At 37.9% G+C, this 72,089-nt stretch overlaps 1 protein-coding gene and 1 long non-coding RNA gene across 2 annotated transcripts; one reads left to right on the top strand and one right to left on the bottom strand.

The window, feature by feature from the left end:
- Nucleotides 1-30,191: 30,191 nt before the first annotated feature.
- LOC122721672 lies at nucleotides 30,192-32,115 on the top strand. The gene is made up of 2 exons (XR_006348372.1): nucleotides 30,192-30,727; nucleotides 31,887-32,115. It is a non-coding gene; the product is annotated as an uncharacterized LOC122721672 (long non-coding RNA).
- A 4,500-nt stretch (nucleotides 32,116-36,615) lies between these two features.
- Nucleotides 36,616-38,405, bottom strand: LOC110631053 (protein CHLOROPLAST IMPORT APPARATUS 2). The gene has a single exon (XM_021778761.2). The coding sequence runs from the start codon at nucleotides 37,830-37,832 to the stop codon at nucleotides 36,789-36,791; it is 1,044 nt and encodes a 347-aa protein (XP_021634453.1). The 5' UTR covers nucleotides 37,833-38,405; the 3' UTR covers nucleotides 36,616-36,788.
- Nucleotides 38,406-72,089: the final 33,684 nt, after the last annotated feature.

The following is a 72,089-nucleotide window of genomic DNA, read 5'->3' as shown; positions in this document are numbered from 1 at the left end:
ATTTAAAACTTCGCCAGCTCATCACGATTTTTCCAGCTATACAAAGATAAGATCAGTTTCAGATTGGAGCAAACAAAATTAGATTAGAATATTTATAAGATAGTAGTAGAATTTATTTTAAATTGAGAATTTTTATCTTTTTGTTGGGGGAAAAGCCTACATAAACGCTGCTCAAGAATTAACCTAGGATCATATTTTCTCTTGTTCTTCTCCTCTCCATGCATATTTGGCCGTGTCCCATGCCGGGCCCCTTCTTCTTCTCTTTTCTTTAGTTTTTGCAATTTTATTATGGCTCTTAGAGACTAAACAATTCTCAATTGAAAGTTAATCCAAATTGAGCTTTTATTCAAGTTGTGAGATTATATGCTTAAATTCTCTTCATCTTATTTCTATTTTCTATTAATTTCTGATTTCGGGGAACACCACATCTATTGTTTGTCCTCTTAAGAATTCAAGAGGTATATTGAATCTCTTGAAAAGACAACATATTGCTAATTAACCCAATTAAATCCGTAATTATTTAATTGGATTAATAAAAAGTAGCAATTAGCATATTCGTTTATATTAGTAGATTTTATTCAAATAATTTGCATATTATTATTGATCAAGTTTGTATTCTTCTCTCTTAAAGCAATTAACTAATTAAATCTATACGCGTGTTGGGGTTGTTAGTTAACTAGAAATTATTTTAAGCACGAAGCATATTAATTTAATCATAAGGAAGAACTGTGGGATTTGCATATTTGACCACTATAACTAAACAATAGATAATAAAATGAATTATTTTTCTAATCAATGATTGATCAAATATAACTTAGGTACATTTTTCTTACTATTATCAGTACTAAATTAAATATTTTCTAGCTAACTTTATGATTTTTGTTATATTTTGCAGAAAATCATGAAAAAAGAAGATTTAATGAAAAATTGCCTAAAAGCATGAAAACTGACTTGACCGAACGATTTGGGAAAATTGTCCAATGTATTCCACAGAGGTTAGAAGATTCATAGAAACTCGGAACTAACCAGACCTGTAGAGAGTGATTTGCCCAGAATGATTTGCCCAAATCAAGTAGGCAAATCAACAGATTGACCAGAAGATTGCACGAAAGCCCAGAACTTCTCAAACTTGCATAAATAGTTCTCAAACAGTTATTTGCCCATAATGATTTGCTCAAATCAACTGGGCAAATCTACAGATTGCACAGAATAGCAGCTGGCAGGAAAATTCTAGATTTAAAAATTTAGAGACCTGGTCATCACATTAAAGATGCGGGACCCATACCAGAATCTCCTCAAACATGCAGCATAAAGACTTCCTTAAACCAAGAACTTCTAATCATGAAGAAACTCATCTAAAGAAGGAATCTAAAATCAAATCAAAGCAGAGTTCCATTCCAAAAAGAGTTGCTACTTGGGTTTCAACACCTATTTAAACACAACATTGAAGGCGCAGGGGGCATCTGATCACACACCCGATTCTGGAAACAACACCGAATCACCCTTCTCATCTCTTTTCTCTTTTGCTTCTTCTTTGTAAGCCATGAGTGGCTAAAAACTCTATTTCTAGTTGAAGTTAGATAGAAATTTCAGTTTCTATATGAATTGAGAGATCTAAGCTCCATTGTTAATCTTTTATTCTTCAATATTTATGCAAATTATGTTCTTCATCTTATTATTTGTCATTGGATCAATAGGGTCCGTTGTTCTTGATTTCAAAGTAGTATATTGTTAGCTTGAATGCTTGAAGTCTGTAATTGTTTAGATTGTTCAAATACAAGTAACAATTAGTATAACAACTAAGAAGTTGCATAATCTAACTCAAACTTACCACGCGGCTGGTCAGTTAGAATTTGGTCTCTCTATTACTTAAAGCAGTTGACAGTTGATAAGTAAAAATCCCAAGGATTTTCTTTAGGCAATTTTTTGGCTAGTGATTAATTAGAGAATGTTTCCTAATTGATCTAAACCTAAGGAGAGATTTGGTTATGTGGAGCATCTTCCATAACCAAAACTAATTTATTGAGATGAATAAAAGAATTCAAGTATCGATGATCCATTCCTAAACTGAAATGGATCCTACACTTCAACTAGAGCTTATTCTCATTGATTTGTTCTTCTTTTAATTATTACTTTCCTACATTGCTCTAATCTTTATTTTAATTCATCATCAAAATCCCCCTTTATTTTATTACATTGCTTATTTGCCCAAGTTATTGTTTGGAAAGTCATAATGTCAATTCACTGTGGATTCGACTCTATTACCACTCTATATAATTCTTAATTGTTGATCTAGAGATCCGAGATAAGAAAGGGAAATAAAACCTTGTGGCTGATTACCTAAGTCGTCTTCCTTCATATTTGGAACCATCTCCAATCAATGAAGCCTTCCCTGATGAACAATTGTTTGTTGTACAATCTATCACACCATGGTATACTGACATAGTTAATTACTTGGTTATTGGTGATCTACCCACTAATTTGTCCAAATACACGAAGGAAAAAGTTAAGAATAATGCAAAGTATTACGTGTTGGATGAGCCTTACCTATGGAAGTACTATTCTGACCAAGTAGTCAAGAGATGCATCCTAGATCAAGAAATAGCTTCAGTCTTGACCTTCTGCAATTTATACAGTTGTGGGGGACACTTTGGTCCATGCAAAACAGCCCAGAAGATCCTTGAGTGTGGTTTATTTTGGCCTAACATATTTCTTGATGCTTATTCATTTTGCAGGTCATGTACAGGGTGCTAACAATCTGGAAATCTAAACAGCCGTAATCAAATGTCACAAACGCCAATCATGGTTTGTGAGATCTTTGACATATGGAGGATAGACTTCATGGGACCATCCCACCATTGGATAGGCTTACATAATTCTAACCGTAGATTATGTGTCTAAATGGATAGAAGCTAAAGCAACCAGAACAGATGATGCAAAAGTAGTGGTGGACTTTGTAAAGACCTAAATCTTTTTCAGGTGTAGTTTGCCCAAAGCAATTATTAGTGACCGAGGAACGCACTTTTGTAACAAAATAGTGGAAATCCTTCTCAAGAAATATCATGTTATCCACCAAACGTCCACTGCCTACCATCCTCAAACCAATGGGCAAGAAAAGGTGTCAAATAGAGAGATCAAGGCCATTTTGGAGAAAAAGGTTTGCCCAAATCGCAAAGACTGGAGTGTACGCCTTGACGATTCATTATGGGCATACAAAACAGTCTACAAGACACCCATAGGGATGCCCCCATACCGATTGGTCTATGAAAAGGCATGCCATCTACCTGTTAAACTAGAACACAGAGCATATTGGGCTATTAAAAGTTGCAATCTTAATATTGATGAGGCTAGTTCAAACAGAAAGTTACAATTTTAAAAGTTAGAAGAGATAAGACACGATGCATATGAAACTTTTTAGGATTACAAAGCCAGAGCTAAAGCCTTCCATGACAATCATATTTTCAGAAAGCAGTTTAAGGTTGGTGATAAGGTTTTACTTTTTTACTCTCGTTTAAAATTTTTCTAGGGAAGCTGCGGTCTCGCTGGATTGGACCTTTTATAGTAGAACATATTTTTCCCCATGGTGTTATGGATGTTCGCAGTTTAGAAACAGGAAAGGTCTATAAAGTCAACGGACATCACCTGAAGTCATATTATGAGGGATTTGCTATTCAGGTTGTGGAAGAAATTCTCTTGCATAACCCCTCCCCATCGCTCTAATCAAATCAGCAATAGTCCAGCCCACGACTTCAAACAAAGGCGCTACTGGGAGGCAACCCAGCGGAATCGATTTGCCCAAAGTGATTTGCCCAAATCAACTAGGCAAATCACACAGCCAGACGATAGAGATACTGCATTTATTACCAGGGCAAATCACTTTCCCCCAAATCTCTTTAAATTGTTTCTTTTATTTTCTTTTACTTACACTACTGAACCTTTACCTTGTTCCCTAAGTTTTCTCTCAGGCCAACACAGACAAGCATGGTGTGCACGAGGATGTGGCTACCTCCGGTCTAGGCCAATGGCACCAACTAGGCCTACCCAAACTAGTGTGCATGCCCACGGACAATGACGAAGAGCCAATCGTCAACCCACCACCCATCGCGGACATAACCATCGAGACTGGATCAACGGCTAAAGTGTCTCTACGCACTTCATCGCCACCAGTGTCCAACACAAATCAGTGCCGGCCATAAGCGCCGTCTACGGTGCCACACTCTGCACCTCAGGCCAACGATATGGTGACTCCCCAGGCCACACCATCTCCATCACTACTTCCCTCAGACAAATGCAGACCGAAGCGTCCAACACCTACGCCCTCATCTAAGCGTCCCAGTACTAGGCGCCACATTGAGCCCTTCCCTAGCAAACCAACCACAACTTCTGAAGAACACAACACCACTATCTCCAATTGCAATTTGCCTAAATCACCATTCATGTATAATGCTTCGAAGGCGCTGGTCTAAACAGGTCGAACGCACCATATATGAGACTATCTCTTCCCTCCTTTACATCCCAAGTAAGTTTCTAGAAAGTAGAACTTCTTACTGATGGCATTGGTTGGGGCTCATTCTTCCATTTACGCATGCTTACATTCACAGAACTCTTTCACGAGTTCTTCTGCACTTTCTTCTTTGACAAAACTGCTATACTCACTATGCACACATCTGATATAGTCAGTTTTAGACTAATAGGACACCGTTTTCACATATACATGTTTGAATTCACTTCTGCACTGGGGTTTGACTCTCAAAATGCTATCTGTGACTTCCCTGATGATTTTGATGCCACTGCTGCATATGCTAAACTATGTGACAACCCTTCAGATTCATACTCTCCCACCAAATCTAAAGACTTGTATTTATGCAATCCTTGCTTGAAATACTTGCATAGGTTTCTAGTCTATACTTTTTCTAGACACAAGGATGCGTCAAATATACTGACCAAGACTGAACTTTATATTTTTTAGAGCATAGTGATTAAGAAACGAATTAATTTTGGATTCTGGTTTGCCACACAGATTTCTGGCATTCTATCTTATCATTGTCCACTCATTCTTGGCTATGTTATTACTCTGCTTGCTGTTAATTTGAATAATTTTCATCTTGAGCAGACTGACCTTCACAGGCCAGCGAACCAACCCCATTAGATTTATGTATCTTAGATGACATGGGGTTGCTTCACAAGGTTAGTGGTATTTTTTCTCTTACATTTGCAGGGCCAGTAGTACCACGCCATGAGTTTGTGTCTCGAAAGAAGGCAGCAACATAGGCTAAAGCATCCCAAGTGACAACCACAATTGCAGCAGACCCAACAGACACACCAGATGATGCACCACCATGTCCCTCCACAGATGCATGACTGGACTTGAGACTTGAATTCTGCATGTGGAGGGCATGCTGCAACTATTAGTTGATCATTTTCTGCCTGGAGGCCATCAGCACCCTTGATTTGGCCACTAGATTTGCCCAAATCCACATCCTAGAAAGTCCCTTTCTCTTGATTTCAATCTTTTGCATTGAGGACAATGACTAGGATAGGTGTGGAGTTGTATTATTTCTGAATTTTTTTTACTGTTTTATTGTACATACAGTTTTTATTTTAAAACATATCTATTTCTTTTCCATTTTTATATATACACATATTTCTCTTTATGCATAAAATTTTTTCTCCCATATGCACAAGATTTCACAATTTCTCTTTACTCAGCATGACAGCCAATTATATGAACCTCTTTCTCTTGACCCTATTGATTTGCCAACTCTTTAAACCTATATTGAATCATTTGCAGTGAGTTGCATTCATTTTGGGAGTTTCTTTTTAAATTGGATCTTTTTACTTATCTTGGTTCAGATGGATGACATAACTCAGCAGAGAGATTAACAAATATGAAATTGTGTGTGTAAAAAAGAAAGACTTATGCAGCACTTTGTGTCTTGATTTGCCCAAACCATGACAGTCAAATCATTAAAAAAAAAGAAAGAAGAAAAAAAAAAGGAAAAGCAGAAAATTTAAAGGCACAAGCACAAATCCAAAACATGCTCCAATGGTCAATGACTATGAGCAGAGCTAATAGCCACTTGAACAAGTGACCAACTGAGTAACCGGGGTGGGTGTCACAAATATGCACCTTCGCGTAAAAAGATTGATGACTTTTTCAAGCAAGAGTAGAAGTACATAAAACTGAAAATGTGTTGGAATGGCAAAGGCAGATCATTCCAAAAGTTGTATGGTCAAATTAATCAAAATTTGTGCATGAATAGATATATAAACTCTTTCTCTCTATTAAAGAAGGCAACTCTCAACTACTGTGGGGAAGAGGAAACAAGGAAAAGAGGAATGACCTTAGTGCATGACACAACACTGCAATACTTCAATTAAGGAGTCTAGAGTAGTAAGTTAAGTGGACACAAGGATTAAGTAGAGAAAGGGGTTTTGTTTGACTAGATTGTCTTTTGCTTGAGGACAAGCAAGAACTTAGGTGTGAGAATATTTGATTAAACATAATTTAGGCACATTTTTCTTACTATTATAAGTACTAAATTAAATGTTTTTCAGCTAATTTTGTATTTTTTTTATATTTTGCAGAAAAGCATGAAAAAAGAAGACTTGACGAAAAATTGCCTAAAAGCATGGAAACTGACTTGACCGGACGATTTGGGCAAATTGTCCGGTGTACTCCACAGAGGCCAAAAGATGCACAGAAATCCGAAACTGACCAGACCTATAGATAGTGATGTTCCCAGAATAATTTGCCCAAATCAACTGGGTAAATCAACAGATTGACCAGAGGATTGCACAAAAGCCTGGAACTGCTCAGACTTGCATAAACAGTTCTCAGACAGTGATTTGCCTAGAATGATTTGTCCAAATCAACTGGGCAAATTAACAGATTGCACAGAAACAGCAGCAGGTAGAAAAATTTCCAGATTTGAAAATTTAGAGACCTGGTCATCACATTAAAGACGCGAGACCCATACCAGAATCTCCTTAAATATGCAGTACAAAGACTTCCTGAAACCAATAACTTCTATTCACGAAGAAACTCATCTAAGGATGGAATCCAAAATCAAATCAAAGGAGAATTCCATTCCAAAAAGGATTGCTGCTGGAGTTTCAACACCTATTTAAACACAACATTGAAGGTGGCAGGGGGGCATCTGATCACACATCCGATTCTGGACACAGCATCGAATCATCCTTCTCATCTCTTTTCTCTTTTGCTTCTTCTTTGTAAGGTATGTGTAACGACCCAGAAACCGGACCGCTACCGGCGCTAGGATCCAGATCGACTTAAGGTCGCCGGGACCCGTAGCAAGCCTACTATACATACTGTGTACCTGATAAAATCTCATACATGACCATACATTTCCATAAAAACTTTAAACTTTTCATCTACCAAGCTTGACCTGAACATACATCTTAACTGTAAACATAAAAACCCCTTACTAGAGCCCTCATCAAATGCTCTAGTAGGGGTCAACATCTCATATGTCAAGGCTGGTTCAACATATCTCATCATTAAAAACATTTACATAAAGATAATGTACAACAGGGATTTACAATAAACATTAGGGCCAAGCACAATACTAATCCTCAATACATATCATTACATTACATTACATGTCTACTAAAACTCTATTACATGACATAGCCATTATCCTTGCTGACTTCCTGCTATCTCTGACCCTGCAAACCTGGGGGTTAGGGGAAAGCGGTGAGCTACTAAAGCCTAGTGAGAAGAACAGTAAAAATAGTTAATAAACATATGCTTCCATGAAATGCATCACATCACAAACAATTCACATCACAGATGGACTTGTCACTAGTAACCCTCTACATATCCAATGCCCGGCCCACAACGGGGCTCCTCAGGACTTTTGCTTAACATATCATAACATGTCCAACTGTGCCAGGGGCGTAGTGCAGGCCACCTGGTCTTCTCTTACATATCACATATCATAACATGTCCAACTGTGCCAGGGGCGTAGTGCAGGCCACCTGGTCTTCTCTTACATATTACCAAGGGCATAGTTCAGGCCACACCTGGTCTTTCCATCTCATATCATATCATATCATATTGAGGGCTAATGGATCATCCAATATCCATCCACATCAACAATAAATGATGCAATGCGTCATATTCGTGAATTCTAATGCAACAACCTATAAACATGGCAATCGTGATGCATGAACATGCTTAAAAAATTAGTTGCTTTGAAATAAAATAGAGTTGTGTTCTACTCACCTCTGGCTGACGCTTTACTGACTCTATAGCAGCTAACTCACTGCTGGCCTCCTCGGTCTGTCGGGTCTGATCCTACATAGGTGGACTCAAATAAGGGACCAAACATACTCTAACATGACTCTAAACATCTCCTAAAAAAACCCCTAAAACATCAAAAAACATGCATTGAAAACAGGCAAAGGAAGGCTGGTCAGGGGACTTTCAGCGGCAGGTTCGGCGGTCGAAGGTCCCTACAGATCTGAAAGTCAGGCGCTTTCAGGGGTAGGGTTCGGCGGCCGAAAGCCTTCTCAGACCCGAAAGTCACTAACCTTCGAGGGCAGGTTCGACGGCCAAAACTCCCCTCCAGAGCCGAAAGTCCAACTTTCAGGGGCGAGTTTAGGTGGCCAAAACTGCCTCCTCTAGCAAGATCGGCGGCCAAACCTTGATTCGGCGGCCGAACCTGGATCCTCCTAGGTAGCAGAACCCGATTCTACCATCCCACATCCATCCATCCAAACTTCCTAACACACATCCACCTATTCTAAAACATGCATAAACACATTTTCAAGCATATAGGGGCATAAAACTAGCCTATACCCTAACAAACATCACATTTAACATACATTTATCATTAAGCTAACACAAACCCTAACATTTTAGATCTACTCTAAAACATGCATCATATACCCTTAACCCCTTTTTAAAACTTACTTAAAACATGTAAAAAGGTATGTGTAATACCCGGCTAGATTCCGGCATCGGAATCCCTACATTCCGGCGGACTTTTCGTTGAAATCTGGAATTCTGTAGATGTCCGAGTTTTCTAGAGGGGTAAAATGTGTTTTCTAAGTGCTTTTATATGATTTTATAGTTTTGAATGCAAAGGGAATTGAATTTGAAGAGAAAAGACCAAGGAGGGCCAAGTTCGGCCGCTGAAGGTGAAGTTCGGCCGCCGAACATTGCATGGTTTTGTTGCCTCCGAAGCCCATGTTCGGCCGCCGAACGTGGAAAAGGTTTGCATGCAGCTTTGGCCGCCGAAGGAGAGGCGGTTGGCCACCTATAAAAGTCCCGTTGACCGACTATGGAGTGTGTATTCACTCTCTTTTCGTACAAGGGTAGGCTCATGCTCTCCTTTGATTGTTTTCTTGATGTTTCTTCAAATCTTTCAAAGTTTTCATGAGTTTTCTTCTTGTTTTGAAGAGTTGTGAGCTTTAAGCAAGGTTTTGAAGTTTGAAGACTTTGGAGCTTGGATTCTTCACGTTTGAGGACGCACCAACTCTTGTTCTTCAAGAGGTAAGTGTAGATCCTTAGTTTTTATGAGGTTTTAAATGAGTTTTATGAAGGGTTAATGTAATACCCGGCTAGAAGTCGGCATCAGAATTCCTGTCGTCCGGTGGAATCCGGGGTGTTGGACTTCTAGAGGAGGGTAGGATTTATGTTTGACTATGTGTTATGATGTGTGTTAATATGGTAAAGTCAAATGGAATTAAGTTTTGAGCTGAAATGACCCAAGGCAGAGGAGCCAAGTTCGGCCGCCGAAGGTAAGTTCGGCCGCCGAAAGTGCCCCATGTTCGGCTTCCGAATTCAGGTTCGGCCCCCGAATGTTGCATGGTTTTGCATGCGATTCGGCAGCCGAAGCTGAGTTGCTGAGCCAGCAGTTTTGTATCCCTTAGTCAGCATTGTGGACAGGTGTTATCACCAGATCATGTCCAGAAGTTGGTCACGTCTCCCATGCTTTATTTGCTCAGTTTGAGCAGCTCATGCACGAGTTAGCTTGTGTTCAACAAAGTTTGAAAGTTTGAAGCAAAAAGGTGAGGTTTGAGAGTTGTGACTTTGAAGAGGAGTTGATCCATTTCTCTTGTTCAGATCGTTCATCTTCTTGTTTACAGAGGGTAAGTGAAGATCTGGAACATGTTGTAATGGTTTCCAGCAGGTTTAGGAAAGGTGGGGTAGAGATGCATGCGTGGTTAAGGTAGGGTGTAGTTTTGATGATTTATGCATGTATATATGTTTATGTGTTATGTTTGATTTGTTGTTTGGGGTTATTAGATAATTTTGGACCCCTGTGAACATATACTTGTGTATATGTGTGTGGAATAGTTGAAGTATGCATGTTTGGAGATGTTGAAGGGAAGGAGGAGCTTGGTTTGCCGTCGGGCTGAGTTCTGGATGAACTCAGGTTCGGCAGCCGAAGGTTCATTCGGCCGCCGAACCTCTTGCATGGTGGCTTAGGCTGCCACAGCTTGCCCCTGTGAGTTTTGCATGTTCGGCTCTGTTTGGGGACTTCGGCCGCCGAAGGTGCCGCCGAAGGTGCTTGAGTTTCGTCTCTAGAGAGGACATTCGGCCGCCGAACCTGCCGCCGAAAGTGTTCTGTCCAGCCTTCCTTTGCATGCTTTGCATGAGGTTTAGAGTGAGTTTAAGGGGAGTCTGGGGAAGTTTCATAGAGTTGGTCATACGCTAGTTTGGTCCCTCATTTGAGTTTATCTGTATCTGTACAGACCAGAGGAACCAGAGAGAGCAGCAGTGAGTACTGCTCCAGAGTTTTCAGAGCCTGCTCAGTCAGTCAGTCCAGTTAGCCAGATGTGAGTGGAACTAAACTTAATCTTTTAATTGGAACATGAAATGCTTTTAGCATCAGTCATGCATCATGAGTATATCATAGGTTATGTGCATTAGTATCCACGAATATGTTGCATTGCATAGTTATCTGTTGATGTGAGTAAATGCTGAATGATCCAATAGTCACAGACAGGAAGTCCAGGAGCCTTTGACTACGCCCTGGCAGGTATAGTAAAGACCAGGAGCCTTTGCCTACGCCCTGGCAGGTATAGTAAAGACCAGGAGCCTTTGACTACGCCCTGGCAATGGTAAGTACAGAGGTGTTATATACACATATACATATATGACAGGAAGACCAGGTGCTCGATTCTACGCCCTGGCACAGAGTTACTGGGACTATGTGGTGACAGGTTTACTCTTGATGTGAAATGTTTGTGTTATGACGCATTCCATGAGATCATGTTTTACTGAGATATTTTACTGTTCTACTCACTGGGCTATAGAGCTCATCCCACTCCCTTAACCCCAGTTTTGCAGGTTCAGTGTACAGTGTACAGGGACAGTCCAGCAGAGTACAGAAAGAGTAAAAGAGCTTGTAATAGTATAGAGTGGACATGTAAATTGTAAAGAGATGTTATAGTTGTGTATAACGTTAGAGTTGTGCTTGACTTAGTTGTATTGTGTTGTAAAGCTTTTGTTACATACATGATCTGTATTTGTATATATGTTTTATAACCAGGCTTAACAGGTATGAATTAACCCATCTAGAGCAAGCTCTAGTCAGGGGTACAGAGTACAGAGTACAGAGTACAGAGTACAGAGTACAGAGTACAGAGATAGTGCATGCACAGGTTAAGCCTTGGTTCAGCAAAGAGTTTTTATTTTCACAGAAAATGTATCATGTATGAGTTTTACAGGTACACAGAGAGTATTGCAGGCTTGCTACGGGTTCTGGCGGCCTTAAGCCGACCTGAATCCTAGCGCCGGTGACGGTCCATTTTGGGGTCGTTACAGTTAAGAGGGTTTTATGCGTGGGTTGCATGGTATGCATGTTTAGGGTTTTGATACCCTTTGTGACAAAAGTATGTTATTGCATGTTAAGTGATGTTTTGTTGAGGGTTTAAGCTAGTTTGAGACCTCTATATGCTTGTTGTATGATTTATGCATGTTTTGGAGAGGTTTGAGGCATGTTTTGGGTGTTTGGAAGGTTTGGAAGGCTTGAATGCATGAGAGGCTGAGTTCTGGATGAACTCAGGTTCGGCCGCCGAAGGTAGTTTTGGCCGCCGAACATACCTTTGAATGCTTGGTTTGGCCGCCTAACCTTGCCCCCGAAAATGGACTTTTGGGCTCTGGAAGGGACTTTCGGCCGCCGAAAGTGCCTGGCTTTTGTCTCTGGAGGAGACTTTCGGCCGCCGAACCTGCCTCAGAAAGTGCCTGACTTTCGGATCTGTGGGAGCATTCGGCCGCCGAATATGCCGCCGAAGATGCCCTGTTCAGCCTCCCTTTGCCTGTTTTGCATGCATGTTTTGAGGTGTTTTAAAGGGCTTTTTGGGGAGATGTTTAGTGTTATGTTAGAGTTGTTTGGTCTCTCATTGGAGTCCACCTGTGTAGGATCGGACCTGGGGAACCAAGGAGGTTAGCAGAGTTAGCTGCTTCAGAGATAGTTGGTCCTGAGTTAGCCCAGCAGTTGCTAAAGGTAAGTGGAACAGAACTTTGTTTTAAAGTTAATGAATGTTTTAGCATGATCCATGCATCATAAAATGCCATGATATGTATTAGGTTGTATTGCACTAGTATTCACGAATATGATGCATTGCATAAGATGTTGTTGATGTGGATGAATATTGGATGATCCTTAGCCCTCGAGATGAGATGAGATTACATGAGCTAGAAAGACCAGGTCGCCCCTGGCACTATGTTATATAAGCGAGCATCAGGTGAGGCCGTATCGCCCCTAGTGTAGTTGGACATGTTATGTTATGAGTTATATAAGAGAAGTCCAGGTGAGGCCGTATCACCCCTGGAGTAGTTGGACATATTACGGTATGTAGAGGGCTATTGGTGACAAGTTCATCCTTGATGTGATATGTTTGTGTTGTGATGCATTTCATGAGAGCATATGTTTTAAATGGATTTGTATTATTGTTCTGCTCACTGGGCTTTAGTAGTTCATCCCTCTCCCAAATTCCCAGTTTTGCAGGGCCAATCAGAGTTAGCACGGGATAGCAGCTAGGATGAAGTGTCTGTAGTAGATAGTAGTGGACATGATGTAATTCAAAGTTATGTATTGTAAAGTAATGTAATGTATAATGATGAATAGAGTTGTGTCTTGCCCTAGTGTGTGGATAATCCCTTTATACATGTATCCTATTTTATGTTCTTGATGAGAAATGTGTTGAACCAAGCCTGATATATGTTATGCTGACCCTAGGTGTAATACCCGGCTAGTTCAGGCATCAGAATTCTTACCGTCCGGTGGAATTCAGAGATGTCAGAGATTCTAGAAGGGTAAAAGTACGTTTTTCTAAAATGTTTTAAAATGTTTTAAGCTTTTGATTAAGAAAAGAGTTGAGTTTTGTGGAGAATTGGCCAAAGGAGTTTCTGTCATGTTCGGCCCCCGAAGGTTAAGTTCGGCCGCCAAAAGTGCTCAATGTTCGGCCCCCGAAGGTTATGTTCGGCCCCCGAAAGTTGCATGGTTTTGCATGCAGTTTCGGCAGCCGAAGCTGAGGTGGTCGGTTAGTTGTGCACGCTCCTCAGTCCGTGGTTTGGCCAGGTGTTCACCTCCAGATCATGACTAGAGGTTAGGCCACGTCTCCCTTGACTCATCTGCAAGCTTTTATCAGCTCGTGCAGAGGGTTGAGTGTGTTTCAAAGAGTTTTGAAGGTTTTGAGAGAAAAGAGAGGTTTTGGTGGTTTAAAACTTGTGAAGGGGATTTGCTGCGTTCAAGTTGTTCCTCTTCTAGTTTCAGGAGGTAAGAGAGGTCTTTATACTTGTTTTATTGGGTTTACCAGCTTTTAAAGAAGTTAAGGGTAGAGTTGCATGTTTAGGTTTTAGAGTTTCATTTTGATGTTTTAATGGTGAAAGCATGATTATGTGTTGTGTTAGTTGTTTTGTTGGGGTTAATAGGTAGTTTTGGACACCTTTGTGCATATACCAGAGTATATGTGAGTTGAGAAGCTGAGTTATGCATGTTAGAGTGTGTTGGAGAAGTTGTGCATGAGAGGAAGCAAGGTTCTGCCTTCTGGAGAACCCAGCTTCGGCCGCCGAAGTCAAGATTCGGCCGCCGAACCTCTTGTGGAGTGGAGTTAGTGCTTGGAAGGCTTGTTCATGCACGAAGCTGAGTTCTGGATGAACTCAGGTTCGGCCGCCGAAGGGAGGATTCGGCCGCCGAACCCCTTGAGGAGGTAGTTTCGGCTGCCTAAGGTTGCCTCCGAAAGAATGGACTTTCGGATCCGTCATGCACATTCGGCCGCTGAAGGTGCCGCCGAACATGCATGAGTTTCGGCTCTGGAGAGGACTTCGGCCGCCGAACCTGTCGCCGAATGTGTTCTGTCCAGCCTTCTTTTGCATGATTTATATGATTATTTTCAGAGGTTTAGAGGGGATTATAGGGAATTGTTTAAGAGTTATTCAAAGTATGTTTGACACCTCATTCGAGTCCATTTGTGTAGGATTGGACCCGAGAGTTCGAGGAGGTCATCAGAGTTAGAGATTTCAGAGTCAGTACAGTATCTGCCAGAGGAGCAGAGGTGAGTAGAACTAAACTTAATCTTTTATACTAAGAAAATGGAATGCTGTAGCATAGGTCATGCATCATGGATACCATGTTATGTATTAGGGTGATTGCATTAGAATCACGAATATGGTGCATTGCATTATTTACTGATAATGGGGATTGGACCAAGGCGACATCAATAGCCCACGATCTGTCATGGCAGTGAAAAACCTGTGTGAGTTCCTACGGGAATCGGGTGACGACAGAGGGAGTTTTGAGGTCATGTCTAATCTGAGATGTGGAATGTTTGTGTTGTGCCACATTCATGTAAGTGTCTATTACTGAACTGTTTTTCAGTGTTTCTACTCACTGGGCTTTAGAAGCTCATCCCTTTCCCTTAATCCCAGTTTTGCAGGTGCAGAGTTAGCTAGGGAGTTAGAAGCATCAGAGTGTTGGCTCCAGTATTGCTTGTGTAATAGAGTAGTGGACATGATGTAAATTAAAGAGGTTTCTGTAAAGGCATGTAATAGATAGTAAGTCAGTGTGCTTATAGTTTAGTATGTGCTTTGCCTAGTGTGTGTTGATCCCTAGTGTTTGCATGTATCCTGTTTTATGTTTCTTGATGAGAAAAGAGTCAAAACAGACTTAATAGATGTTGTGTTTCGAAAACCCAGTGAATTATAACTGTGAGGGAAGACAGGGTTTAATTCCCTTAACCCAAGACCAGTGCAGAGGGAAGACCAGGTTTGATTCCTGTGACCCATAGAGAGGCCATTAGAGAAGACCAGGTTTGATTCCTGTGACTCTATGGTAGCCAAGGTTAACTTATGATATGCTGACCCTACAGAGTGGGTTCTATGTGTCAGAGCATAGTGCATGGAGGTTACTTGGTAGAGTATCACTGGTTTAGCCCTGAGGGCTATTTCAGATTGAGATGTCTGATGTTTTAAAGGTTAAGTCTGGTAGTTTTAACAGAGAAAGAAAGTAAAAATTAGTAGTCGAGTTGGATCATGTATGGGATTTTAACAGGTACACAGGGTTCATAGCAGGCTTACTACGGGTCTAGGCGGCCTTAAGCCGATCTGGATCCTAGTGCCGAGCACTTTGGGCCATTACAGAGAGGTACCGATTTTCGGGGTGTTACAGATGGTATCAGAGCATAGGACCTCCTAAGTACGGTGTGTTGAGCATGTTTGTTCAAGGATTAGAGAGATCCCACATCGGAAAGAGGTTGGTTTAGAGTCATAGAAAGGCAAAGCACAATAAGTAGAATCATGTCCACTAAGATAGGAAGTTGTTTTGCATGCTGATGTGAAATGCACATGTATATTCATGGGTATTAATGTTATGCTATGTATGCATGTATATATTGTAAGTTCATGTGTTTTCATATGAACATGTGTGCTAATGTTTGTTTCTTTGTGTGTTGTTCTTCAGGAGAACTAAGATGAGTAGTTCTGTGGAATCAGATCCGTCTGAAGGGTCTTGTGAGGAAAATAGAGAAGAAATGGTCCTAAAAGGAATGTTAGGAGACGGGAGAGAGATAGAGGTAGGTGTACAAAGAAGGGATATTGGTGTACAGGTAAATATGGTAGAAGAAGATGATCAGATCAGGGAGACTAAAATGTCAGGTGTAGGAGAGAATGAACTGTCCACTTGGAGTACAGCCACTTGGAAAGGAGTGAAGTGGGGGAGAACTAGAAAGAAAAAGGTTAGAGGTTTTAAAGGGTCTGAGAATAAGGAGTTAGGGACTAGTGGAGCTGGTCCAAGTTCTGGTAGAGGTAAACCAAAATGTGAGAGATGTGGAAGAATGCATAAGGGAGTTTGTCTTGCAGGGACAACAGGATGTTATAGATGTGGTCAGGAGGGGCATATGATGCATGAGTGTCCTATTGCGCCCTGGATAGTTCAGTCCCAGCAGACTTTAGCAGATAGAGTGGCTCAAGCCAATAGGCAAGGAAGTGAGGCAGACACATCTGAGACCTCTGCGCCAAGTATGCTCATTTTGTTTTGAGTAATCTGAGGTATGTTTGTGAGGATCCTAGTAGGATGTCAGTTTTATGGCAAAGTAAAAGTTAAAGAGATAGAGATTCAGAGAAGAGTTAATAGGTAAAGGATTAGGGAATCAAAGAAAAGCTAGAAAAAGTTGCTGTGAGATGTTAATATCTTAGGTTGTTATAAACCCAGGAATAGTGAGAATTGATTTCTCAAAAGAAAGAGGAGTAAGAGTGAGCTTAGAAAGAGGATAAAGTCAGTCTGGGATTAGTTGGTAGTTGAGGCAGAGAAAAGAGTCAGTCTTTTCTTCAGTAGATTTCCGAGGGAAGTTCCATTAGCTTTAGCTTGGATCTTCATCCTGATTTAGTAGGAGGCTAACACATTATGCACGGTGACGTTAGATACGTTCACTTAGAAGTGCTTGGATGTGTATGCTGGTTGTTTTGAAACCCAGTGTTTCGTTTTCCTTGTTGCTTAGTGAGCCATTGATAGAGGGGGTTTGATGACTTCTGGGCTTAGAGTGTTTTCCTTGGGTCGGTAGCCCTGAGTATGATCCATCAGAGGCAGAGTCAGTCAGTTCGGTTCAGAGTAGAGGTGAGTAGATGCGATCCAGCTGACCTTATGGTTCTAGATTTGACTGTGTGATGTCCTTCTAGGGCGGATTGGCTAACTACTCATGGTACTTTTTGTGCCAACAGAGTTAAAGTAAGAGAGTTTAGAGTACAGGATGGATCAGTGGTAGTCCTTAGAACGGACAGAGTACAGAGTAGAGATGCTCAGAGGTTTGATGTCAGCCCATCAGGCTCATAGCTACAAAGGAAAGGTTATCAGAAGATTCTAGCTCTTGTGAGCGAGTGTAGCAGTCAGGTCAGGGAATCAGCCTCAGTGTCTGTTGCAGATGTTTCCCAAGCGAGCTGTCAGGTCTGTCAGGGAGTCAGAGTATGGAAAAGGAGTGGTGTCTGGATGCGGAACCATTTCTTTCCTTTCCCTACAGGATGGCACCTGCAGAGAGAGAAAGAGAGTTAAGAGTTGTAAGAATAGTATAGAAGCTTAGTAGATAAAGATTTTATCTGACTTAGTACCTCACCCTGGAATGTTTCCAGTATTGTGGCGGGAAACGAAGGATAGACTCTTGAGATTTTGTTATGACTGTACACAGTTAACAAAGTCACTACTAAGGACAGGTGTTCCTAGTTAGAATTGTTGATCTACTAACTGTTCTAATCAAATCAAAGATGATTGGATTTACAGTTTGGTATGATCAGAGTACAGATTTGGGTATATGATCTGTTGAGAATTAAAGAGAGAGAATTTCACAAAGAGATTAGTTTAGTTAAGATGGAAAAGAGGACAAGTGAGAAAAGATAAAGAGAAAGAGAAGGATAAGGATCAGAGTAGCGCAGCGAAAGCTGTGAAGTTCAGGAATAGTTTGAGGTTTTGTTTGTTCTTGTTTATTTTTTTAACATTCGAGGACGAATGTTTTTAAGGGGGGAAGATTGTAATACCCGGCTAGTTCAGGCATCAGAATTCTTACCGTCCGGTGGAATTCAGAGATGTCAGAGATTCTAGAAGGGTAAAAGTACGTTTTTTCTAAAATGTTTTAAAATGTTTTAAGCTTTTGATTAAGAAAAGAGTTGAGTTTTGTGGAGAATTGGCCAAAGGAGTTTCTGTCATGTTCGGCCCCCGAAGGTTAAGTTCGGCCGCCGAAAGTGCCCAATGTTCGGCCCCCGAAGGTTATGTTCGGCCCCCAAAAGTTGCATGGTTTTGCATGCAGTTTCGGCAGCCGAAGCTGAGGTGGTCGGTTAGTTGTGCACGCTCCTCAGTCCATGGTTTGGCCAGGTGTTCACCTCCAGATCATGACTAGAGGTTAGGCCACGTCTCCCTTGACTCATCTGCAAGCTTTTATCAGCTCGTGCAGAGCGTTGAGTGTGTTTCAAAGAGTTTTGAAGGTTTTGAGAGAAAAGAGAGGTTTTGGTGGTTTGAAGCTTGTGAAGGGGATTTGCTGCGTTCAAGTTGTTCCTCTTCTAGTTTCAGGAGGTAAGACAGGTCTTTATACTTGTTTTATTGGGTTTACCAGCTTTTAAAGAAGTTAAGGGTAGAGTTGCATGTTTAGGTTTTAGATTTTCGTTTTGATGTTTTAATGGTGAAAGCATGATTATATGTTGTGTTAGTTGTTTTGTTGGGGTTAATAGGTAGTTTTGGACCCCTTTGTGCATATACCAGAGTATATGTGAGTTGAGAAGCTGAGTTATGCATGTTAGAGTGTGTTGGAGAAGTTGTGCATGAGAGGAAGCAAGGTTCTGCCTTCTGGAGAACCCAGCTTCGGCTGCCGAAGTGAAGATTCGGCCGCCGAACCTCTTGTGGAGTGGAGTTAGTGCTCGGCAGGCTTGTTCATGCACGAAGCTGAGTTCTGGATGAACTCAGGTTCGGCTGCCGAAGGGAGGATTTGGCCGCCGAACCCCTTGAGGAGGTAGTGTCTATTACTGAACTGTTTTTCAGTGTTTCTACTCACTGGGCTTTAGAAGCTCATCCCTTTCCCTTAATCCCAGTTTTGCAGGTACAGAGTTAGCTGGGGAGTTAGAAGCATCAGAGTGTTGGCTCCAGTATTGCTTGTGTAATAGAGTAGTGGACATGATGTAAATTAAAGAGGTTTCTGTAAAGGCATGTAATAGATAGTAAGTCAGTGTGCTTATAGTTTAGTATGTGCTTTGCCTAGTGTGTGTTGATCCCTAGTGTTTGCATGTATCCTGTTTTATGTTTCTTGATGAGAAAAGAGTCAAAATAGACTTAAATAGATGTTGTGTTTTGAAAACCCAGTGAATTATAACTATGAGGGAAGACAGGGTTTAATTCCCTTGACCCAAGACCAGTGCAGAGGGAAGACCAGGTTTGATTCCTGTGACCCATAGAGAGGCCATTAGAGAAGATCAGGTTTGATTCCTGTGACTCTATGGTAGCCAAGGTTAACTTATGATATGCTGACCCTACAGAGTGGGTTCTATGTGTCAGAGCATAGTGCATGGAGGTTACTTGGTAGAGTATCACTAGTTTAGCCCTGAGGGCTATTTCAGATTGAGATGTCTGATGTTTTAAAGGTTAAGTCTGGTAGTTTTAACAGAGAAAGAAAGTAAAAATTAGTAGTGAGTTGGATCATGTATGGGATTTTAATAGGTACACAGGGTTCATAGCAGGCTTACTACGGGTCTAGGCGGCCTTAAGCAGATCTGGATCCTAGTGCCGAGCACTTTGGGCCGTTACAGAGAGGTACCGATTTTCGGGGTGTTACACTAGGGGTTCTATGTGTTCAGACATAGTGCATACAGGTCAAGCTTGGTAAATGGAAGAGAAGTTTTTTTTTAGTTTTTATGTTATGTTTGATCATGTATGGGATTTATCAGGTAGACAGAGTTCAGGATAGGCTTGCTACAGGTCCCGGCGGCCTTAGCCGGTAGCGGTCCGGTTTCCGAGTCGTTACAATATGGATCTACACTTACCTCTTGAAGATCAAAGGTAGGCGTGATCCAACTTGGAGATGAGGAGAAAACGAGCTCCGGAGGTCTCCAAGCTTCAAAACTTTGGTCTTAGCTTAAAAATCTTCAAAACAAGGTAAAAGCTTATCAAAAACTTGAAGGATTTGAGGAGAAAACACAAGATCATCAAGGGGGTGGCGAAGACTCACCTTGCCCGGAAATGGAGAGAGAAAACTCGCCCATTTTCGGATAGGGGGCCTTTTATAGGTGGCTGGCCAGACCATCTTCGGGGGCCAAAAGTGCCTCCGCAACTTCCACCATGTTCGGCGGCCGAACCTGGGTTTCTTCTCCAAGGCATTTTCTTTCACAACTCAATTTCTTTCTTCATTAAAACCATAAAAAAATATATAAAAACATTTTAGAAAACCTTTATTTTACCCTTCTAGAAGGCTCCAATATTCGAGAAATTCCGGATTCCAACGGAAGGTAGGAATTCCAATGTCGGGGTCTAGCCGGGTATTACAGTATGAGTGGCTAAAAACTCTATTTCTAGTTGAAGTTAGGAAGAAATTTCAATTTCTAAATGAATTGGGAGATCTAAACTCCATTGTTAATCTTTTATTCTTCAATATTTATGAAAATTTGATTTTTCATCTTATTAATACTTTTTCATTGGATCAATAGGGCCCGTTGTTCTTGATTTCAAAGTACTATATTGTTAGTTTGAATGCTTGAAGTCCGTATGTAACACCAAAAAAAAATATATATATATATATATATATATATATATATATATATATATATATATATATATATATATATATAATAAAATAAATAAATAAAAGAATAAGAATAAAAAAAGAGAGAAAGAAAAAAAAATAAAGTAAATTAAGTTAAGGACAAGTGGCAAGTTGCTAGCCACTTCACTAAAAAAAAAAAAAGGAAAAAGAAAAGGAAGAAAGAAGAAAAGACTAGAAGAGAAGAAGAACCCATTTCTTCAATCCTCCTTCCTCTGCCGTGAACCAAAACAAAATCCCCTTCTCCATCTTTTCTTTTCTACACCAAAATTCCTTCAAATTTCCATCTCCAATCAATTACCCATCTTCTCCCAACACATTTTCAAAGTAGAATTTGAAGAAAAGAAAAGAAATCAAAGAGAAAATTCAAGATTGAAGGAGAGTGAATAGTAACCAAGGGTTTGGAAATTTAAAGGGATGTTAGGGGTTTTGATGTAGGGATGTTTCTTATTATTTTTATGTGACTATTTATGAGAAATATTGTATTAATATGATTTATTGGTTTATTTTTTTCATGAAGAAGAAGTGGAAGGGAAGAGTGGAAACTCTAAAGGAAAAGGAAAAGAAAAGGAAGATTAGAAAATTTTAAGCTTGTGGAAGATTTTGGAAGGTTAAGGTTTGTGCTCAACTTTATTTGAGTAAATTTAAGAATTTGTTAATTATGCGCTATTTGAAAATTTTACTACTCTAGTAGAAATAGACCAAGTGAATAATAGTTTAATTATATTGTATAATCCAAGTTTGAGAAATAATAGATTGAATAGATAGAAAATTTTAAAATTCATATGTAATTTAAACATAATTTAAGTGATGGATCTAATGAAATGACTCTATTTTCTTTAATAGAAATATAATTTGGTTAGATATAGTGACAATAAAAAATTTAGTAGACTAAAAAAAAAGAGAGAGAAATTAGATTAGATGAAAAAAAATAGAAATGAAAGGAATAAGAAAAGTGAGATATAGTGTAAATATGATGTTTAAAAATAATAATAATTAAAAAAGAATAATAGTTAATTAATTAAGGATTAAATTATGAATTTGTAATTTATGTAGTTGAATTAAATTACTAGATTCATATGATATGACAATGTTTAAAAGCAATGTTTAAAAGCAGAGTTGTAATATGATAAAGTATTATAGTTGAAGAATTGAAAGTTATACTGTATTGGAAGTTTTTGTCCCCCTATGTAAATGTATAAATTATTTAAAGTCTACCCCTAGTAAGTTTGGTGGGAATTGTGAGTTAGTTTAAGGGTGTGGCATGCCATATACAGATCTTGCAGTACTACACTACAGTTACACTGATTTTTGGGATATAATGAGGTACCCTATAATTATAGACTCGGTTTTTGAGCCATACAGTTATTTGGCACTTGGTGCCCTACAGTTATAGTTTTCTTATCTGACTTAACAGTCACATTTAAATTTATAGGGTCCAACAGAAAAATAATAAATAAATAAAAGTATGAAGAGAAAATAAAACTTTTTACATGATGAAGAAAAAGAAAAGGATTATGAAATTAAAATATGTATATATATATATGTGAATTAATAATATGATTTAGATTATTTCAAATTATTTGTTATATAGTTATTTGTCATTTGTTTGAATTACTGTTATTACATGAATTTTGATTTAAATGTTTTATTTATATAAAAAAAAAAGTTGAGCACCACTAAGCAAATTGCTTAGCGCGTAGGAATTTATTTTTTCCTCGCGCAGGTTGTCGATTCAAGTAGCAGTAGATCAAGATTTGCATCAATCCAGCTAGAGTTACATCATTAACTATCTTGGGGTATATTTTGTAAATTTTTATATGAATTTGATTTTAGAAATATGGCATGTACATAAATTTTTAGATATGAAGTTGTATATGGTTGGTTTAGATATATTTGAAGATTTTAATTTTGATGTAAATATGGATTATTAGTATAAGTTTTATGTTGAGATTTATGAGATAGTTTATGAAGTGTTTGATCTGAGTTGAAAGTGTTTTGATGTTAAAAGAAGTTTGGGGGTTGAGGTTGAAGTATATAGAAGTGTGATATTACTATTCACAGGTGGAATTAAGCCCATATTTCAAGGGAAACTCTGCCGGATTTTCAGTAAAAAAAAAAAAAAGAGAGTCATGAATTTCATGATATAAATTAAAGTAAAAATAAGAGAACTGTTATAAAATGTGATGTCTCCGGCTCGGTTAATTAAATAACCGGGTAGGGGGTATTACATTTAGTGGTATCAGAGCAGGTTTAGTCGACTCTAGGCAGTATGTGGGTAAATAGGTATAGGAATATGTACATGCCATATATATATTAAAGATATGATGTAACTCTGATGTAGATCTATTTTATGAAATTTTAATATTATAGGATGTCTGAAGAACGGAAAGAACTTCAATTCGGAGAAGAAGTAGAAAGTCATGTACCGACTAAGGCCACTGGCCATGCACTACCACAGGCTCTTCCTGGTGCTAGAAGGCCAAAGTAGGAGGTCTTATTACAGCAATTAACAGAGATTTTCAGGCAGGTGGCCGAAGTAGCTCAGCCAGCTATAGTTCCTCCACCGGCTCCTGCACCAGCACCAGCTAGGCCGCCTATTGATAAATTGAGAAAGTATGGTGCTACAGAATTTAAAGGACGAAAGGAAGATGATGCGTCTGCAGCAGAGTATTGGTTGCAAAGTACAGACAGGGTTCTTCAACAGTTACAGTGTTCCCCAGAAGATAGTCTAATATGTGCAGTGTCACTACTGAAAGAAGAAGCCTATCAATGGTGGGATACTGTGGCACAGACAGTGCAACCAATACAGAGGACGTGGGAGTTTTTCTTGAATGAGTTCAGAAAGAGATATGTAGGTGACATATATATGGAGGAGAGAAAAAGGGAGTTTATCTATTTGAGGTAGGGACGTATGACAGTAGCTGAGTATGAAAGGGAGTTTATTAGATTGAGCAGATATGCCAGGGAGATTATTCCAACAGAGGAGGCAAAATGTAAAAGATTTGAGCAAGGGTTAAACACTGAGATCAAGATGCTTCTAGTTGCTCTTCAGATCAAAGATTTTTCAGCACTGGTGAATGCAGCTTTAAATGTAGAGAAAGTGAGGGAAGAAGACCAGAGTAGAAGACAGAGGAGTCAGCAAAAAAGGATTCACAGTCAGAATCAGAGTCAATGACAGATGATAGCTTCACAGGGCTCTAGTAAGAGACAGAAAAGTTTTCAACCTGCTAGATCAAGCCAGTCTCAAAGGCAAGGCCAAAAATCAGCTCAGAGTTTAGCAAGTGGGTCTGTTCAACAGACTGCTTCTGTGGCCAGTTCAGGAGGCTCAGGAAGAAGTCTTCCACCAGAATGCAACCACTGCAGAAGGAGACATACTGGTACTTGCAGACTGCTGACGGGAGCCTGTTTCATATGTGGGTCTATGGATCACATTATGAAGGATTGTCCTAAGAAACAGACAGCCTCAGCACCAGCAACAGAAAGAACTGCACCAGTAACTCAAAAGACCAGAAGCAAAGGTAGAAGTGAACCGACAGGTACCTCTAGTCAAAGAGTGTCAGAGACTGTGGATAGACCGAAATCTAGAGCACCTGCCAGAGCCTATGCCATCAAAGCCAGAGAGGATCAAGATTCTCCAGATATTATCATGGGTATATTTTCTATCTTTGGCCGGTCTGTTCATGCTTTAATAGATCCTGGTTCCACACACTCTTATATTTGCATACCTATCACAAATAAAAAAGAACTACAAGCAGACATTCTAGACTAGGATATAGTAGTAAATAATCCTCTTAGCCACAGTGTAGTTGTCAGTAAAGTATTTAAAGATTGCCCCATCTTGATTCACGGTCACATTTTTCATGGAGATTTGATTGATTTACCTTTTCGGGAATTTGATGTGATTCTAGGAATGGATTGGTTGTTTAGACACCAAGTTATAGCTGATTGTAGAAGAAGAGAATCACGCTAAAGACACCGGATGGTGAAGAAGTAGTAGTTGTGGGCGAGAGATCAGATTTTCTCTCCAATGTTATTTCTGCTACTGCAGCCAGAATGATAAGAAAGGGTTGTGAAGCATACTTAGCCTGTGTTTTGGAGGCTAAGAAGGAAAAACCTATTGTGCAAGATATACCTACTGTTTGCGACTTCTCTAACATCTTTCCAGATGAATTATCAGGATTACCTCTAGAAAGAGAAGTAGAATTTGCCATAGAAGTTGTACCAGGCACTACACCCATATCAATTGCTCCCTATAGGATGGCTCCCACAGAATTAAAAGAATTAAAAGTGCAGCTACAAGAATTACTCGATAAGGGTTTCATATGCCCTAGTATCTCTCCCTGGGGTGCGCCAGTGCTATTTGTTAAGAAGAAGGATGGTTCGTTGCAACTGTGCGTGGATTACAGACAACTCAAAAAGGTGACCATTAAAAAATAAATATCCACTGCCTCGTATAGATGACTTGTTTGATCAGCTAAAGGGAGCGGGTGTCTTTTCTAAAATTGACCTAAGATCAGGTTATTATCAGCTTAGAGTAAAGGATGCAGATATTCCAAAGACTGCATTCAGGACACGATATGGGCATTATGAATTCCTTGTCATGCCATTTGGATTGATTAATGCTCCAGCTGCATTTATGGACTTGATGAATCGTATCTTTCACCATTTCTTGGACCAGTTTGTTGTTGTATTCATAGATGACATTCTTGTCTATTCAAAGACAAAAGAAGAGCATGATAGGCACTTGAGGATTGTGTTACAAACGCTGAGGGAGAAACAACTTTATGCTAAATTCAGCAAATGTGAATTTTGGCTGAATGAAATATCTTTTCTGGGACACGTAGTATCTGCAGAAGGCATAAGGGTCGATCCCAAAAAGATAGAGACTATCCTTGCATGGAATCCACCCAAGAACATTACAGAAGTCAGAAGCTTCTTGGGGTTAGCTGGTTATTATAGACGTTTTGTAAAAGGATTCTCTCAAATTGCTGCTCCACTGACAAGGTTGTTGCAGAAAAATGTCAAGTTTGAATGGAGTGACAAGTGTCAGGCTAGTTTTGATCGATTAAAGGCTATGCTCACAGAGGCACCTGTTCTTACACAACCAGTGTCAGGTAAGGACTTTGTGATTTATAGTGATACCTCTCACAATGGACTTGGTTGCGTGTTGATGCAAGATGGAAAAGTTGTTGCTTATGCTTCCAGGCAATTAAAGCCACATGAAAGAAACTATCCCACTCATGATTTAGAATTAGCAGCCATAGTCTTTGCATTAAAGATCTGGAGGCATTACTTATATGGTGAAAAGTGTTATATTTATATGGATCATAAAAGTCTAAAGTACTTGCCAACTCAAAAAGAGTTAAATTTGAGACAAAGGAGATGGATTGAGCTGTTAAAAGACTACGATTGTATTATTGACTACCACCTTGGTAAGGCAAATGTGGTGGCAGATGCTCTTGGCAGAAAATATTTGCTTGCACTCAAAGCTATGAATGCTCACTTGACATTGGCTAGAGATGGAGCTGTTATTGCAGAACTAAAAGTTAGGCCCAGTTTGCTTCAACAAGTCCAGGAAGCTCAAAAGGAAGATAAGGATATTGCAGTGAAGGTAAGACAAATACAGGAAGGGAAGGATAATGGGTTTGAAATTAAAGCCGATGGTTGCTTGTATTACCAAAACAGAAGATGTGTGCCAGATATAACTGAGTTAAGGAAGAGTATACTTGAAGAGGCTCATAATAGTCCCTATGCAATGCATCCTGGTAGTACCAAAATGTACCAAGATCTGAAGAAAAACTATTGGTGGCCAGGAATAAAAAGAGACATAGCAGAGTTTGTTTCAAAATGCTTAACCTGTCAGCAGGTAAAAGCAGAGCACCAAGTACCTTCTGGCTTGCTACAACCAATCTCTATACCAGAATGGAAATGGAATCGAGTTACTATGGATTTTGTCATTGGTCTGCCACTCACACCAAGAAAGAAAGATGTTGTATGGGTGATTGTTGATAGATTGACAAAGTCTGCACATTTTCTACCTGCCAATAGATTATTCCCTTGAAAAATTAGCAGAATTGTATATAAACGAGATAGTACGACTGCATGGCGTACCTATCTCTATCATATCTAACAGAGACCCGAGATTTACATCAAGATTTTAGGAGAAATTCCATGAAGCTTTAGGTACCAGATTGAACTTCAGTACAGCTTTTCATCCCCAAACAGATGGACAGTCAGAGAGAGTAATTCAGATCTTAGAAGACATGTTAAGGAGCTGTGTTATTGAATTTGAAGGAAGCTAGGAAAAGTATCTTTCATTAATTGAATTCGCTTACAACAACAGCTACTAGTCCAGTATTAAAATGGCACCTTATGAAGCATTGTATGGGAGGAAATGCAAGACTCCTCTATACTGGACCGAGCTAAGTGAAGATAAGCTTGTGGGTCCTGACTTGATAAGACAAACAGAAGAAAAGGTTAAGATCATCAAGGAGAGGTTAAAGGCAGCATCAGACAGACAAAAGTCATATGCAGATAAGAAAAGGAAGAATATAGAGTTTTCAGTGGGCGATAAAGCATTCCTTAAAGTTTCACCTTGGAAGAAAGTGCTGAGATTTGGCAAAAAGGGGAAACTGAGTCCTAGGTTTATCGGTCCTTATGAAATTATGGAACATGTAGGACCGGTAGCCTACAAGCTAGCCTTACCACCAAAACTTGACAATATACACAATGTCTTTCATGTTTCTATGCTTAAAAGATGCAGGTCAGATCCCTCTCATATCCTCCCAGCGGAATCTGTGGATGTACAACCAAACTTGTCATATGAAGAAGAACCTGTGAAAATTCTAGCAAGAGAAATAAAAGAGTTGAGAAACAAAAGAATTCCTCTTGTTAAATTCCTGTGGAGGAATCACTGTAACGACCCGGAGACCGGATCGCTACGGCGCTAGGATCCAAATCGGCTTAAGGCCGCCGGAACCCGTAGCAAGCCTGCTATGCATTCTGTAAACCTGGTAAATCCCATACATGATCAACAATTTCCATAAAAATTTGAAACTTTACATCTACCAAGCTTAAACTGTGTATGCACATTATTTCTGTAAACATAAAACCCCATACTAGAGCCCTCATCAAATGCTCTAGTTGGGTCATTCTTCCATACATTAAGCTTGGTCCTCAACATATATCATTATAAAACATAATAATATATATATCATGTACAAACAGGATCTACCAGTCTAGGGCCAAGCATAATTCTATCATCAATGTACATTACATGACTTTACATTATTTTTAATACATGTCCACTACCACTATTACAGAAGCTCTTCGCCTGTAGCTATCCCATACTAACTCTAGCCCTGCAAACCTGGGGGTTAAGAAGAGGGGTGAGCTACTAGAGCCCAGTGAGTAGAGTACGACTAAAATCAATAAAACATGCCTTCATGAAATGCATCACATCACAAACAAGTCATATCAAGGATGAACTTTTCACCAATAGTCCTCATACATGTCAATAATGCCAGGGCGTAGCATGGGCTCCTGGTCTTTCTCATAACATAATAATAACACTATCATACCAGTGGCGTAGAATGGGCCTCTGGTCTTTCTCTTATATGGTGCCAGGGCGTAGCATGGGCCTCTGGACTTTCTCATATAGCATGCCAGGGCGTAGAATGGGCCTCTGGACTTCCCTCAAGGACTAAAGGATCATCCAACATTCATCCACATCCATAACATATAATGCAATGCAACATATTCGTGAGTTTGAATGCAATACTTCCTATATACACATGGCATTTATGATGCATGAGTCATGCTAAAACCTTTAATTGAAAACATAGTTCAGTTCTACTCACCTCTAGTAGACGCTGGAATACCTCTGAACCAGCTAACACTGAGGGTCTCCTTGGTTCCTCGGGTCCGAACCTACACAGGTGGACTTAAATGAGGTACCGACATACTCTAGCATAACTCTAAACATTCCCCCAAAAACCCCCTAAAACATCTCAAACATGCATGGAAAAACAAGCAAAGGAAGGCTGGACAGGGGTCTTTCGGCGGCACCTTCGGCGGCCGAACCCCTCTCCAGATCCGAAACTCATGCACTTTCGGCAGCACCTTCGGCGGCCGAAAGTCCCTTCCAGATCCGAAAGTCCAAACTTTCGGGGGCGAGGTTCGGGGGCTGAAAGACCTTCCAAAGCCGAAAGTCACCCACCTTCGGCGGCATGTTCGGCGGCCGAAACTCCCTCCAGAGCCGAAAGTCCAAACCTTTGGGGGCGAGTTTAGGCGGCCAAAACAGCCTCCATAAGGGGTTCGGCGGCCGAACCTTGCTTCGGCTGCCGAACCTGAGTTCTCCAAGAAGGTAGAACTCGGGTCAAACATACATATTCAGCCTCCAAAACCTTACCACACACTCTCAACATGCAACCAACCTCTCCTAACCATGCATATACCCTTATCCATGCATATAGGAGCTTAAAAACTAGTTCAAACTCCTCAAACACCATCAAAGCATCTAATATAGCATATGATCAATATATACTCCAACTTTTAGATCCACACTAACCATGCCATAAAACTCTCTTAAACCCTTTCAAACATGCTTAAAACATAAGGGGAGGTGAGGATCCATGCTTACCTCTTGCAGATCGAGAGGATTGATGGTCCTAACTCAGAGATGTAGAGGAAAACGATCCAAAATCTCCAAGTCTTCCAACTTTGCCTTCTTTTGCTCAAAACTTCAAAAACCAAGTTAAAAACTCATTAAAGCTTGCATGATTTGGAAGAATAAGATGAAAACAACCAAAGGAGGATAAAAACCTATCTTTGCACGAAAAGAGAGTGAAAACACATTCCATTTTCGGTCAAAGGGGCTTTTATAGGTGGCCAACCGACTCCCCTTCGGCGGCCAAAGTTGCATGCAAACTTCCACCACCTTCGGCGGCCGAAGTGGGGATTCGGGGGCAGCAAAAACATGCAACTTTCGGCGGCCGAACTTCACTTTCGGCGGCCGAACTTCACTTTTGGCGGCCGAACCTGGCAATGGCCTCCTTGGTCTTTTCCTTTTCAAAACTAAATTTTCTTAATCAAAACCATAAAATCATGTAAAAACACATTTTGAAAAGCCTCTGTTTTACCCCTTAGGAAGGCTCCGACTTCCCTGAATCCCAGATTCCAACGGAGATTCCACCGGAAAGTAGGAATTCCGATGCCGGGGTCAAGCCGTGTATTACAATCACAAGGTAGAAGAAGCAACTTGGGAGAGCAAAAATGTCATGAAAGCATAATATCCCCATCTCTTTAATACAGGTAAAATTTCGAGGACGAAATTTTTATAAGAGGGGTAGAGTATATATATATATATATAATAAAAATAAATAAATAAATAAAAGAATAAGAATAAAAAAAAGAGAGAGAGAAAGAAAAAAAAAAGTAAATTAAGTTAAGGACAAGTGGCAAGTTGCTAGCCACTTCACTAAAAAAAAATGAAAAAGAAAAGGAAGAAAGAAGAAAAGACTAGAAGAGAAGAAGAACCCATTTCTTCAATCCTCCTTCCTCTGCCGTGAACCAAAACAAAATCCCTTTCTCCATCTTTTCTTTTCTACACCAAAATTCCTTCAAATTTTCATCTCCAATCAATTACCCATCTTCTCCCAACACATTTTCAAAGTAGAATTTGAAGAAAAGAAATGAACTCAAAGAGAAAATTCAAGATTGAGGGAGAGTGAATAGTAACCAAGGGTTTGAAAATTTAAAGGTATGTTAGGGGTTTTGATGTAGGGATGTTTCTTATTATTTTTATGTGACTATTTGTGAGAAATATTGTATTAATATGATTTATTGGTTTAGTTTTTTCATGAAGAAGAAGTGGAAGGAAAGAGTGAAAACTCTAAAGGAAAAGGAAAAGAAAAGGAAGATTAGGAAATTTTAAGCTTGTGGAAGATTTTGGAAGGTTAAGGTTTGTGCTCAACTTTATTTGAGTAAATTTAAGAATTTGTTAATTATATGCTATTTAAAAATTTTACTACCCTAGTAGAAATAGACCAAGTGAATAATAGTTTAATTATATTGTATAATCCAAGTTTGAGAAATAATAGATTGAATAGATAGAAAATTTTAAAATTCATATGTAATTTAAACAAAATTTAAGTGATGGATCTAATGAAATGACTCTATTTTCTTTGATAGAAATATAATTTGGTTAGATATAGTGACAATAAAAAATTTAGTAGACTAAAAAAAAGAGAGAGAAATTAGATTAGATGAAAAAAAAATAGAAATGAAAGGAATAAGAAAAGTGAGATATAGTGTAAATATGATGTTTAAAAATAATAATAATTAAAAAAGAATAATAGTTAATTAATTAAGGATTAAATTATGAATTTGTAATTTATGTGGTTGAATTAAATTACTAGATTCATATGATATGACAATGTTTAAAAGCAATGTTTAAAAGTAGAGTTGTAATATGATAAAGTATTATAGTTGAAGAATTGAAAGTTATACTGTATTGAAAGTTTTTGTCCCCCTGTGTAAATGTATAAATTATTTAAAGTCTGCCCCTAGTAAGTTTGGTGGGAATTGTGAGTTAGTTTAAGGGTGTGGCATGCCATATACAGATCTTGCAATACTGCACTACAGTTACACTGATTTTTGGGATACAATGAGGTACCGTACAGTTATAGACTCGATTTTTGAGCCATACAATTATTTGGCACTTTGTGCCCTACAGTTACAGTTTCATTATCCGACTTAACAGTCCCATTTAAATTTATAGGGCCCAACAGAAAAATAATAAATAAATAAAAGTATAAAGAGAAAATAAAACTTTTTACATGATGAAAAAAAAGAAAAGGATTATGAAATTAAAATATGTATATATATATATATGTGAATTAATAATATGATTTAGATTATTTCAAATTATTTGTTATATAGTTATTTGTCATTTGTTTGAATTACTATTATTACATGAATTTTGATTTACATGTTTTATTTATTAAAAAAAAAAAAGTTGAGCACCACTAAGCAAATTGCTTAGCGCGTAGGAATTTATTTTTTCCTCGCGTAGGAATTTATTTTTTCCTCGCGTAGGAATTTATTTTTTCCTCGCGCAGGTTGTGGATCCAAGTAGCAGTAAATCAAGATCTGCATCAACCCAGCCAGAGTTACATCATTAACTATCTTGGGGTATATTTTGTAAATTTTTATATGAATTTGATTTTAGAAATATGGCATGTACATAAAGTTTTAGAGATGAAGTTATATATGGTTGGTTTAAATATATTTGAAGATTTTAATTTTGATGTAAATATGGATTATTAGTATAAGTTTTATGTTGAGATTTATGAGATGGTTTATGAAGTGTTTGATCTGAGTTGAAAGTGTTTTGATGTTAAAAGAAGTTTGGGGGTTGAGGTTGAAGTATATAGAAGTGTGATATTACTATTCACAGGTGGAATTAAGCCTATATTTCAGGGGAAACTCTGCCGAATTTTCAGTAAAAAAAAAAAAAAAAGAGAGAGTCATGAATTTCATGATATAAATTAAAGTAAAAATGAGAGAACTGTTATAAAATGTGATGTCTCTGGCTCGGTTAATTAAATAACCGGGTAGAGGGTGTTACACCATAATTGCTTAGGTTGTTTAAACACAAGTAACAATTAGTATAACAACCAAGAAGTTGCATAATCTAACTCAAACTCACCACGTGGCTGGTCAATTAGAATCAAGTCTCTCTATTACTTAAAGCAGTTGACAATTGATAAGTAAAAATCCTAAGGACGTTCTTTAGGCGATTTGTTGGCTAGTGATTAATTAGCAAACGTTTCCTAATTAATATAAACCTAAGGAGAGATTTGGTTATGTGGAGTGTCTTCCATAACGAAAACTAATTTATTAAGATGAATAAAAGAATTTAAGCATCGATGATCAATTTTCAAACTGAAATAGATCCTACACTTCAACTAGAGCTTGTTCTCATTGATTTATTCTTCTTTTAAGTATTACTTTCTTACATTGCTCTAATCTTTATTTTAATTCATCATCAAAATTTTTCCTTATTTTATTGTTATTGCTTATTTGCCCAAGTCATTGTTTAGAAAGTCATAATGTCAATTCTCTGTAGATTCAATCTTATTACCACTATATACAATTCTTAATTATTGATATTTTAACAGGTTATTTTTTGTCGTTTCGACACCCATCAATGATCAACTTCCAAACCCCTCAATTTGATTACCTTCAGCTGAATTTAATTTAATTATTTGTTTCACCCTCTCAATTATATTATTTGTTTTTCTTTTAAGTATTTTTAACTTGCCCAAGGCAAAATCAATTTCTTCAAACAAAAATTTTCTTCTTCTCACTTTTTGTTTTAAACTATTCTTCTTATTCAACTAGTCATCTAAATTAAACAGAATTAAGGTATCTGTGAGATCGATACTCGCTTACCCTATCTACAAATTCATATTGAATTAAGGAAAGGAAGATAAGTTTTAATTAACGGATTCAACACCCTTCATCAAGTCCATTTTATTTAGGTAAGCACGTCGGATTTAACAAGCACCTAAAGCTAGCATGTAGGGAAATCCTTTAGCACCGCCCATAAGTGACGTGATTCCGACTTGCTTATTACACTATCTGCTTTATTATAAGATATATTTATTTTCTTATTTGAACTTTCTATAATTTAGTTATTACAGCTTAAAGATATTAAAATATTATTACTGGTTATTCTTGTTTTAGCTCTATCTTTACAAGTATAACTCTATATGAAATATAAGTTGGATCTCTAAACACAAATTTTAGTGCTCTACCTATAGAAGAATTATGTGCCAAGTAGTTATGGATAAGCACCGCCCATAAGTGACTTGATTCCGACTTGCTTATTACACTATCTGCTTTATTATAAGATATATTTATTTTCTTATTTGAACTTTCTATAATTTAGTTATTGCAGCTTAAAGATATTAAAATATTATTACTGGTTATTCTTATTTTAGCTCTATCTTTACAAGTATAACTCTATATGAAATATAAGTTGGATCTCTAAACACAAATTTTAGTGCTCTACCTATAGAAGAATTATGTGCCAAGTAGTTATGGATAAATTAGCACCTCCCCTAATTAGCTCAGGGTTAAGCTAGGACCTCCATTGAAGCTAATCACCTTAGATCTAGAATGGTGCAATTTAAGTCTAATAATTCCTCTGTTTCTATTCCTAGCTTTTAGAATGTGACAAAAATTCACTCTAGCCTAAAATAATATTACACATGGTTTAGGAGTTAGGGAATTAAATCCCAAATCACCACCCCATCCACCCCAACTTTATATAAAGAAGAGAGTTGAGGGGATGGATATGAAGAGAAGCTTCATTTCTCTTCCCTCTACCAAAGTTTGAGAGTTCTCACTCTCTTCTTCTTCCTCTTCTTTTTCTTGTTCTTGATTGAGATAAAATTATTTTATTCCCATTGTTGTGACTCTACAACTCATCCCACCTAACTTGGTCTCTTTTTTAAGCAATTTAAGGAAATTTTGGAGAAGAAAGATTTCGATCGTGGATGGTGGATCGTGCAGAGATCGGTTCATGTAGACGGAATAGAGGGTCAACATTTGGAGGCCTAAATTCCACCAAGCAAAGATTAGATCTGCACTACAATAGGTAAAATCCTAAATTTACTTTAGGATAGTTAATCTCTAATTTTCTCTATAATGGCTAATAGGTTAATTTTCTTTGATATAAATTTTATGTGACAATTTTTATGTTGAAACTTGAATTAATTAAATAAAAATTAGAGGATTGAGCATGAAACTATAATATCAAGAATTTGCCCAAAACTATTTTTTTGATTCTGCTATGGATGTTGGACAAGATTATAGAAAGCTTTCAATTTTATGTAATAGGAATTCAATAATAATAAATATATATTATAATATATTTATTATTACATATGATAAATATAAAATACATTTACATATTAAATATATTAACTTTCAATATAAAATTTAAATTTTTTTTTTTTTGAAATAGGGGTGGGGGAGTCGACCCTTTGACCTCACAAGGCTACAAGGATGCACTTTCCACCAGACTAAACTTCGGAGTGCAAAAGGTTTAATTTTATTATCCAATATTTAAAGTTCTCTATATAAATAAAAATTAATGTAAATTTTTGTATTATTAAGGCGATGGTTCTATTGAGGCGATGATTCTATTGAGGCGATGGTTGGTGTGGATAGTCACTTTTGGGTAGATGGAGAGGGAGTTTAGGCTTATAAGTCTTCTTTCTATCTACACGTCAAGTTTTGTCCATAATTTTTATGATCATGGTTTTTTGTTGAGGATTTTGTTTGGAAATCGGTTGTTCTTTATTTTTTGAGGGTCTTCATTCCTTATGCTTTGAATAGGGTCGGATTATTAATGCTAGCAACTCAAGGATACGGTGCTACATATGACGTTCCGTGCTCCCATTGATTGATGAGAGGTTGGAGCTTTGTCGCATCTCCTTCCTTCAAGTGGTGGCTTTATTTTCGGGATCTCAAGCTTTATTCTACATCGACTCCTTTCTGTATTTAATGGAGTTTGTGGTTTGGTTGCATGGTGGTACCAATTTGGGTTTGCGTATTGTGGTGTCCATATGGTTTCTTGTCAGGGTCTAGTATGGTGACCATATGGTTTATCTAGTGTTTCATGTCTCTGTTGTTTAATGTTTGTTGCTAACTGTTTTGTTTTTTTTTTACATGGAATAACAAATGGGAGCCTTTTTCTCCTTTTCTGATGGGGTGTCTAATGAAGACGGTGATGGTGGCAAGGGTTATTCTGTCAGTACTGCTTCTGAGATGGAGTGGCAAGGCGAGTTTTGTCAATATTTGCTTTTGGGATGGATCGGGTTGTCATGGGCTTGATTAAGATTGGTAAGTCGATTGGACTTTCCCTGTGAATTCCATGTGTTTGTACCTTTAGCCAAATATACTTTTAACAAGTAAAATTATTTTTTCATTTATAAGGTATAGTATAATTAATATATTTGTCTATTTATTTATTCTCTAAAATTTAATTTTATTATAATTAGAAGTCTCTCCGTTCAATAATTCTAAAAATACATTTACAATTGATTAAAATTACTTCTACCCTTAAATTTTCAAACCTTCTTCATTCTCTTCAAATTTCTAAATCATGTTCATTATTCATGTCTGGTTAAAGATAGAGGAATAGAGGACTACAATGAGCAGCAAGCAGTAGCTGATAGCTAGTAGTGTGAGATCGTGAGCAATAGCCTATGATGGCGAGAGACATAAGCTGTGGGTGATGGCGAGCAGCGAGAGATGAGGAGCGATGCAGCGGGTAATAACAATCAGCAGATGACAAAAGCAGCAGGGCGACAGTGAGCAGTAGTAAATGGCAAGGAGAGATCTCTATTGAGTTTTATTTTTGATAATTTGGATTTTATTTATTTTAATTTTTATTAAATTTATTGAGTTTAAATCCTGAATCTATTGATTTTTTTTTATTTGTAAAAATTGAGCTTGAAATTTTAATTTATTGTTTTGATATGGGAATGCATTTTGTTGATTTGATTTTTTAAAAGAGACTAAAATATTAAATTTTAAAAAATATAATTTAGTTATTTCTCCTTTGAGAGAAATTTCATATTTTAATATAATTAAATTTCAAAATTAAATAAGATAAATAATTTTTTTGAATGTAAAATCAAGATAAATAAATTAATTATACTATTTCAAAGATGAAAAATAATTTTTTTTAACTGTTAATAGTGTTTGAATGGTAAAGAAAACATTTGTATTATTTTATCTATAGTTTATTATTATTATTATGAAACTGCTCCATAATTTTGAGACAAATTATATTTGTGCTATTTTTAGGACAAACATCGCTCCACCCGGCATTTGAGCAAGAAATAAATAAATAAAAAGAAGAAAGAAGAAGAAAAAGCAAAAGGCAAAGGCGCGCATGGCATGGTGAATTTGAACCGGATTTCAGAATATCGGAAACCGATTTCCTAAGTTCCACTGTAATAAGATGGGAAACATAAAGAGATATTGTTTCCTTCGGATCCACGAAGTTCTTCCGAAAACGGAGACCCGCGGTCCGACCAAGCGTCCAAAACGCCTTCGTAGTTTAATTTCAATAACAAGCCGGAGTTCGGGAGCGGAATTGAATTCTCCTGTACCGATTCGGGATTCCTCTTCAATTCCACAGCCTTTTTCTCCATCTTCTTCTTCTTTTTCTCGCCGGAATTTGAATTCAGCTTCACCTTTGGCTTCGAATATGAAACCTTAAGGTTGTTGTGATTAAGTCTGGGCGAAATTTGAAGCATATCGACGATTGGAAAAATCCACCAATTTCGTTCATCGCAATTTCTCAATGCGCTAATTCCTTTTCTCATTCCATTTTCAACGCCGAAGTGGAATTTGTCGCCGAAATGCAATCCCATTCGATTCCCATCTTTATTAGACCAAACATCGACGTTTTCATTGCTTACTCTTAGATTTCCCATTATGCTATCGATTCCCTCCTCGATTTCCTCATCGAGGATCGACTCAGCATCGAAATCTTCCTCATATCCATCACAGAGTTCCATGGAATTCCCCCTCAGGCAAGACTTATTATCACAAGAAATCATGAAATTTGCGACCTTGGATTCATTTACGAATCTGGGTTTCCCACTTTCGATGGGTTGATGAGGTAGAAAAACAGAATCGTCAAGAACTCGAAAAGGCCATAGTAACTCTGAGGACGACTCGTCGAGGAGAAGAGTGTTCTGGTGAGGTTTGTTGGATCTGCGAGAATTATTAGTAAGGTGCTTGGTGGAGAAGATGTTTGGGTAGACAGTGGAGAGGAGAGCAGTTGCTTCGTCGTAAGTTTGGTTGGGACGTTTTCGAGGAGTACGAGGTTTTCTTGTGGAGATAGTTAGAGGGAAATTGCTTGATTCAGAGACAGTAGAAGATGGAGAAGATGAGAGGGTTGAAGTTGATGGAGGTTTCACTATTTCTAAATCAAAACCATAGGTTCTGCTACCTCCAGTGAAACAAGGAGAAGACATAATTGAAGATTTCAAAGAAAACCAAGAATTTAGAAGCGGAATTCCATTTCTGAATTGAACTAAAAGTGGAAGAAAGACGGATTTAGGAGGTCAATTTCAGACCCAATTAGAAGAAAAAGCTGAAAATTCACTTTTTGATGTGAAAACTAGGAAAATAATGGTGAGAGCAGCAAAACCCTAAACCCTAAAATGGTTTTTTAAAAAAGTTCTGGCCTAAAAAAGAAAGGAGAAAAAGCCAAGAGATAATAGCACCATTAACAAAATAAAAGAAAAAGATGGTAAATATATCTCTTATTCAAGAAAAAATAAAACCCAAAAACACCCCACTTTAGAACAGATAACAATTCAAAAAAAAAAGACACAAGAATTAGCATGAGAATTAGGTTAGGCCACAAATAACTACCCAAAAATTCAAGTTTGACACAGAGAAATTTAACAAACAAGAGGTTTTCTGCAGGCAGAAGAAGCACACAGGGGATGACCAGGGAAGCAGAAAGGCATAGGCAGAATAAAAGGAAAGAGATCTGTAGTATGGATATAGAGATAAATTAGTGGAGAGAGAGAGAGAGAGAGAGAGAGAGAGAGAGAGAGAGAGAATATGGGAAGAAAGAACACAGGAAGAGACAAACAATTGCTGTGTGATTTGTGGGACCACTCCTTAGTCTTGTTTTCATTCTATGCTGTTTTGGCACCTCAATTATTTTGCTGTCCTCAATTACTTGATTGACCCCTCGCTCTTCTTTTACGCTTTTTCGCTAATTCGTTGCTTAATCATAATCGTCAACTTATTTAACAAAGCAATTATTAATCTTTCAATAATTAATATGACTCAGTTTATTCTTATATATAAGATTTATATCATCTTGTCACAATTCTGACTAATGTTATAATTTTTTAATATATAATTTTTTCATTCTATAATTTTTATTTTATTTTATTTTTTATTATATTAAAAAATATAATTTTTTATTATTTTTTATTATTTTTTAATTATATTTCTTTTAAATACATTAAATTTTATAGATATTAAGAGATATTTTAAAAAATTACTTAAAATTAAATTAAATTAAATTAAATTAAATTATAATACTCAACTTATATATTATTATAGTTTAAATAAATAAAAATAATTTTAAAATAATTAAAAAAATAAATAATAATACTCAAATCCGAAGACTTCTTCTCGTTAAAAGCATATTGATGATTTGAAATTCAGATAATAGGAGTTTACAATGGGTTCTGTAAAAAACTGAGAAAAACCTAGACCTAAAGGAGAGTATTCCTCCTTTTATATGTTTCCTTTTATCCACTAGTAACATGTTGACAGGACGTGTATCATTGGTTCACCTGTCCTTGCTACGTTGATACGGACGTACAAAGGAATCAGATCTCTGTCCCATGCGTAACGGCCCCCTGATTTTTCCGGACACGCGTACGGGTGGTGCCATGTGAAAGATGGGCAGATCTTCTTCCTGAATTCGGACCAGGCCGGAATATATGATGTGGACTAAGTCCAGAGAGAATTTGTTCATCTGACCCAAAGAGCTAAACTGACCTATCCGGAGAGATTGGTGGGAGTTTGGTCTACAAGGCTGGCGGACTGGCGGGTTGGGCTTGGACTATAAGGAAGACTTGAGGGCCTCTAAGTATTGGACTGATATCATGGACTTAGCCTCAGGCCGGGGTAGAAAAATCCAGCGGTCATCACATATCTATATTTCTTCTCATTAATTTTACGTTTACTATATTTTAGCTTAATTTTAAAATTAATATCTAAAATTTAATTTGTGTACCTATTAAAATTCAGTTATTTAATTAATATATCTTTACATGTCTAAAATTTAATTTTTTGAGGCTGTTTTAAACTCTATAGATTTATTATACAGATTATGAGAATAAAAAAAAAAATAAAATGTATCGTTTTCAATATTCTTACAAAAAAATTATTTTATTATTTAAAAATTTATAACCAAAACACGTAAATTTTAATTTTTAAGTAATTTTAGTATTTTTAATTGCTAAAATTTGAATTCTGAATATTTTATATGAAATTATTAATTATTAAATATTTAATCAATAATTTTAATGTTGAGATTATGCCAAAAGTTTATTAATTTATTTTTTATAAAAAAATAAAAATATTACTAAGATTATAATTTTATTAAATATATAATAAATTTTTTGTTAAAATATATATATATATTTTTTTTGAAATAGGGGTGGGGGAGTCGAACCTTTGACCTCCACAAGGCTACAAGGATGCACTTTTCACTAGACTAAATCTCGAAGTGCTTAAAATATATTATTATATATATAATAAAAAAAATTATAATAATTTTATATTATTATTAAATTATTATCTTAGTAATCGCTATAAAAATAGCATTATTTGAATCTTAAAATGTAGTAATGTAATAGTAATTTTTAACAATTCCTTCGTTATATCTTTAATTAAGTTACTTTTAATAAATTAATTAATAAATAAATTATACTAAAAAATTAAATTATTATTAATAAATTCAACCAACAAATGAGTGGACCAAAGGTATTAAATTAATTTTTATGCACATTTTATTTGTACAGACGTCCGATATTTAAATTTTAAAATTTTACTTGAATTATATTATTGCCTATAAATTAATATTCTTTACATATGTAGATTGAGAATACAATATTCTTAATAAAAAAAAATCCCCAGCCATTAAATTGTTCATCTGTAAAATTGAGATTAATCATGTACAGAGTTGCATAATTTTTTTTTTTTTTTTTTTTTCGTTCAGTAGGATTTGAGCAGCAAGCGATCTGGTTATGATACTTGCTGACCTGTGGCATTTATGTAGTTATATATATCAAGGGACGGCATAATGGTCAAGATAACTTATAATTCTAATGATGCGCAAGCATGGATGTTCTGGTCGGATTTATCATCTGTTTTCTCACCCATTTCGTGGGAAAGGTTCTTATCTGCTGAGATGGCAGAGTCTCATTGGTTGGCATGGATTTTTAGGGCTTACGTGGCCTGCCTTTATTCTTTGAAGGATTATCTAGTGTATGTGTATCTAGAAATATGGGTAAGAGCAAATGGTTTGGATCTTTTTGGTCCCTTCTGCCTTTTGTGTGTGGCGCCGAGCATTCGGTCGATTCAATTTAAAATCGAAACGAACTGAGTAAATCAAAAATCGAAATGTTAGTATTTATAAAAATCAAATCGAATTGATTTTGGTCAGAAATAGAATCGAACTGAACCGGTCTGATTCGGTTCGATTCAGTTTGATTTAATCGGTTTCGATTTTTAATAAATTTTTTATTTTTTATACTTTATTTTTAATTTTTTAAAATTTAATTAAAATATTTTAATTTTAATATAATTTAATTTCTCTACATTATTAAAAATAATATATTATTATCATTAATCGAATCTATTATTATTATTAATCGATTCGATTTAATTTTTTTAATTTTTTTCTGATTAAAATCAAACTGAACTGAAATAATCGAAATTTTTGAAATTTAAAATCAAATCAAACTGAATTGAATAAAAAATCGAATCAAATTTAAAAATTAATTCAGTTCGATCGATTTTTTCAGTTTGAATCGAATAGTGCTCACCCGTACTTTTGTGTGTGGTATTTAGCCGTAGTAAGCTGGGCTTATTAGATTTAATAGCTCGTGATTTATTACATTGTCAATTCCTTCTCAATCTTCTTGATTCAAAAAAAATTCAATAGCTCGTGATTTATTACATTGTCAATTCCTTTTCAATCTTCTTGCTCTTTTGCATTTTCATAATTTTACTTTTATGATAGACTAATTGATTCAAAAAAAATTTAATATTTGTACATATTTTTATTTTAATTTTTTTAATTAGAAATTTTTACATTTTAATATAATTTTAATTAATTTTTAAATTTTTAAATTTAATAATTTATATAGCATTTTAATAATTTATGTGGCATGTCATATTTATTATTATTATTTTTTAAATTGGACAATTAATTGAAAAATTTTAATATTTATATTATTTTATATTTTAATCTAAACATTTCAAACGTTTATATTTGATTATAATTTTAATTAATTTTTAAAATAAAAATTAAAAATAAATAATTTAATTATTAAATATATAGTAGATATCTTTAACTATAATAAATTTAATTATAAATATTTTATAATGAATATATTATTTAATTCTAAATAGCAATATATAAAATAATTAAAAATAATACATCTGTTATAAAATTATCGGGTGCATATTTAATAATTAAATTATTATTATATTTAAAATTAAATATAATTTTTAAATATAATTAAATATGAATTAATATTATTTTTACATATAAAATTAATTTATATTTAAAAAATAATAAAATATTACATTTGATATTCTATTTAAACTCTTACATTTTAATTTTTAAAAATTGATTAAAATTACATTCAAATAAATATTGTCAATTTTATTTAAAATTTATACGTTTAAATTAAAATATAAAATAATATAAATATTCGACTTTTTTCAATTATCTCATTAGTTTATATAAAAAATAATAATAATAATACATGTGTCATACCACTTAAATTATATTAAAATATAAAAATTAAACTAATTAAATTAAAATTAAAAAATTAAAATTAAAATATAAATATGCACAAATATTAAATTTTTAGATCAATTGAACTTTATGATATTATATAATGTTTCATTATATTATTGCTAATTTTCATAATAAAAATGTGGAAGAAAGAAAAAAAATTGTAAAAAAAGTATGAAATTAAGACTCCAGTTACTTTCATAGAAAAGTTTCATTAAAAAAAAAAAAAAAAACTTTTACATCTTTTGATGTTAAGCACTTAAAAAATTTGTTGATAGAAACTTTTCTTAATTGAAGAGAAAATTATAATATTTTTAAGAAATAGTTCAATCTGGTTCGATAATGCTAACCATTTTACTAGTTTTTAGTTTTTTTTTTTTTAATAGTTAGTTAAAAGTTAAAATATATAAAATATTTTATTAATTATTATTTAATTATTCCAGATATTACCTTGTTCCTTAGTATTTTGAGCATTATTTTTTTAAAAAAATTATTGTCATTTGTTGTTTAAGGATTGAAAATAAGTCTAACGAAGGATCTACACTTTTGTTTAAAGACTAAATTAACTCAATTTAATTTTTTTTAGTCAAATAACATTTTACTTTTAAGTTTAATAATTTCTTACTTATTATAATTTTTTTAATGATATAATATTTTTTAATTTAGAATATTAAAATTTAATATTTTAATTAATATAAAAGTTAAAAAATATATAGAAATAGTAAATAATTTTTATATTATAAAAAATAAATTTTTATTATTAGAAAATATTTTATTACAGAGAAAATATTTTAAGAATAAGAATGATGTAACACAATAATTGTTCAAAATAAGTTATGAGCTGTCACTATAAAATAGAGTCACGTGACAAGAATATAATAAATCGATACGCGGTCCTATTCATGGAAAGAAAGACCCGGAGACCGTAACACTCAGTTCTTCTTTAAAACTCACCCACTCCTGAATAGATCGAGTTTTTATATAAAATTACCGTTACTAAAGACAATCCAATAGATCCCTATCAATTAGTCTATAATCACGGGATTCCTTATCATTTAATCGGTACCAACCAGATTTTCAGAGGATGTGATAATTAACTTCATCTTTTTACAGTATAAAAATTAATGATCGCAGAGACCAAGGTACGCATTCTTACCCAACTACTCTTGAGTCTAAGCAATTCCTTACATTCACTCTTTTCCTCAGTTTATTGACTTGAGTGTCGGAGTGACTACTATAGGCGCCAACCACCTCACATTCTCTTTTTCACAGATATCCTAATCACGGCACAATTTCATTTCAGCCACATCATTTATTTTTGTTGCCGAGAAATCCATTGAATTCTCTCTATTTATTTGGATTAAAACTGATTTCTTATCCCCTTTCTCTTAAAAGAAATCTTTATTTTCTCTCTCTCGAAATGGTTGGCAATTCATAAGTTGCTGCTAAGGTTGCTATCAATGAGGGCGCTATCATTTCTTTCGCTCCTGACAGTGGACAAAACACACCCTCTATGGTCAACGAAGCGGATCTGAACAATCTGAACAATGAGCAAATACTCCAATACATTAAAATGTTACAGGCTACTCTCGAGCAATACAAAGCTCGGGGGCAAGCATTATTTATGGCTCCCAAGGTAAGGGAGGACACTTCCATTGATACCTCAAGGACTCAGATAGAAGCAATCCAAGCTCAGTCCAAAGGAAAGACCAAACTCGAAGATGAAGAGTCGTCAAATGAGACTTCGAAGAATGTTGATTGAAAACTGATTCAGGCCATGCAAAGGTATTAGAAGGAGCAGGAGAAGGAATATGGTCTGGACAATGCCTCACCCCTGCCAGAAGAGATCTTAGCAGAAATTTTTCCAACCAAGTTCGAGCCGCCAAGTTTGGACAAAAAATGATGGAATAACAGATCCTAGAAATCCCCTGGCAATCTTTAGGATGACCTACACTTTTCAAGTAGGGCAAAACACACCCTCTATGGTCAACGAAGCGGATCTGAACAATCTGAACAATGAGCAAATACTCCAATACATTAAAATATTACAGGCTATTCTCGAGCAATACAAAGCTCGGGGGCAAGCATTATTTATGGCTCCCAAGGTAAGGGAGGACACTTCCATTGATACCTCAAGGACTTATATAGAAGCGATCCAAGCTCAGTCCAAAGGAAAGACCAAACTGGCAGATGAAGAGTCGTCAAATGAGACTTCGAAGAATGTTGATTGAAAACTGATTCAGGCCATGCAAAGGTATTAGAAGGAGCAGGAGAAGGAATATGGTCTGAACAATGCCTCACCCCTGCCAGAAGAGATCTTAGCAGAAATTTTTCTAACCAAGTTCGAGCTGCCAAGTTTGGACAAAAAATGATGGAACAACAGATCCTAGAAATCCCCTGGCAATCTTTAGGATGACCTACACTTTTCAAGTAGGGTCCTATACTTTAACTTATAATAAAAAGGGTCATGTACTTTCACGCCGTTAGTAAAGTGAGGCTTTCCTCTAACAACGTTAAATATCATTGGTAAATTATAATTTACTCCCTAATATTTAATGAAAGCTATATCTCACTCTTTATATTTTTAAATTTAGTCCATTAAGTTTTATTTGATTCATAAAATAATTCTTTAATTTAAACTTTACATTTTTAATTGAAATTAATTCCTATATTTTTATAGATTGGTTCCTAAATATTATAATAACTAATAAGTCCTTATATTTATAAATTAGTCTTTTTGTTTATTAAATTTTAGTATCTTATATGTGAAAAATAATAAAATAAAAATAAGATAAAAAAAAATGACATTTCCTTTTTATCTTAATTAATAAAAATAATCATTTAGAAGGGAAAAGTTAAATGAGAAATAACTCTTTGGAGTTGAATTTAGATGCACATTGTGCCAAGATTTTTTATTTAATTTTATTTTTTATTATTTATTTATAAATATAATATATTAAATTTAATAATGTGAGATTAATTTGAAAAAAATTATAAAAAATTATAATATTTAGGGATCAATTTGTAAGAATATATGGATGTATTATAACTAAAGGACTATTTTATTGTAAAAATGAAACTTATAAATATCTGAACTAAATTATACTTTTTATAAAATTTTAAGGATTAAAATGTAATTTATCCCAATTAAAAATTATTTTTAATTAATTTTAAGTGCCACATCAACATTTATTAATGGTGTTAGATAGAAAAGTCTCACTTTACTAACAGAGTGAAACCATATGATTATTTTTGTCAGAAATTAAATTACAGGAACTTAATTGAAAAAGGTATCAAACTATAAAGTAGTTTTTTATAATTACCCTTTTTTTTCTAGTATTTTATTTTAAAAATTTTTTTATACGAGTAAGGAAATGACTCGATATTTCAAAGATTTAAAATAGAAAACTCTAAATCATGACAAATCAAATTATCATCACTTAATTCAAGATTTATGAGATGAAAACTATATTTAGAAAGTATGGAAAAATAAGGAAATGAGAAACACACTCTTCAACGTATGTGGACACGTAACACAATTTCAGATCGCGTAATACATGTATGGCCAAATTGTATTTAGGCTAATTTTATTATTTTGGTATTTTAGTATTTTGTGAAATTTATTTTAAATTAATTTGGCTTATATTATAAGCCAAATTCGTGCAGCCTATTTAGGAAGGAGATTTCTTCAAAATAATTTAGGAAAATGATCTTTAATGCAATCAAGAGTTGACTATTTGATTAGATACCCTTCATATATTGTAATTACACATTTCTACAATAGAATTAGGGTTTGGAGGCTATAAAAACACTCTTAAGGTAGCAGTCACAATTAGCTAATGAATAAAAAGATAATATTATAAACAAATTTTAATTCTTCTCCATTATTTAGCAGTCTATCAATGTTCAACCTTTTAGCATTTTAATATGGATCTCCTTCATACTCAATTAACTTATTAATGAATTTGTAGTGGCATTTTCAAAGTTGAAATCGCTTGATTATCTATATTTCTAATTATATTGGTTGGTTAGGGGTGTAAGAGCAACCTTCACTTGATTAACTATGTTTCTAATCACATTGGTTGGTTAGGGGTGTAGTAGAGCAAATTTCACTTTATTATCTATATTTCTAATTACATTCGTTGGTTAGAGATATGATAGAGCAACATTCTGGAATATATTTTTGCCTTGTTCTTCATCAAGTTGTTTGAAGGGATTTTTTATCACATATTAATTATGGGTTCCGCACCAGTTAAGATAGACTGAAAAAAAAAACTTACAAAATAAATAAATATAAATAAATAGGAATTTATCTATCACCGTGCTTTGATATCAACTGATGCGGAATTCAGGACTAATATGTGATCAAAAATCCCGTCACACAACTTGATAAAGAAAAAAAAATAAAGATATCTTCTAGAAAGTTGCTCTACTACACTCCTAACCAACCAATATGATTAGAAACATAGATAATCAAGCGATTCCAATTTCGTGAACATCACAAGAAATTCTTGATAAATTAACCAATCATGAAAGATATCCATATTAGAACGCCACAAGATTAAACTTGATAAAGCTAAATAATGGAGAAGAACTAAATATTGTTCATAATATCATCTTTATTATTGGCCTAAATGTAATTTGGCCATACATGCATTACGCGATCTGAAATTGTATTATGCGTCCACATGTGTTGAAGAGTGTGTTGCTTATTTCCTTATTTTTTTCATACTTTTCAAATATAATTCTCATCTCGTAAACCTTAAATTAAGCAATGATAGCTTGATTTGTCATGATTTGAAGTTTTTCATTTTAAATATTTGAAATATTTTATCATTTCTTACTCGTACCATTTGTCATAAATATATAAATTTAAATATATCTTCTAATATAAATATATAAATTTAAATAAAATATTTATTCATTTTTATATAACTTATTTTAGATCACATCTTGGAATGGTTTATTAGTGTTTTTATATTAATTTTTCTCCTAGAATCGCTAGGATGGACACATCATTGTAGTCGGTCACATTTGCCTTTACAAGAAGCACTTTGATACATTTTGATTGGTGCAAGTATAGGCCATCAATTCTGTGTGTTGGCTTCCGATTGAAGAAAGTAATTCAAAGCTCTTCAAAGTTATTATTTAATATTTTTTAATTAATTTTTTAATTTTAAAAAATATATTAAAATATTTTTAATATTTTAAAAAGTCTATTAATTATTTTTTTATTAATTTTAATTATTAAATATTGTAAAAATTTTTGAAATATCTCTATATAAAAAGATTAATTAGTCAATTTATTATAAAATTAAAAAATTAATTAATAATTTTTTTTAAATTATAGTGATTAAATAATTAAATATTTAATAATTAAAATTAATAAATATGATTTCATCATCTGCAATTGAAATTTTAGCCTTTGTGATTAAGCCACTTGTAAATTTTTTATAGCACTTGTAGACCTTAATTTTAGTAATCTTATAACCGTGCTATCTGAAGCAGTAAAAAGCCTGATGATGAAAAATCTATACAATTCTAAGTCCATATAATGGTGACAAAAAGGTGCTTTGAAGATGTTTTTGCCATGAATAATAAAAAATTAAAAACAAAGCCAACAGAAAAAATATAATAAGTAAGGGATAGAATAGGTTTTCAAGATGGTTGGAGGCCTGATGGACTTAAATTCAAGTTATGGAGCTATATAAAACACATCCCACCTATATAAAACTCTTTTTTTTTTTTGTTTCATTTTTCCACCCCATTCAAGAACAATAGAGTGATGAATTGTAAGTTTGGAACTATACAGGATCTAATTTTCTAATTATGTCTTTTGTTCTTTCTTTTAGGCTCTATGCCAACTAAGGCAAATAGCTCAAGTAATTTCTCAGTCTGATGCAACCAACTAGGGTAGACGACCAACAGCATGAGGAGCATTGAATCAAATGTTAAGCACGTTAGTACCTCTTACTATTTTACCGTATGTAATTCTGTCTGTTAATTGTTGACTTGTATTTAGAATCTAGCGCTATGATTGGGGCAAGGGTTCGTTTTAATGAGGCTCTCAATGGTTTCATCGGTAAGGGATGAATTATTTGGGTCAATAGGCCATTAGATTATCATGTGAACTTAGTTAATTTTAAGTATTTCTTCTAGAAATCCTCACTTGAATGTTCAATTTGCTGCTCAAACATTATTTATAACATAGTAGGTATGACAGTGAAATAAAGTGTTTTAGTTAGTGAGTTTTTTGGTATCACAATAAAATAAAATACAACGGCGAAGCTGGTATTATTTGCATGGCACAAGAATAATATTTAATAATAAGCTTGTCTCATTAACATGCAGATAAACTTAATATTGGAATTCAGTACAGTTTAGTTAGAGATTGACTTTTGTTATGATTCTCATGTGTTTTTTTGCTTGGACTTCACACATTAATCAAGTTGGTTGTGCACACTTATTAATGAAGTTAATTGAGCAGTGACCAATTATGTCTTGATTTTGTATTATTCTCATTCTTAAATAACTTCCTAATTTTTGGTCTTAGACATTGTCTTTCATAGATCACCTTTTGCTTTATCATATTTAGTTCTTTTTGTAATACCCGGCTAGAGTCCGGCGTCGGCATTCCTGTTTACCAGTGGAAACCAGGATGTCGAAGTGTGTTCTTTGTTCTTAAGTGCTATTATGTGTTATATGAGATGTTTTAAGGTTAAGGGAAGTGAGTATTGAGGTGAAATGACCTAAGGCAGTTGAGCCAAGTTCGGCCGCCGAAAGTAAGTTCGGCCGCCGAAAGTGTTTGGCTTCCGAAGGGAAGTTCGGCCCCCGAATGTTGCATGGTCTTGCACGTGATTGGGCAGCCGACGATGAGTTGGCCAGCCAAGCTGAGTCATGGCTTTTGACAGATGTTGGCCTCAGATTCTTGCCATGAATTAGCCACGTTTTTGCTGACTCTTCTGCAAGTGTTTAGAGCAGCTCATGCAGGAGTTTGCTCATTCACCAAGTTTAGAACGATTGTGAAGCAAAAAGTGAGTTTGAGAGAGTTTGAGAGTGTGAGAGGAGGTGATCCGTTTTCCCTTGTTCAGAGTGTGTAGTTTCTTACTACAGGAGGTAAGTGATGTTCTTGAATATGTTTTCTGAAGGTTTTAGGGGGATTGGTGGAAGGAGATGCATGCTTAGGTTTTTAATGGTGTTTTTGATGTTTTATGCATGTATACATGTGTATATGTTATGTTTGTTTTGTTGTTTGGGGTTATTAGCTAGTCTTGGACCCCTGTGATCATATACCTGAGTATATGTATGTTGAGGAGGTGAAGTTTGCATGGTTTGAGAAGTTGAAGGAAAGAAGGAGATGGTTTGTCGTTGAAACTGAGTTCTGGAGGAACTCAGGTTCGGCAGCCGAAAGTCCATTCGGCCGCCGAACCTCTTGCATGGTGGCTTAGGCTGCCATAGCTTGCCCCCGTGAGTTGTGCATGTTCGGCTCTGTTTGGGGGATTCGGCCGCCGAAGGTGCCGCCGAAGGTTAGAGACTTTCGTCTCTGGAGTATGTTTTGGCCCCCGAAACTTGCCCCCGAAAGGGTTCGGCCGCCGAAGCTTGAGATTCGGCCGCCGAAGGTGCTTGAGTTTCGTCTCTGGAGAGGACATTCGGCCGCCGAACCTGCCGCCGAAAGTGTTCTGTCCAGCTTTTCTTTTGCATGCTTTGCATGGCTAGTTAAGTGAGTTTCAGGGAGTTCTTGGGGAGTTTAATAGAAGTATTGATAAGTTAGTTTGGTCCCTCATTTGAGTCCATCTGTATAGGTACAGACCAGAGGAACCAGAGAGAGCAGCAGTGAGTACTGCTCCAGAGATTCAGAACCTGCAGAGTCAGTCAGTCCAGAGCCAGAGGTGAGTGGAACTAAACTTAATGCTTTTTGAATTGATCAAAGACATGTTGTAACATATCTCATGCATCATGATTATGCCATAAGTTGATTGCATTAGTATCCACGAATATGTTGCATTGCATTGTTATTTGTTGATGTGGGTAAATGCTGAATGATCCCATAGTCACAGACAGGAAGACCAGGAGCCTTTGACTACGCCCTGGCACGTATAGCAAAGACCAGGAGCCTTTGACTACGCCCTGGCAGGTATATAGTAAAGTCCAGGAGCCTTTGACTACGCCCTGGCAATGGTAAGTTTACAGGTGTTATATACACATATACATCTATGACAGGAAGACCAGGTGCTCGATTCTACGCCCTGGCACAGAGTTACTGGGACTATGTGGTGACAGGTTTACTCTTGATGTGGCTTGTCTGTGTTATGGCGCATTCCATGAGATCATATTGTACTAAGATGTTTTACTGTTCTACTCACTGGGCTATAGAGCTCATCCCACTCCCTTAACCCCAGTTTTGCAGGTTCAGTGTACAGTGTACAGGGACAGTCCAGCAGATTACCGGAAGAGTAAAGAAATTTGTAATAGCTTAGAGTGGACATGTAATATTAAAGAGATGTAATAGTTGTTGCTTGACCTAGACCTAGTGATGTATGTTTTGTACATGATCTGTATATGTTATATGTTTTCCTGTATGTGAAAACCAGGCTTAACAGGTATGAGTTACCCATCTAGAGCAAGCTCTAGTCAGGGATACAGAGTACAGAGTACATGAGTACAGAGTACAGAGATAGTGCATGCACAGGTTAAGCCTTGGGTCAGAACAGAGTTTTATTTTCACTGAAAATGTATGATCATGTATGAGGTTTACAGGTACACAGAGAGTATAGCAGGCTTGCTACGGGTTCTGGCGGCCTTAAGCCGACCTGAATCCTAGCGCCGGTGACGGTCCTTTTTGGGGTCGTTACAGATTGGTATCAGAGCCCTAGGTTCACATGATCGGACCTATAGAGACAGTGTTGGGCTCAGATAGGTTAGCAGTGGTCAAGCACAATAGGAAATCATGTCCACTAGGATAGGGTCTTGCGTCCTATCTGTGATATGCCATGAGTTATGCATGTGCCTTATTGTTATGTGTTGTTTATGTGCTAAAGTAGTATGTTATATGTGTGTTTTCAGAATAAAGATGCGAGGAACTCGTCGATCAGCTCGATTGACTGGAGTCCCACCAGAGAATGAGAGACCAGCTGCTCGTCCTCCTGCATTGCCAAGGGCAAGGTCTCAGAGATCTAGCAGGGAAGGTATGTCAATAGACCCTAGAAGGTTTGTCGACGAGAGCAGAAGAGGTACAGTGAGGGGAGGAAGATCAGAGGAAAGGAGGGAAGCTATGGAGTTTGATCAGTCTAGAGATGACAGCATGGGTATAGGCAGTTTTGAGGAAGGTATGGGAGAATCACAGGGTGGTGCTCAGGCCTCAGATTTTGGCTATCCATCCTTGTTTCAGGAGCCAGAATATCCGATGGAGGGGATGTCGGAGTACTCTCGATTTGACCCATATCCTACATACATGCCATATATGCCATATCCTCACTATTACCCATCATATCCACCATATCCTATGTATCCATCTTCCCCTATTCATCCAAGTGCAGTACACCTAGAGCCAAATGAACCAAATGAACCAGTACTACCACCAGAACCAGTAGCCCCTGTTGTTGACAGACATGAACCTAGCTCATCTGGAGGTAAAGTCCAAATGATGGAGTACTTGAAATTGGATGCTCCTAAATATAACACAGGAGATGATCCATTTGATTACCTCAGAGCAGTTAGGATGATCACCAGCGAATTGGGAGCAGATGATAGGAGAGCCATTGAGATGGCAGGTTTCACATTAAAATGCAGGAAAGCCAGAGAATGGTTTAAGAATTATGTGGAGCCTAGAATGGACAGCATGTCATGGGGAGAGTTCGCTAATGCGTTTGCAGGGTGGGCTTTTCCTGACAGTTCAAGGGAGATGAAGATAATTGAGTTTGAACAGCTGAGACAAACAGATGAGATGACTGTTGATGAGTTCACAGATAAGTTCCTAGATCTGCTTCAGTACGTGGGTCAGGCCTATGATACTGATCAGAAGAAGGCAAGGAGATATACCATGAGACTTCATCCCAGGTATTCTTCTTTGATCCTTCCAGCAGAAAAGGAGAGTTTTCACTCTATTATAGATGCAGCTAGGAAAATGGAAGCGAGTGCTAAGAGTCAGAAACAGGCACAGGCTTCGGGTTCTAAGGCCCCTAGTTCAGGTTCTACAGGCAGTAAGAGATGGGATAGAGCGAGAGGAACAAGGAAAGGGTTCTGGAATAAAGTCAAGTCAGGTCTGGGAATAGGTAGTGGCTCAAGCTCTGGCACAGCTCCAGTCTGCAGACGATGCGGAAAACCACATGGAGGAGTTTGTCGGTTGGGATCTTCAGCTTGTTTTCGATGTGGACAGGAAGGGCATATTGCTCGGGATTGTCCGCAGATGACTTTTGCACCATCCCAGCAGATGAGTTCAGGCAGTGTGGTACAGCCAGTTGTACGGCCAGTAGCTTCAGTCATGCCTCAGACGAGTGGCAGAGGTAGAGGGAGAGGGGTAGCCTCTACTTCCGCAGCAGGTTCCCGAGGTGGAAATCCGATAGCCCCAGCACGGATTTTCACGGTGACACAGGAGGAGGCTAACACGTCGAACACAGTGGTGTCAGGTAATCTCATCATTGGGTGTTCAGATGTGTATGCTTTGATGGACCCCGGTGCTTCTCATTCCTTTATTGCTTCGAGAGCCATAGAGCGGTTGGGTTTGATCAGTTCTGAGTTAGAGTATCCTCTCTGGGTCAGTGGACCTAGATGTGACCCATCAGTGGCAGCGTTAGTCTGTCGTTTCAGTCCAGTATTCATAGAGGGTAGATGCCTTCCAGCTGACCTTGTGGTTCTAGATTTGACAGATTTTGATGTCATTCTAGGGATGGATTGGCTATCTGCATATGGTGCTACATTGGACTGTCGAGAAAAGCTAGTGAGTCTCAGAGACCAGGATGGGTCAGAGTGTGTCTTCAGAGGAGACAGGAGAGGTACACTCAGAGGTATGATTTCAGCCCTTCAGGCTCGTCGTTTGCTTAGGAGGGGTTGTCAGGGGTTTCTAGCTCATGTGAGAGAGCTAGACAGTCAGGTTAGGGAACCAGCCACAGTACCAGTAGTCCGAGAGTTTCTCGATGTGTTCCCAGACGATTTGCCAGGACTACCACCTGATAGGGAAATAGGGTTTGAAATTGAATTACTGCCAGGTACTAGACCTATCTCTATTACTCCCTACAGGATGGCGCCAGCTGAGTTAACAGAGTTGAAAACACAGTTGCAGGACTTGGTAGATAAGGGTTTCATCCGCCCTAGTACCTCACCTTGGGGTGCGCCAGTGCTTTTTGTCAGAAAGAAGGATGGATCCCTTAGACTTTGTATCGACTACAGACAGTTGAACAAAGTCACTATCAAGAATAGGTATCCCTTACCTCGGATTGATGATCTATTTGACCAGCTAGCTGGAGCAGGTTGTTTCTCGAAAATAGATCTGAGATCTGGGTATCATCAGTTGAGAGTCAGAGAGGCAGATGTGCCTAAGACAGCTTTCCGGACCAGATATGGGCATTATGAGTTCTTAGTGATGCCGTTCGGGTTGACTAACGCCCCTGCAGCATTTATGGATCTCATGAACAGGGTATTCAGTGAGTTTCTGGATCACTTTGTCATTGTGTTTATCGATGATATCTTAGTGTATTCCAGAGATGCAGAGGAGCATGCCCAGCATCTGAAGGTTGTTTTGCAGACACTGAGAGAACATGGTTTATATGCTAAGTTCTCGAAGTGTGAGTTTTGGTTGAGGAGTATTTCCTTCTTGGGACATGTAGTATCAGCAGAGGGTATTGAGGTAGATCCCAAGAAGATAGAGGCTGTAGCTAACTGGCCCAGACCCACTACAGTGACTGAGATTAAAAGCTTTCTGGGACTGGCAGGTTACTACAGGAGGTTCGTGCAGAACTTCTCAAAGATAGCAGCTCCTATGACCAAATTGACTCAGAAGAACCAGAAGTTTATATGGTCAGACCAGTGTGAAGAGAGCTTTGAGGAGCTCAAGAGGAGATTGACAACAGCACCAGTGTTGGCTCTGCCTGTCAGTAATGAAGACTTCACAGTGTTCTGTGATGCATCTCGAGTGGGATTGGGTTGTGTATTGATGCAGAGTGATAGAGTAATCGCTTATGCTTCTAGACAGTTGAAGAAGCACGAGTTGAATTACCCTACCCATGACCTAGAAATGGCAGCAGTTATCTTTGCACTTAAGATGTGGCGGCATTACCTCTACGGGGTTAAATGCGAGATCTTCACTGATCACAAGAGTTTACAGTACATCTTAAGTCAGAGAGAGCTGAATTTGCGGCAGAGAAGATGGGTCGAATTGCTCAGTGATTATGATTGTAAGATCCAGTATCACCCGGGTAAGGCGAATGTTGTCGCAGACGCCCTAAGCCGGAAGTCACTAGGCAGTTTATCCCATATAGCAGCAGAGCGGAGACCAGTTGTGATGGAGCTTTATAAGCTCTTTGACGAGGGATTACAGCTAGAGTTGTCTGGTACAGGTGCGTTGATAGCACAGATGAGGGTGACACCTGTGTTTCTGGAGCAGATAGCTCAGAGACAGCATGAGGACCCTGAGTTGATGAAAATTGCCAAGACTGTTCAGTCAGGCAATAGTGCAGAGTTCAGATTTGACAGTAAAGGGATCCTTCGCTATGGAAATCGACTTTGTGTACCAGATAGAGGTAGTGTGAAGGAAGACATTATGAGGGAAGCTCATAATGCGAGGTATAGTGTTCACCCAGGAGCTACCAAGATGTATCAGGATCTAAAAAGGGTTTATTGGTGGCCAGCCATGAAGAAGGAAGTGGCGCAGTGCGTGACAGCCTGTGAGGTTTGTCAGAGGGTGAAATTAGAGCATCAGAAACCAGCCGGAATGCTTAACCCATTACCGATTCCAGAGTGGAAATGGGAGAACATAGCCATGGATTTTGTAGTGGGTTTACCAGTAGCGTCCAACAGGATAGACTCGATATGGGTGATTGTGGACAGACTCACGAAATCTGCTCATTTTCTTCCAGTACGAAGTAACTATTCTGTGGATAAGTTGGCACAGGTCTATCTGGATGAGATAGTGAGGTTACATGGAGTTCCAGTGTCTATAATTTCAGACAGAGGACCTCAGTTTACTTCTCGCTTTTGGCGGAGTCTGCAAAGTGCGATGGGCACGAGATTGGATTTTAGTACTGCTTTCCACCCACAGACTGATGGACAGTCAGAAAGGACCATCCAGACCATAGAGGATATGCTTCGCCTTTGTGTGTTAGATTTTGGTGGTTCTTGGAGGCAACATCTACCTTTAGTGGAGTTTGCCTACAATAACAGTCATCATGCTAGCATTGGGATGGCTCCTTATGAAGCATTATATGGGAGGAAGTGCAGATCACCTGTTTGCTGGGAAGAGGTAGGAGAGAAGGCTCTTGCAGGGCCAGAATTAGTAGACATTACCAGTAGAATGGTGCCCATGATCAGAGAGAGAATTAGAACAGCTCAGAGTAGACAGAAAAGTTATGCAGACGTTCGCAGAAAGCAGTTAGAATTTCAAGAGGGTAATTGGGTATTACTGAAAGTGTCTCCAATGAAAGGAGTGGTTCGTTTTGGGAAGAAAGGTAAATTAGCTCCACGGTACATTGGACCCTTTGAGGTGTTGCAGAGGATCGGAAATGTGTCGTATAAGCTGGATTTACCTGCTTCTATGAAGAGAATTCACCCAGTATTTCATGTTTCTATGCTACGACAGTTTGTGTCAGATCCGAATCAGGTTCTGAGTGAGCCTGAGGTGGAGATTCATACAGATCTCACCTATATAGAGCAGCCAGTGCGGATTCTGGACACGCAGATCAGACAGCTAAGGAACAAGGAGATTCCGATGGTGAAAGTTTTATGGAACCACCATAATCTAGAAGAGTGCACCTGGGAGACGCGGGAGTCTATGCTCCAGCAGTATCCATATTTGTTTTGAGGTTAGTTTCCTCCTTGTGTTTTGTTTTTTTTATGTGTTTTAGGAACATTCGAGGACGAATGTTCTTAAGGAGGGGAGAATGTAATACCCGGCTAGAGTCCGGCGTCGGCATTCCTGTTTACCAGTGGAAACCAGGATGTCGAAGTGTGTTCTTTGTTCTTAAGTGCTATTATGTGTTATATGAGATGTTTTAAGGTTAAGGGAAGTGAGTATTGAGGTGAAATGACCTAAGGCAGTTGAGCCAAGTTCGGCCGCCGAAAGTAAGTTCGGCCGCCGAAAGTGTTTGGCTTCCGAAGGGAAGTTCGGCCCCCGAATGTTGCATGGTCTTGCACGTGATTGGGCAGCCGACGATGAGTTGGCCAGCCAAGCTGAGTCATGGCTTTTGACAGATGTTGGCCTCAGATTCTTGCCATGAATTAGCCACGTTTTTGCTGACTCTTCTGCAAGTGTTTAGAGCAGCTCATGCAGGAGTTTGCTCATTCACCAAGTTTAGAACGATTGTGAAGCAAAAAGTGAGTTTGAGAGAGTTTGAGAGTGTGAGAGGAGGTGATCCGTTTTCCCTTGTTCAGAGTGTGTAGTTTCTTACTACAGGAGGTAAGTGATGTTCTTGAATATGTTTTCTGAAGGTTTTAGGGGGATTGGTGGAAGGAGATGCATGCTTAGGTTTTTAATGGTGTTTTTGATGTTTTATGCATGTATACATGTGTATATGTTATGTTTGTTTTGTTGTTTGGGGTTATTAGCTAGTCTTGGACCCCTGTGATCATATACCTGAGTATATGTATGTTGAGGAGGTGAAGTTTGCATGGTTTGAGAAGTTGAAGGAAAGAAGGAGATGGTTTGTCGTTGAAACTGAGTTCTGGAGGAACTCAGGTTCGGCAGCCGAAAGTCCATTCGGCCGCCGAACCTCTTGCATGGTGGCTTAGGCTGCCATAGCTTGCCCCCGTGAGTTGTGCATGTTCGGCTCTGTTTGGGGGATTCGGCCGCCGAAGGTGCCGCCGAAGGTTAGAGACTTTCGTCTCTGGAGTATGTTTTGGCCCCCGAAACTTGCCCCCGAAAGGGTTCGGCCGCCGAAGCTTGAGATTCGGCCGCCGAAGGTGCTTGAGTTTCGTCTCTGGAGAGGACATTCGGCCGCCGAACCTGCCGCCGAAAGTGTTCTGTCCAGCTTTTCTTTTGCATGCTTTGCATGGCTAGTTAAGTGAGTTTCAGGGAGTTCTTGGGGAGTTTAATAGAAGTATTGATAAGTTAGTTTGGTCCCTCATTTGAGTCCATCTGTATAGGTACAGACCAGAGGAACCAGAGAGAGCAGCAGTGAGTACTGCTCCAGAGATTCAGAACCTGCAGAGTCAGTCAGTCCAGAGCCAGAGGTGAGTGGAACTAAACTTAATGCTTTTTGAATTGATCAAAGACATGTTGTAACATATCTCATGCATCATGATTATGCCATAAGTTGATTGCATTAGTATCCACGAATATGTTGCATTGCATTGTTATTTGTTGATGTGGGTAAATGCTGAATGATCCCATAGTCACAGACAGGAAGACCAGGAGCCTTTGACTACGCCCTGGCACGTATAGCAAAGACCAGGAGCCTTTGACTACGCCCTGGCAGGTATATAGTAAAGTCCAGGAGCCTTTGACTACGCCCTGGCAATGGTAAGTTTACAGGTGTTATATACACATATACATATATGACAGGAAGACCAGGTGCTCGATTCTACGCCCTGGCACAGAGTTACTGGGACTATGTGGTGACAGGTTTACTCTTGATGTGGCTTGTCTGTGTTATGGCGCATTCCATGAGATCATATTGTACTAAGATGTTTTACTGTTCTACTCACTGGGCTATAGAGCTCATCCCACTCCCTTAACCCCAGTTTTGCAGGTTCAGTGTACAGTGTACAGGGACAGTCCAGCAGATTACCGGAAGAGTAAAGAAATTTGTAATAGCTTAGAGTGGACATGTAATATTAAAGAGATGTAATAGTTGTTGCTTGACCTAGACCTAGTGATGTATGTTTTGTACATGATCTGTATATGTTATATGTTTTCCTGTATGTGAAAACCAGGCTTAACAGGTATGAGTTACCCATCTAGAGCAAGCTCTAGTCAGGGATACAGAGTACAGAGTACATGAGTACAGAGTACAGAGATAGTGCATGCACAGGTTAAGCCTTGGGTCAGAACAGAGTTTTATTTTCACTGAAAATGTATGATCATGTATGAGGTTTACAGGTACACAGAGAGTATAGCAGGCTTGCTACGGGTTCTGGCGGCCTTAAGCCGACCTGAATCCTAGCGCCGGTGACGGTCCTTTTTGGGGTCGTTACACTTTTTATCTTCTGTTAGGCGGAGAACAATGTTTGGCATTGCTATTGTTCCTGCTATTCTATTGGCTCTAGGAATGGCATTTTCTCCAAAAGTTTTCATATGGTCTTTTTAGGTTTTTTGTGAAATTTAATATCCTTAATAGAGCCTTTGAATGTTTTTATTTGTTTTCATTGTAGTTACATATTGATTTCATTTATAAGTTGTTACTAATCAAATACATTATCTTGCAGCAAGGAAAATTTTCTGAAGTGAAAAAGTTCTCAAGGAAACTCTATGGAAAAGAAAGAGTTGCTAAGATTATGCAAGATTTAGCAGTTGGAGGTCAAGGTTTTGCAAAGCAAGAAGTAGAATGGTTTGATTTCTTTAGCAACTGCCATTGGAAAGGTACTTGTAAAAATAATGTGTTTTTGGTTGTTGGACTTGGGATATTTTAGAGTATTTTAAAAGTATATGTTGTATTGGATAAAATTATTTAATGGCTCAAAACTTTGTAAACATATCTATGAGCACAATCTGCATATTAATTAGTTATTGATGCATTAGTAGAAACCATTATTGTTGGACTTCATACAAGAAAGAAGGCATGTGATTTCCGTCGAGCTTGTCATTATCTACTTGAAACATGTGGTGCTAATACAATCAATAAGGACTAAAGGCTCACCATAGTATGTTATTATCATTTCACAGTTTAGAATCAACTTACATATCTTATTTTTTTATTGTACTTACTTTAGTGTTGACGTTTTTCCATTTTTCTTACATATCTTCTTTTTCATTCTCCCTTTAACTCATACTATTCAGCACAAAGCGGTGTGCTAGGTGATAAAATTGTGTGGTTTCTATATCATGAAATAAATAGGTTTTTTTTATTTTAATTTTTTTATTTTATTTTTAATCTCTTTAATGTGATGAGTTGTCTATGCCTTTTAATTTTTGGAGATTATTAAACTGGAAGATACGAGCCATTCTCCTGATGATGCAATAATGCTAGGGATATGTTACTATTTCAAGTAAGTATTTGTTTCTATAAATTGCTTTTTGGGATAATGTTATTTGTCTTTATCCATATTGATTTTATTGGGTTTCAATAGGATTGAACACAACAAAATAAATAAAAAAATAAAATATTTTACCAATATGGATTACGTTTAAATAAAAAAGCAATAATATTGAAGAGAAAATAAATATCTTTTATTTTCTTTGCAGCAAAAATACGAGATCATTCGTTTTGGTTGGGTTTCTGTAAACCACAAATCATCCAAGTATCCGGTTTTTAATGATATTCATACAAAATGGCGATCGAAAAACCTTAGAACCACTCTAAGGGTTTGATAAGAGGAAAGGTTTTGAGTGCTAACTTTCTGCCTTTCCTACAAATTCTGAAAAGCTCTTAAAAAAGTCACACATAGGGGCACATAAGAGATTCTTGTATACTAAACTCTACAATTTCAATATAATAATATTTATTTATTTATTTAACTAATTAAATAAATAAATTACAAATATGGTTCAGAACCTTAATAAACAGGCCATATAAATTTTAAACAATTTTAATTAAGTCCCTATTTAATTAATTAGATTAAAATCGTAATTTCTTTCAAATTATAATTTTATTCCAATATTAATTTATATGCAATTAAGTTGTACTTGATTTAACTTCTCGTTTTCTTTTCTCATACAATTCTTTATATATGTGACTCATTAGGTTCTAAATATGTTAGCAACAAATATATTTAACTAATTAATTAATTTGAAGGCCAAAGAACATCGTCAAGACTACTCAAATATTTGGAATATCAAAAGAAGTTTGATTTAATCTTTCAGTGCATGGTTTGTCAGTGTAACTAATATCCCTTCATCACAAATATCTCGATTTAACATTTAATGTATGGAACGTGTCTGCAATGTTAAATCATATTAGTTTTCATTTATTACCCATTGACCTATTGAATGAAATTTCAAATAATATTTTCTAATTTCATTCCACCGTGCGTAAGGATTTCATGATCAATTCTAGTAGAGAACAAATGAGACATTCTCTTTAACCTAGGGTGATGAATCATATCTCAATCATATAAATACCTTCATATAGTTCTTAATATATCCAATTCATCACTTTTTGTTACTCATGAATCAAGTAATGTGTAAAATGAATTAAAATATAAAAGTCCCAATATAGGACTATTTATTGATTTCGAGTCAAAGAATCACTTACACAAGCATCACTTAGAGTAATCCATAGATACAGGTTATTTTCCATATGGATTTCTCAAGTGGATCAACTTAGTGCACTTATTCATAAAATAAGTATCTACATATTAGTTTTGGATATCTCACATATCTCAACCTATGAGATTAGTTGCTTTCTCTAAAGGAAAGAACATAATATGTATCAGTCTCAACAGCTCTAATCATTGTCCATTCATGATATGAACATCGATCAGGAACATTTAAAGACATTATTTAAATGTAATAGACATCTCACAATTATAACCACATTATAATTTTCTTTGCATAGTAATATAGTATCATGAACTTTATCTTTACTCGAGTTTCAATTAAATTAACACTAAAAATAAATAACAGTCTTTATATAATGTATTTAAATACTTAAAATATATGAAAAATAATATCCAACTATAACTAATAGATTGTCTATAGGCATATTACTAATAGATTTGACATGTGGACCACCCTAGATGAATTCTTATTCCTAGTCCCACCCTAATTTTTATCCATTTTTGCTCTATCTGGCTAGATTCTACCAAGAAGGCATAGGTCGCAAAGGAATTAGATTAAGATGGCCAACAAAATCATTATTCCTTTTTTTAACATGTAGGAAAATATTCTCGTAGAAGAAAGTTTTATCAGTAAGACGAGTTAATGGTTGGATCAATTGCTATTTAGTCATAGAATTACTCAAATCAAGTAGTGCAAGAAGTGAAAATATTCTCAAAACTTTGTGGCATCACTCAGATGCTATCTGTTCTGCTCATGTTTCTTATTAGACCTTTAAGTGTTTAGTGTATGACTCATTTAGATAAATGGATTCTTGCAACTCATCCAAGTAAAAACTTTAACTTTAAATTATAGTACTATGGTCTTGGACGAATATGTTATACTTTTTGTACTTCCACTTGTTCATTTTGAGTTTCTTAATGAATATATTTTATCTTAATTATTTGTGTATTAAACAGATTGACCAAAATGTAATTAAACAATAATGCTAATAATTTCCTAGCAATTAACATTAGTGAACATTTAATTTTGCCACAAAAGAAAAATAATAGTAATTATAGTTTTCACTACAAATGTCTAGCCTTTAGTGGGGAACAATTTCACTGCTATTGTCTTTTCTTTTAATGGAAAAATATTTATCACAATGTCTTACCCTTTATTGGGAAAATACTTCCCCATAATAAAAAGAGTGAGCTTATAATAGGACTATCTTTTTGCTACATAAAATATAGTTTTTGTGGTGAAATCACATTTCTCATAATATTTTATATCGCGTTTCTAGTGACGACTTAGTGATGAAATTAATATTTTTAGTGGGGATATTTTTTCTCATAATAAACTTATTTTCTTATAGTGGTAATAATAATTATATATTTTTAATAAGAAAAATTAAACAAATAAATAATTATATATATTTATAGTATATTACACTGGTTCTAAAATATGATTTTTATTTTAAATAAATAGAAAAAATAGTTAAAGTTAATAGAGTAAACAAACTATAGAAGTTTGAGAGAAAATTCTATATTTGTAATTTATGATTTATTATAATTATGTTTATGGAAGTTTTAAAGAAAAATTACATTTAAAATTTGACTTTTCAAAATTTTTCAAGTAAACTAAAGTTGAAGGATGGTTATAATATATTCACTCAAGTCGAGAAATACAAATTATTTTTTCATATAAACTTTCATTTCAACATATGAACTTTCACCCTTTTCTGTCTGTAATACCCGGCTGGAGTCCGGCATTGGAATTCTGCTTTCCGGTGGAATCCGGGATGTCGGAAGTCTCTAGAAGGGTTTGATTTATGTTTTTCTATAATGTTTTGCTATGTTTATCAAGTTTTATGCATAAGGAACTGAGTTTTTGAGTGAAATGAACCAAGGCAGAAAAGCCAGGTTCGGCCGCCGAAGTTGAGGTTCGGCCACCGAACATGCATGGCTTTCGGTTTCACGTGTGGCCGCCGAAGGTGGTCTGGCCAGCCACCTATAAATGGCCCTCAGTCGGTTGAAGCGGTCAGAGCATCGTTTCTTTCACTTGCTGAGGTTAAACTCTGTCCTTTGTGAGTATTCTTTCATGTTTTCATTAAATCATGCAACGATTTGATTAGTTTTCATGATTCTTTGAAGGTTTTAAGTTAAAAACTCAAAGTTGTGAAGTTTGGAGAGTTTGAAGGCAAGTTGCTCCAAAACTCCACGTTAGGATCCTTCATCTACTTGTTTTCAACAGGTAAGTGAAGATCCTGAGCTTGTTTTTATGTTTTCTGAAGGTTTTATGGGGTTTGATGGAGAGAGTTGCATGAATAGGGTTCTTTGAGCGTTTTTGATGATGTTATGTGTACAGCTTGTTTCTTTGTTGTTTGAGTTGTGTGTTTGGGGTTTTTAGGTAGTTTTTGACCCCTTTGAGCATATACATGAGTGTATGCAAGTGGAGGAAGTGTGGTGTGGAGTTGGAGAGGGTTTTGTGCATTTGGCGAGAGGCAGGGCAAGTTTCTGCCCTGCTGATGAACTCAGGTTCGGCCGCCGAAGGTACCTTCGGCCGCCGAACCCCTGAAGAGGTGTGAGGAGGTGGCTTCGGCTGCCCAAGCTTGCCCCCGAGCCTTTGGACGTTCGGCTCTGTTTGGAGGATTCGGCCGCCGAAGGTGCCGCCGAAGGTGAGAGACTTTCGTCTCTGGAGTGCCTTGTGGCCCCCGAAACTAGCCCCCGAAAGGGTTCGGCAGCCGAAAGTGGAAGTTCGGCCTCCGAAGGTGCTTGAGTTTCGTCTCTGGAGAGGACTTTTGGCCGCCGAACCTGCCGCCGAAATTGTTCTGTCCAGTTTTCCTTTGCATGCTTTGCATGGATAGTTGAGTGAGTTAGTCATATGTTAGTTTGGTCCCTCATTTCAGTCTATCTGTATAGGTACAGATCAGAGGAACCAGAGAGAGCAGCAGTGAGTTCTGCTCCAGAGTTGTCAGAGCCTGCAGAGTCAGTCAGTCCAGATAGCCAGAGGTGAGTGGAACTAACTGAAATCTTTACGTGCACAATGGAATGTTTTAGCATATCTCATGTATCATGATTATGCCATAGGTTGATTGCATTAGTATCCACGAATATGTTGCATTGCATAGTTATTTGATGATGTGAGTGAATGCTGAATGATCCAATAGTCTCAGACAGGAAGTCCAGGAGCCTTTGACTACGCCCTGGCAGGTATAGCAAAGTCCAGGAGCCTTTGACTACGCCCTGGCAATGGTAAGTACAGAGGTGTTATATACACATATATCTATATGACAGGAAGACCAGATGCTCGATTCTACGCCCTGGCACAGAGTTACTGGGACTATGTGGTGACAGGTTTACTCTTGATGTGGTTTAACTGTGGTATGACGCATTCCATGAGATCATATTTTAATGAATTATTTTCCTATTCTACTCACTGGGCTATAGAGCTCATCCCACTCCCTTAACCCCAGTTTTGCAGGTTCAGTATACAGTATACAGGGACAGTCCAGCAGAGAACAGAAAGAGTAAAGAGCGTTGTAATAGCTTAGAGTGGACATGTACTATTAAAGAGATGTAATAGATGTGTATAAAGTTAGAAATGTGCTTGACTTAGTGATGTATGTTTTGTACATGATCTGGATATGTATATATATTTTACTGTATGTGAAAACCCAGGCTTAACAGGTATGAGATAACCCACCTAGAGCAAGCTCTAGTCAGGGGTACAGAGTACTGAGTACAGAGTACAGAGTACAGAGATAGTGCATGCACAGGTTAAGCCTTGGTACAGAGAAAAGAGTTTTTATTTTCACAGAAAAATGTATGATCATGTATGAGTTTTACAGGTACACAGAGAGTATAGCAGGCTTGCTACGGGTTCTGGCGGCCTTAAGCCGACCTGAATCCTAGCGCCGGTGACGGTCCATTTTGGGGTCGTTACAGATTGGTATCAGAGCCCTAGGTTCATATGATCGGACCTATAGAGACAGTGTCGGGCTCATAGAGGGTAGAAGTGGTCAAGCACAATAGGAAATCATGTCCACTAGGATAGGGTGATGAGTCCTATCTATTATTGCTATGATATGCCATGAGTTTTGCATGTGTATGACTGATATGTGATGTTTATGTGCTAAAGTGTTATGTTATGTGTTGTTTTCCAGCGAGTAAAGATGAGAGGAACTCGTCGATCAGCTCGATTGACTGGAGTCCCACCAGAGAGTGAGAGACCAGCTGCTCGTCCTCCTGCATTGCCAAGGTCAAGGTCTCAAAGATCTAGCAGGGAAGGTACGTCAATAGACCCTAGAAGGTCTGTCGACGAGAGCAGAAGAGGAACAGCTAGGGGAGAAAGATCAGAGGAAAGAGGGAGGCTATGGAGATTGACCAGTCTAGAGATGACAGCATGGGTATAGGCAGATTTGAGGAAGGTATGGGAGAGTCGCAGGGAGGCGTTCAGACCTCAGGGTTTGGTTATCCAGAGTATCCGATGGGAGGTATGTCGGAGTACTCTAGTTTTGTCCCATATCCTCCTTACATGCCATATATGCCTTATCCTCCTTACTATCCACCATATCCTATGTATCCATCTTCCCCTACCCATCCAAGTGCAGCACACCCAGAACCAAATGACCCAGTACCACCACCAGAACCAGTAGCCCCTGTTGTTGACAGACATCAACCTAGCTCATCTGAAGGTAAAGTGCAAATGACAGAGTACTTGAAATTGGATGCTCCTAAATACAACACGGGAGATCATCCATTTGAATACCTCAGATCAGTTAGGATGATAACCAGTGAATTGGGAGCTGATGATAGTAGAGCCATTGAGATGGCGGGGTTCACACTGAAATGCAAGAAAGCCAGAGAATGGTTCAAGAACTATGTGGAACCCAGAATGAACAGTATGTCTTGGGGAGAGTTCGCCAATGAGTTTGCAGGGTGGGCTTTTCTTGACAGTTCCAGGGAGATGAAAGTAATTGAGTTTGAACAGTTGCGACAGACAGATGAAATGAGTGTTGATGAATTCACAGATAAGTTCCTGGATTTGCTTCAGTATGTGGGTCAAGCCTATGATACTGATCAGAAGAAGGCAAGGAGATATACTATGAGATTGCATCCCAGGTATTCTTCCTTGATTCTTCCAGTAGAAAAGGAGAGTTTCCACACGATAGTGGACGCAGCCAGGAAAATGGAAGCTAGTGCCAATATTCAGAAACAGTCAAAGGCACAGGCTTCGGGTGCTAAAGCCCCCACTTCAGGCAGCAAGAGATGGGATAGAGCGAAAGGAACAAAGAGTAAGTTCTGGAGTAAAGTGAAGTCAGGTCTGGGAATAGGTAGTGGCTCAAGCTCTGGCATAGCTCCAGTATGCAGAAGATGCGGAAAAACCACATGGCGGAGTTTGTCGGTTGGGATCTACAGCTTGTTTTCGATGTGGACAGGAAGGGCATATTGCTCGAGATTGTCCTCAGGTGACTTTTGCACCATCCCAGCCGATGAGTTCAGGCAGTGTGGTACAGCCAGTTGTTCAGCCAGTAGCTCCAGTCATGCCTCAGAGTAGTGGCAGAGGTAGAGGGAGAGGGGCAGCCTCTACTTCAGCAGCAGGTTCCCGAGGTGGAAATCCGGTAGCCCCAGCACGGATTTTCACTGTGACACAGGAGGAGGCTAACACGTCGAACACAGTGGTGTCAGGTAATCTCATCATTGGGTGTTCAGATGTGTATGCTTTGATGGACCCCGGTGCTTCTCATTCCTTTATTGCGTCGAGAGCCATAGAGAGATTGGGTTTGATCAGTTCTGAGTTAGAGTATCCTCTCTGGGTCAGTGGACCTAGATGTGACCCATCAGTGGCAGTGTCAGTCTGTCGTTTCAGTCCAATGTTCATAGAGGGTAGATGCCTTCCAGCTGACCTTGTGGTTCTAGACTTGACAGATTTTGATGTCATTCTAGGGATGGATTGGCTATCTGCATATAGTGCTACGTTGGACTGTAGAGAGAAGCTAGTGAGTCTCAGAGACCAGGGTGGGTCAGAGTGTGTCTTCAGAGGAGACAGGAGAGGTACACCCAGAGGTATGATTTCAGCCCTTCAGGCTCATCGTTTGCTTATGAGGGGTTGTCAGAGGTTTCTAGCTCATGTGAGAGAGCTAGACAGTCAGGTGAGGGAACCAGCCGCAGTACCAGTAGTCCGAGAGTTTCTCGATGTGTTCCCAGATGATTTACCAGGACTCCCACCTGATAGGGAGATAGGGTTTGAAATTGAATTGCTGCCAGGTACCAGACCTATCTCTATTCCTCCCTACAGGATGGCGCTAGCAGAGTTAAAAGAGTTAAAAGAGCAGTTGCAGGACTTGGTAGATAAGGGTTTCATCCGCCCTAGTACCTCACCTTGGGGTGCTCCAGTGCTCTTTGTCAGAAAGAAGGATGGATCCCTCAGACTTTGTATTGACTATAGACAGTTAAACAAGGTCACTACCAAGAATAGGTATCCTCTACCTAGGATTGATGATCTATTTGACCAGCTAGCTGGAGCAGGTTGTTTCTCGAAAATAGATCTGAGATCCGGGTATCATCAGTTGAGAGTCAGAGAGGCAGATGTGCCTAAGACAGCTTTCAGGACCAGATATGGGCATTATGAGTTCTTAGTGATGCCGTTCGGGTTGACTAACGCCCCTGCAGCATTCATGGATCTCATGAACAGAGTATTCAGTGAGTTTCTGGATCACTTTGTCATTGTTTTCATCGATGATATTTTAGTATATTCCAGAGATGCAGAGGAGCATGCCCAGCATCTGAGGATAGTTCTGCAGACACTGAGAGAGCATGGTTTATATGCCAAGTTCTCAAAGTGTGAGTTTTGGTTGAGGAGCATTTCCTTCTTGGGACATGTGGTATCAGCAGAGGGTATTGAAGTAGACCCCAAGAAGATAGATGCTGTAGCTAACTGGCCCAGACCCACTACAGTGACTGAGATTAAAAGCTTTCTGGGACTGGCAGGTTACTACAGGAGGTTCGTTCAGAACTTCTCAAAGATAGCGGCTCCTATGACCAAACTGACTCAGAAGAACCAGAAGTTTGTCTGGTCAGACCAGTGCGAAGAGAGCTTTGAGGAGCTCAAGAGGAGATTGACAACAGCACCAGTGTTAGCTCTGCCTGTCAGTAATGAGGATTTCACAGTGTTTTGTGATGCATCTCGAGTGGGATTGGGCTGTGTTTTGATGCAGAGTGATAGGGTGATAGCTTATGCTTCTAGACAGTTGAAGAAGCACGAGTTAAATTACCCCACCCATGACCTAGAGATGGCAGCAGTTATCTTTGCACTTAATATGTGGCGGCATTACCTCTATGGGGTTAAATGCGAGATCTTCACTGATCACAAGAGTTTACAGTACATCTTGAGTCAGAGAGAGCTGAATTTGAGGCAGAGAAGATGGGTAGAATTGCTCAGTGATTATGATTGTAAGATCCAGTATCATCCGGGTAAGGCGAATGTTGTGGCAGACGCCCTAAGCCGGAAGTCACTAGGCAGTTTATCCCATATAGCAGCAGAACGGAGACCAGTCGTGATGGAGCTTTACAAGCTCTTAGAAGAGGGAGTACAGCTAGAGGTGTCTGGTACAGGTGCATTGATCGCACAGATGCGAGTGACACCTGTGTTTCTGGAACAGATAGCTCAGAGACAGCATGAGGACCCTGAGTTGATGAAAATTGCCAAGACTGTTCAGTCAGGCAACAGTGCAGAGTTCCGTTTTGACAGCAAAGGGATCCTCCGTTATGGGAGTCGACTTTGTGTACCAGATAAGAGCAGTGTGAAGAAAGACATTATGAGGGAAGCTCATAATGTGAGATATAGTGTTCACCCAGGAGCCACCAAGATGTACCAGGATCTAAAAAGGGTCTATTGGTGGCCAGCCATGAAGAAAGAAGTGGCGCAGTTTGTGACAACCTGTGAGGTGTGCCAAAGGGTGAAATTAGAGCATCAGAAACCAGCCGGAATGCTTAACCCATTACCGATTCCAGAGTGGAAATGGGAGAACATAGCCATGGATTTTGTAGTGGGTTTACCAGCTACGTCCAACAGGATAGACTCTATTTGGGTAATTGTGGACAGACTCACGAAATCTGCTCATTTCATTCCAGTTCGGAGTACCTATTCTGTGGATAAGTTGGCACAGGTCTATCTGGATGAGATAGTGAGATTACATGGAGTTCCAGTGTCTATAGTTTCAGACAGAGGACCTCAGTTTACCTCTAGATTTTGGCGAAGTCTGCAAAGTGCGATGGGCACGAGATTAGAGTTTAGCACTGCTTTCCACCCACAGACTGATGGACAGTCAGAGAGGACCATCCAGACCATAGAGCATATGCTTCGACTGTGTGTGTTAGACTTTGGCGGTTCTTGGAGGCAGCATCTACCTTTGGTGGAGTTTGCCTACAATAACAGCCATCATGCTAGCATAGGGATGGCTCCTTATGAAGCTTTGTATGGGCGGAAGTGCAGATCCCCTGTTTGCTGGGAAGAGATACGAGAGAAGGCTCTTGCAGGGCCAGAGTTAGTAGAAATTACCAGTAGAGTGGTGCCCATGATCAGAGAGAGAATCAGAACAGCTCAGAGTAGACAGAAAAGTTATGCAGATGTTCGCAGGAAGCAGTTAGAATTTCAGGAGGGTAATTGGGTATTGCTAAAAGTGTCTCCAATGAAAGGAGTGGTTCGTTTTGGGAAGAAGGGTAAGTTAGCTCCACGGTACATTGGACCCTTTGAGATTTTGTAGAGAATCGGGAATGTGTCGTATAAGCTAGATTTACCTGCTTCTATGGCGCGAATTCACCCGGTATTTCATGTTTCTATGCTACGGCAGTTTGTGTCAGATCCGAATCAGGTTCTGAGTGAGCCTGAGGTGGAGATTCATACAAATCTCACCTATATAGAGCAGCCAGTGCGGATTCTGGACACGCAGATCAGACAGCTAAGGAACAAGGAAATCCCAATGGTGAAAGTCCTGTGGAACCACCATAATCTAGAAGAATGTACGTGGGAGACGCGGGAGTCTATGCTCCAGCAGTATCCATATTTGTTTTGAGGTTAGTTTCCTCTTGTTTATGTGTTACTTGTTTCTTTTAGGAACATTCGAGGACGAATGTTCTTAAGGGGGGGAGAATGTAATACCGGCTGGAGTCCGGCATCGGAATTCTGCTTTCCGGTGGAATTCGGGATGTCGGAAGTCTCTAGAAGGGTTTGATTTATGTTTTTCTATAATGTTTTGCTATGTTTATCAAGTTTTATGCATAAGGAACTGAGTTTTTGAGTGAAATGAACCAAGGCAGAAAAGCCAGGTTCGGCCGCCGAAGTTGAGGTTCGGCCGCCGAACATGCATGGCTTTCGGTTTCACGTGTGGCCGCCGAAGGTGGTCTGGCCAGCCACCTATAAATGGCCCTCAGTCGGTTGAAGCGGTCAGAGCATCGTTTCTTTCACTTGCTAAGGTGAAACTCTGTCCTTTGTGAGTATTCTGTCATGTTTTCATTAAATCATGCAACGATTTGATTAGTTTTCATGATTCTTTGAAGGTTTTAAGTTAAAAACTCAAAGTTGTGAAGTTTGGAGAGTTTGAAGGCAAGTTGCTCCAAAACTCCACGTTAGGATCCTTCATCTACTTGTTTTCAAGAGGTAAGTGAAGATCCTGAGCTTGTTTTTATATTTTCTGAAGGTTTTATGGGGTTTGATGGAGAGAGTTGCATGAATAGGGTTCTTTGAGAGTTTTTGATGATGTTATGTGTACAGCTTGTTTCTTTGTTGTTTGAGTTGTGTGTTTGGGGTTTTTAGGTAGTTTTTGACCCCTTTGAGCATATACATGAGTGTATGCAAGTGGAGGAAGTGTGGTGTGGAGTTGGAGAGGGTTTTGTGCATTTGGCGAGAGGCAGGGCAAGTTTCTGCCCTGCTGATGAACTCAGGTTCGGCCGCCGAAGGTACCTTCGGCCGCCGAACCCCTGAAGAGGTGTGAGGAGGTGGCTTCGGCTGCCCAAGCTTGCCTCCGAGCCTTTGGACGTTCGGCTCTGTTTGGAGGATTCAGCCGCCGAAGGTGCCGCCGAAGGTGAGAGACTTTCGTCTCTGGAGTGCCTTGTGGCCCCCGAAACTAGCCCCCGAAAGGGTTCGGCAGCCGAAAATGGAAGTTCGGCCGCCGAAGGTGCTTGAGTTTCGTCTCTGGAGAGGACTTTCGGCCGCCGAACCTGCCGCCGAAAGTGTTCTGTCCAGTTTTCCTTTGCATGCTTTGCATGGATAGTTGAGTGAGTTTAAGGGGATTCGTGGGGAGGTTACTAGAGTTAGTCATATGTTAGTTTGGTCCCTCATTTCAGTCTATCTGTATAGGTACAGATCAGAGGAACCAGAGAGAGCAGCAGTGAGTTCTGCTCCAGAGTTGTCAGAGCCTGCAGAGTCAGTCAGTCCAGATAGCCAGAGGTGAGTGGAACTAACTGAAATCTTTACGTGCACAATGGAATGTTTTAGCATATCTCATGCATCATGATTATGCCATAGGTTGATTGCATTAGTATCCACGAATATGTTGCATTGCATAGTTATTTGATGATGTGAGTGAATGCTGAATGATCCAATAGTCTCAGACAGGAAGTCCAGGAACCTTTGACTACGCCCTGGCAGGTATAGAGAAGTCCAGGAGCCTTTGACTACGCCCTGGCAGGTATAGCAAAGTCCAGGAGCCTTTGACTACGCCCTGGCAATGGTAAGTACAGAGGTGTTATATACACATATATCTATATGACAGGAAGACCAGATGCTCGATTCTACGCCCTGGCACAGAGTTACTGGGACTATGTGGTGACAGGTTTACTCTTGATGTGGTTTAACTGTGGTATGACGCATTCCATGAGATCATATTTTAATGAATTGTTTTCCTATTCTACTCACTAGGCTATAGAGCTCATCCCACTCCCTTAACCCCAGTTTTGCAGGTTCAGTATACAGTATACAGGGACAGTCCAGCAGAGAACAGAAAGAGTAAAGAGCGTTGTAATAGCTTAGAGTGGACATGTACTATTAAAGAGATGTAATAGATGTGTATAAAGTTAGAAATGTGCTTGACTTAGTGATGTATGTTTT

This window comes from Manihot esculenta, chromosome 14 (genome assembly GCF_001659605.2).
Source record: "Manihot esculenta cultivar AM560-2 chromosome 14, M.esculenta_v8, whole genome shotgun sequence".
NCBI classification, from domain to species: Eukaryota; Viridiplantae; Streptophyta; class Magnoliopsida; order Malpighiales; family Euphorbiaceae; genus Manihot; species Manihot esculenta.
The sequence above is the reverse complement of the archived record's forward strand: the minus strand, read 5'-3'. Positions and strand labels throughout refer to the sequence as shown.

Coding starts and splice junctions, on each gene's coding strand:
- LOC110631053 (XM_021778761.2), bottom strand. CDS start 37,832: ATGTCTTCTCCTTGTTTCACTGGAGGTAGCAGAACCTATGGTTTTGAT.